Here is a 72089-nt window from a genome sequence, read left to right as displayed (position 1 = left end):
AAGTGTGACTTAAGAATCCCTCACTCCCCCCCCCAAATCCAGAAGATACCCAGATATAATCATTTGAATGAGACCCATCAGAAGAAAAGCCCAAATGTGCAGAAGCCGGTTGAGAAAACTAGACAGCAAAGGTAAGGTTTGTTACATATCCTTTATCCACTCTCTTCATTTCACATGTAATTGTTTCAGTCACAACCCATAATAAAATTTCATACATCATTTCATACAAGGAAACAAGGGAAAATGAATACTTAACAGCAAACACAAAAATTAATTCACACCCCACAATTCAGCAAACTATCTTTTGGAGGTTTTTTAAATGGCTGTTTCCAAAAGCATAGCTGTATTAGTCCCTTGCAGCAAAACTGGCAGTCTTCTGGCATCTTAAATGCCAACAGATTTTAAAAACTTATTCCATAATAAATTTATTGGTATTGGGTAAGGTGCCACAAAACTGTCATATTTGCATTTTTCACAATGGTGAACAGTCTACTTTGACACATAATTTTGTGATTAAACATTTCTGCATTATTGTTTAAAATACTTATTCCTCCCATAATTAGGATTACCTGATGGAAATTTTTATGCAGCAAAATAGAACAACAATGAATCTATTAATTCTCCGTGGATTTGGGGACCTCCAGGAACTTCAGTTTTTTGTTTTTCCACTGTTTTTAGGAATTTATGGAATAACAATGGTCGGGAATTTTCTTATTTTAATATCTGTATCAGTTGATAAGAAACTTCACACTCCCATGTATTTCTTTATTGGCAATTTATCATTCTTGGAACTCTGGTATACCTCAAACATTACCCCCAAAATGTTGGTGGATTTACTGAGAAAGGACAAGACCATTTCATTGACAGGCTGCATCATACAGCTATACATTTTCTGTGCCCTGGGAACTGTTGAATGCTTTCTCCTGTTGCTCATGTCATATGATCGTTATCTTGCCATCTGTAATCCACTGCACTATGCCAAATCAATGAATTGGAATTGTTGCCTTAAATTAACTGCTGGAACATGGTTATGGGGCTTCCTGTTAGCTGCTGGGCTGAACATGATTGTATCCACATCTTTAACACTTTGTGGCCCCAATCAGGTTGATCATTTCTTTTGTGACTTGACACCCTTGTTGAAGTTGTCCTGTTCTGATATCCACCTAGCAGAAGTGGCCATCTTTGTAGCATGCTTTGCTGTGTCATTAGTTCCTTTTCTTCTAACCATCACATCATACGCCTCTATCATACTGACCATTTTCAAAATTCCATCATCATCTGGAAAGAAGAAAGCCTTTTCCACTTGTAGCTCTCATCTAATTGTAGTAAGCTCCTTCTATGGGACTCTGGGCATCACATATGCAGTCTCTATAGGGACACAGTCAGTAGAATTAAACAAAATACTTTCCTTGTTGTATACTGTTCTGACTCCTATGTTTAATCCCATTGTATACAGTCTGAGGAATAAGGAGGTTAAAGAAACACTAAGAATGTTGTTGAGTAAAGCTTTGGCTTTCATAAACTGGTCAAATGCTATGCAGCAATATTGATAATATTTCCCCAAAAAAATGTTGAGGTTGGATTTGCTATAAGTAAACTGCAGCAAAAGGCAGCAATATAGGGCTTGAGACACTGTATGCCAGCACCACAGGACACATTATACTACAGATGTGGTAAAATCTTCCAATTCCTTCTAGTCTACCTAAATACTTTAGCCTTCCTTAAACATTCTTGAGACACACTTTCTGAGAAGGGAACTTGCAAATCTGCTTTGAAAATCCCATTACCTGCAATCTTGTGACCCAAGTCTGGAAGCTCCCTGATAAATTCTCATAGTCCTATTAAAATTCTGCACTCGTATTTTCATTATTTCAAATTATAATGCACTCATCATGATAAATATTTCTAGGTCAATTTACAAGGTGTTGGCGCAACACTAGCTTTTCAACAGGGGTGCTGCTGCTGCTGCTGCTGACCAGCAGGGTGGAGAGTGAGGTGACAAGGTCTGCAGGGTATGGTTGAAGTGATGTGAGCACAGGGTTGGCCCCCCCTGTGTACCAGCACCATGCTAACCTCTTTGCACCCCTTTTGCTCCTGGTAAGTGGCAGCTACAACACTGCTGGAAAGCTAGCATTACAGCTTCACCCTTCTGACTCTTCCTTTCTTTCTCACACGATGTATCTAAAATAGCAAGTTTGAATTTTATGTATAAACTTTGTAATTTATTTTGACATACCAAGAGAAATGAATAACAAGCTTATCTTCCCAATGGATGTGTTTGGGATATGGTATACATTGCAGAGCTCTTGATTTACTGGTTTTTGTTTTAAGTAATTACCATCTTTTGTTTCTTTGACGTATACACTATTGTTTTGACAGCAATAAGATTCTATTTCTTTTTATGTGTTTTAAAATTTAATAAAGCTCCCCTCCTCTCTTCTCCCCCAACCTTATACTGTACACAACATAAATGTCTCACATCAAATGTAACTGATTTGTAGAAAAGACTCTATGACCTGAAAATAGAGACAATACAGTACTTTTGTAACCCAGGAAAATCTTTAATAAAGCTTAAATAAATAAATACAAAGAATAAAGATTAATTTGAGACACAGGAGCCTTTGCATTTAACTCAAAACATCTGTAGGCAGGATAATGTATTGAAAGCCACAGAGAGGTCAGTGACACGCTCCTTCCATTGGCTTGAATAAGCTTCTTCCTTTCCATAACTATAATTATCATAGGTTTGCAGCCATCATGAGAAGGTAAAAGCTGTTTCCATGCATTTGTCCGAACACACAAAGGGTTAAAATAAAGATGGGGCAGGGGTGCACATACAAGGTCTGTAAAGTATAATTAATTAATTGACACTGGAATAAGAATGGCTCTATGTATTGCCGAAAGGTTTAACATTGGAAAATTCCACTGGAGTATAGCCAGCAAGAAGAGCTCTCTAAGCTGCCTAAATGGGTTGATAATTCGGTATTGTTATTGTTCTCTGGTAGCTCTGTTGTGGTGGTTTTAACCTTAGATCATATGAGAGGTATTGAATTGTAAATTGGAAGGGTGGTGGCTGAATCTTTGACCTCAGGTTCTGTGGAAGTAAGGGTGTATAAATAACCCCTCCAGTGCGTGAATACAGCTCCAGGAAAAATGGAGACTGTAAGGAGAGACAGACCTCTGATTTTAGATCTGTTTGAAGTATTTCATATTTTATTTCTAAGGTGCTGAGCCTGTGCTGGACTTGCACAATATATTCTATGGAAATATTTGGATGCATCTTTGATGTTTTTGTTCTTTTGAGGCAAGTTCTGCAAGTAAAGCTTTAATTAAACTCATGAACCTTGCCAATGTTTTATTTTCAAAAGGAGTGAGTTTTTATGCACCCTGTCACTTCAAACTGTTCAATATTAATATTTGAAATAAAGCCACCACCCAGAGTACCCTGACTGCTCTTTGGCCCATCAATACTTTATATTGATCTGATATATGCTCAGCTTGTTAATTCCCCCAGGTTTGAAAGCTCTTCACACTGTTCTGCAGCTGTCCCATATGTTGCTTGCAAGAATCTGAAATTGCCAGATGCGCAGAATATTCAAATAAAGAATTACCCCACTGGAGGGATCATGAACAGTTTTCTTTGACTTTTCCGTGGATCTGTAAGTAGGGGCAGTCTCCTTCCATCTCCTCCATTTCTTTCCATGCCTCTCCCCACCAATGGTAAGTTTTTTGTACTTTCAGTTTCCAACTGCTTAAGAGCAGACATGGTTCCATGCTGTCTGAGACCCAATATTTCCTGAGATGTGGAACAATATTCACTTAGGAATATCCTCATCCAGAGATCCATAATGAATGCATGAGAAAGCACAAAAATCCATGGAATGGACAAAAAGATGCACAATTTCAGGGCTGGGATGTGGGCTGTGTCCACTCTCCACATATTGGCTATCAATGGGAATGACTAAACTCTGAATACAGCTGATAACACATTCACATCACACTGAAAGTATATGACGCTTCAATGTTTATACCTTATTCACAGATTGGATGTGTGTGTGTGTGTGCGTGTAGGTGGTACATATGCACATAAGTATGTTTCAGAAGAATCTGTACATTTTTTATAAAAAAAACCAGATATGGAAACAATAATTTTTAAATACAAATTTACAGTGATCTGTGCTTCTCCACATTCACATGGTATGCCAACATTCTCTTCACTCAAGTGGCAATATAGGCTTTCTAGTCAAAAGCTTCCTCAATGCATTCTGGACATCCTTGTTCCTCAGACTGTATATAATAGGATTAACCATTGGTGTCCCCACTGTATAGAGCATAGAAAAGACTTTGCTTAAGCTGGGATACCAAGTTGTTGTAGGTACACCATACACCACCATCAGTGTCCCATAGAACACTGTAACCACAATGAGATGTGAGGAGCAGGTGGAAAAGGCTTTCTGTTTGCTTTTGGCAGATGGGATCTTGAGGATGGTGGAGACGATTTTATAGTATGATATAGTAGTGAGAAGGAAAGGAGAGAAGGTTACAAGGATGGAGATAAGAAAAGAGGGGAACCTCACTTTTTGTGTGTCTCCACAGGCAAGTTTGATGACAGGGGCCAAATCACAGAAAAAATGATTGATCTCATTAGAAGCACAGAAAGGCAACATAGAAACCATTATTATGGTGAGCACTGGGGTCAGAAACCCACCAATCCATGACCCTATTGCTAGCTGAATGCACACTCTGAAGTTCATTAAGTTTCCATAATGCAGTGGTTGGCATATGGCTACATAGCGATCATAGGACATTGCTGCTAGAAGAAAACACTCAGTAACTGCCAAAGAGCCAAAGGTGTAAAACTGGAGGAGACAAGCTGAGAAGGAAATGGCCTCATGGGCAGTCAGTAATGTTTTCAGCATCTTTGGAACCACACTGGTGGTGTACCATATTTCTAAGAAAGAGAGGTTTCCTAGGAAGAAGTACATAGCCGTATGAAGGCTGTGGTCAGTCAACACAACTGCCATGATAATTATATTCCCCATTAATGTTACTATATAGACTGCAAGGAATACCACAAACATAGGGATCCTTAGCTCATGAAGGTTTCCTAGTCCCAGCAGAATGAATTCTGTGATCAGTGTATGATTAGGGCTTCCATTTCCATCTGGAAAGAGAAACACACGGGGTATGAAGGAAAGGAAGACCAACAGAACAAGAAATTAGTTCAGCATAATTTGAATAATCTGATTTGCTATAAATCATATAGTGTCTTAGCAAATCCCTTAGATTGTACGATCACATGCAGCCATGGGAAAACTACTTGCTAGGTGCCAGACTACATCAGCGATGCACATAAATACACACATAGGAAACTCACAACTTCCACCCCATACTGGGCTACCTCCAAATGCAATGCTTTAATTATCTCTTATGAGTGTATGACACTCATTCATTTTCATGGTGACTAGAGCTGAAGGAACATCCATGGTGTGAGGCAAGTGTCTAGGGCTGTCACCTCTGAACTATGTATTGAATTCCCAATCACTAATGATGCTTTTTGGCATAATATAAGCAGCCTTCTAGGTGTGTCAGAAAGGAGAATCAGGGAAATTAGACTAGATGAGCTTCAGCAGGACTTTTTTCAAGGTCTGTTATTTGGTTCACACAGAGTTTTAGCCAATTAAATTCTACAGAGTGGACTCACTGATATACAGTGGTACCTCAGGTTAAGTACTTAATTCGTTCCGGAGGTCCGTTCTTAACATGAAACTGTTCTTAACCTGAAGCACCACTTTAGCTAATGGAGCCTCTTGCTGCTGCCGGGCTGCCAGAGCACGATTTCTGTTCTCATCCTGAAGCAAAGTTCTTAACCTGAAGCACTATGACATGTTACAAACTCCGCTAACCCAGAAATAGTACCTCGGGTTAAGAACTTCGCTTCAGGATGAGAACAGAAATCGTGCTCCGGCGGTGCGGCAGCAGCAGGAGGGCCCATTAGCTAAAGTGGTGCTTCAGGGTCAGAACAGTTTCAGGTTAAGAACGCACCTCCGGAACGAATTAAGTACATAACCAGAGGTACCACTGTACCATGCTCCCTCATTCAAAGAGGAACTGGACCCTGTGATGGAAATATGGGGAACCTGTAGTTCTGCATAGATTTCTGGACTCCAACTCACATTAACCCAGCCAGCATGTCCAGAGATCAGGGGTGATCAGAGTTGCAGTCCAGCAAAATCTGGATGGCTAAATTGTCATTAATTCTACTCAATATTGATCTAGAATATATTCCAATGTATAGTTAGCAGAGTAAAAACTTAAACACGTTGCAGGATTCCACCAAAAATAGACCAGATTAATTAATTAATTAATATTTCATCCAGCAGAGCTTTACTGCTACTGAAGGTAAATGAGCATAATGTTCACAAATCCAATACATTCAGAATTGGCACTGCCCATAAGAAATCCAGTTGCAGCAGACTTAACTTAAACTTACAATAACTTACAAGTGTAAACTTTAATACTAAGCATACTATGTACAGAACACCACACCAGAATGAAAAGCGATAGAAAGAGAAAGTGAAACCCAGGCTTCTTCTGGCCTATTTTTATAGTCAGCATGAGATAACAGAATCAGTTTAAGCCAGCTGTACTCAGCGTCTCTAAAGGAATAACCCAAACATCTTGAACCTTCTGCTTGTTTCTTTCACACAGAGAAGCTTCCAGAACCCTTCAGATCTCTACATATCAGATCAGTGGCATAGCGTGGGTGGTGCAGGGGGGGGCAGCCGCACCGGGCGCAACATCTGGGGGTTAGGGTTAGGGGGTGCAAATCCACGGGTTAGGGGGCGCAAATCCATGGGTTTGGGGGCGCAAATTACTTGCCTTGCCCCGGGTGCTGACAACCCACGCTACGCCACTGTATCAGATCAATACTTTGAGTAAATCCATTGAAGGAATGGGGACATAAGTTAGATTTCAGTAGGTCTACTTTAAGCTTAGGTCTGGATGCAATTCAGTGTTACTGTTTAAATGTGCTTTCAAGGAAGGAAGGAAGGAAGGAAGGAAGGAAGGAAGGAAGGATAAATTTTGTTTTACCTTTCAAAATATTGCCTCCAAAATGCATCTTGAATCTCCGTCTTGACAATTATCACAGAGGATTTTATTTCTCTCTCTTCCTGATACTTAGAATATAGTCTTTAGAATATAACCGAAAACCTGTTTTGATGTAAGAAGCGGGAAAAGTAGTTCGCTCAGTATTTTATGTGGAGGAAATGGAAGGAATGATGTGACATCCTGGCAAACCAATAAATGAGGTGCATGCATCACCAATTAAAAGCAAATTATATTTGGCAGTGCTGTACTGACTTGATTGCAGCAACAATAGGGACTACTTTGAATCACCAGTATATATACACTTGGGAATATTTAATTATGAGTCAGCTCAAAGCCTAAGTTACTGAAAAACAAGGGAGGCTATAATCAATATTTGATATTGGGGAAACCCAGCCAAATGGGTGGGGTATAAAATTATTATTATTATTATTATTATTATTATTATTATTATTATTATTATTATTATTATTCAGGATATTTTGCCCACTTCTTGGGTTGGATCAGTAAAAAAATAAGTTAATTACTTAAACTTAAGTAATTAAGTAAACATCCAACCATCTGTAGCCACTTGGGAAGAAAAAAATGGCCCTTTGAGCTTTCCCCCTCTGTAATAAATTCTGTGTAAACATGTGGTGAAATACATTAAAAATAATACAGATACAACATGGTGAATGCCACAATGGTTTTAAACCCCTAATTATGAAATTTTAATGTATTCAATTTGTCAAAAAGATTGGTGCTTATTTTAACTTTTTATGTGGTTTGTTTCTATGGAGCAGATCCTCAGTGCAGGCTGGCATGGTTTAATATTGAAATTGCCCTATAACCCTAGTACCTTTTCTATCTTGTCCAGGACATAAGAGAACAACTGGCATCCTCTACCTACTTAACACTTAACCAGATTGCCCTGGCAAATATGAAGGTTATCAACTCCCTTAAGGAGGAACTCAACTTCAAACAATGAAGCTAATTTTGGGGTAAATTTCTGATTTGGGAGCCGTAAATAAGAACATAAGAAAAGCCCGTTCTCAGAACTACAGAGATAAGAACTCCCCCCCCCCCAACAGTAGTGTCTCAGGAAAGCATGAGAGAGTAAGGTGTATGGAACAATTTTGCACCTTCATTTATTATACAGGAATAAGTGAGGCCCCAAAAATATATTTAAATTATAGTTTCTTACAATGGCAAATTAGCAACACACATTTGCTCCAACTCTTTCCTCAGCACTCTCAGTTTCTGTAGATTTATAATGCTAGATACATCCACTCCTGCATATCTCTAAGAGAATTAAGATTTCTTTAGAATAGAATATTTGAATGTAACAATGACTGGGCTCTGCCTACATACAATTAATTTGTAACTGGCTAGACAGGTTGTGCATTTAGTTGTGTTTTTCTTTTCCTTGTAATAAATCAAAATTGCTGCTTGTGTGGAAGTATATGAATGTGGAGAACTCCATACTTCGGATTCCCATCTTCAGGTATCCCTACTGAATGAATGGTAATCAAGGTGACAGGAAGACCCAGTCAGCTGCCCATTCTGCCTCAGTACTGGCCAGTGGGGTGTATCCTCAGGCTCCTCAGACTTAGGGAGACAGCATATCTGCTGCTTCTGCATCAATCATACACTTGTGGGTGAGGTGGTGGTGGGTCGTCCTTTTAAGGGTTGGGGGGATGCCTCCGTCCCGCTTCTTTTCCCAGCAGCACCACCCTCCCCCCCATCTCTCAATGTGGCTTATTCGTCACTTCAGGGCCATGTAGGAATCTTTGGCAGATCCACCTCTGGGTGGGTTGGTTTTTTCACCTACTGCATATTGAATAGCTGGGTCTGTTAGGATTTTTATCTCACCAGCTGCTCAGCGAGCAGCACAATGGTTGTTTATATCATGTGAGTGTCTGGGAGTGTGAGACAGGAAGTCTCAGCACAGTCTCAGTACTGTGAAAAAAAGTTACTTTCACTTCTGAGTGAAGTGTTCTCGTCCGTACTGCTGCTCAGAGAGAGCAGACACGCTGATGGGTTCTCTGTATATATGGACTGTGAAATAAAGTAGTTTATAGCTACTGATTGTCTTTTTCTTCTGCAATGAGATGCCAGAAGACGAGTGTGCTCCTCTCAGGAGGGAGGGGTCGCTTATTACCGGTCTCTCTGGACTGAGGAAGATTTACAGCCAGAGGGTGACCACTGGAGAGACGCCTTGGTGTCTTGGGAAGGTGGCAGCCTTCCCGGGCATTTTTCCAACAGGGTCGTGGGCATTAGATGGTTTGCTAGCCTGTTAATTAAGTTAATCTGCTATTTTATTCATTTGTTTTTGGCAGGAAGGGGGGTTGTTGTATCCTGCTCAGACTTAGGGAGACAGCATGTCTGCTGTTTCTGCATCAATCATACACTTGGGGTGAGGTGGTGGCGGGTCGTCCTTTTAAGGGCTGGGGGAGAGAAGCCTCCGTCCCGCTTCTTTTCCTAGCAGCAGCACCCTCCCCCCCATCTCTCAGTGTGACTTATTCGTCGCTTCAGGGCCATGTAGGAATCTTTGGCAGATCCGTTTATCCACCTACTACTTATTGAATAGCTGGGTCATGGGCATTAGATGGTCTGCTGTACTGTTAATTAAGTTAATCTGGTATTTTATTCATTGGTTTTTGGCAGGAAGTGAGGCATCAGGCATAAGCCTGCATTTTATTAATGTTTGATCAGGACTTGTATATTAAAGAGAGAGCTTAGATTTTCAAAAGTTTCAAGCCAGCAGTTTACAACCTTGGTAATGTTTATTCTCCTAGACAAGGGCCCCTTTGATTGATAGCAGAAAACAATTCTCAAAGTCGTAAAAGCTGGAATTACAGACTGAGTGAGGACACTGACCCTACATGTTACAGAAGATAAAAAGGGCAGAGACCAAACATAATAAAACCGTTAAACTTGAGCCACAGGACAAAAGGCCAAGAGCACATGGGAAAAGCAACTGGCTAGGAGAAGGGGGGAAAGTGTGAAAAGGGGAAGAGGCTTTTTTTCCTATTTTACTTTGAGGCTGTAAACTGTTTCTTCCTTTTTACTTTGAGGAAGTTTATCCTTCTAAAAAGCTATCTATGTTATGTATTAAATATATTGTCTTAAATGTAATTATGCAAAGGATTTAAGAAATGCTAGATTTCATATAGTTGTATTTAGCCCCCCTTGTCAGACAAGAGACGCCAAACAAGCCCTCATGACAAATGGCTGTCAGACCTTTGTTTAAAGACCTCCAAAAGGAGATATTTCATTGATGATGCATGAGAATATGAACCCAAGGTCTCTGACATCTGTTCAAGATAAAATTTTAAAATTATTAACCATCTGTTTTGGAGGGCAAGGAAGACAAGAGGTGAGCTGGTAATTAAGATGCCTTGTTGAGACACATGTAAGATATATTACTACTTATTTGTCATTTATAGATGTAACAATATATAGCTCTTTGTGTTCCATATAAGGACAGGAGGATATGGGTGTATCTTCTAGGATTGGTTCTAGCAATCAGCCAATAGGAAATTCAACCAGGCTGATTGGACAGAGGTAGCCACAGGAGGAGCAAAGGGGGCTGGATTAAGGGAATATAAGTGCTGGCCATAATGGCAGGAGGCCAGGCCAGAGCTTGGTAACCATATACCACTGTGCCTCTCATTTATTTGTCTGACAAATAAATAATTATTTTAATTTCTCTATTGCTGCGTTGAATATTTCATTCCAGCTAAGCGTTAACCACAAGCAGGGTGCTACAGAAGGAGAGTTGTTGTGTTTCAACCTGGTCACCCCCTTAAGGCAGGTGCCACAGAAAGAATGTAGTTGGTCAAGGGGGCCTTGGATTGAAAAAGGTTGAAAACTTCTCCCCTAGTGGTTACAATTTGTTCAAGTTTGCTCCTGCACCAATAGTGTTTTCCCTCTGCAAGGATTTTTAATAGTGCACCAGGGAATTATATGCAATTCAAACAAATTGGAAGTTCAATATGTATTAAAAAAGTCCACTTCAATGGGACTGAATTATACCTTAAGTGACAGATTGCTCAGAATTGCTCCTAGATACTTGGTCTGCCCTTCAAATCCCTTGGTGTATTCCTAGACTCTCTCTATGTTGAAGGATCTGTGGGAACGCAGCACAGCTTAAGTTATCTAAGGGATTTCTTTTTCCTCCATAGGTGTTTAAGACTTGATAGGGCTATATTTTCAAAGCTGAGGTGAAATCTGAAAGGAGCCGTGGCTTTTAATAAGATAAATATTGCTTATTCCACTACATTAATTTCAGTTACAAACAGCTGTGCAGGACAACATAAGTACCTGAATTTTTAACTGGGTGAGTAGAAAGAATAAGACAGCTAATTAGTAGTTGAAAATAGTAACAGTGGAAAAATAGTATATATTATAAGTAAATTGATACAAAGAGAGCAGTAAATAGTTTGTAAGTGGCTCTGTTTTCCAGTGTGTTTCGGAATATAAACTTTGAGAGAATTCAACTTTTTGTATTCTCCTGAAGCAGTTCCAGCTTCCTGATAAGGCAATGGGCCATTAAAGGGAACAAAGGATGTGGATCTGTACGAGACAGCAAATGGGGCCCCTTCTCCATTTAGAAAGACAAAGTATTTGATTAGAAGTGATGTGAGCTAGAAGTGATATAAATGTTAATGGCATGAACCCCTCCATTGTAGTCTCAAATTGTGTGTGTGTGTGTGTGTGTGTGTGTGTGTGAGAGAGAGAGAGAGAGAGAGAGAGAGAGAGAGAGAGAGAGAGAGAGACTACTGCATTAAAAATAAATTAGTGAAATTGAACCTATCATTTTGTGATGGATAAGTAAAGAGTACGTTATGAAAGTCAGTTTGTATATACTGTATAAGTGTTCAACTTCATCATATTATGGCAGGAACACATTTTCCCCTCCCTCCAATACTACTTTATCGTAATTTAAACAATGGGAATTTTTTTATTCTAGAATATAATTCACATGCTTTCTTTACTTTTCAAGACCTTTTAAGATTTTGTTTTTAAGTTCCTGTGGCATGGTTGGTGGTTTTATTGTACACATTTTGGTTCTGTGCTGCGTGTAGTGTTTTGTAGTGTGTTTGTTTGTGTGTCTGGAGGGGCAGTGATCTCACTTTCATGATACTTTGTGTTTTAAAGTGTATAGGTTTTATTTATTATTCTATACAATAAAGTTTTATTGTTTTACTTTGTGGACAACATCATATATGTGATGATGTACCTCATAAAGTGAATGAAAAATGATATTTTTTCCTTCTTTTTAGAGGCATATGCATAATGTTGAAATCATTATTGACAGAGGCTTTAGAAAAATCAAATTCTAATTAATTTAATCTACTTAATTTAATTCTAATTCTAATTAATTTAATCGACTTAATTTAATCTATCAATTGGAAGGAGAAGCCTGATTTACTCTATGCAGCTCAGGTGGGTTCAGTGGTTTGGCATGACTATGGGCAGGTGCAGCTGGTTTGCTGGCTACCACCATTCCTAGATTGGAATAATCTAGGATCAATAATCCCTGCCGTAGTAACCTCCCAAGCAGAGTATTGTGACTCACTCCATATGGGACTGCCCTTGTAGATAGTCCAGAAGATGCAACTAGTAGAGCAAGCAGCCACTAGTGTCCTAAGCAACATGAGACCCAAACACCTCAAAAGTACCTTCCCCCTGTATCAGCCTTCCAGTGACTAAGGTCCAATGGGAAGGCTATCCTTGTCCCACCAATAGTTTAGGTTCACAATATACAGTAGTAACATGGAACAAAACCTTATCTATAGTGATAGCCCACTTAGGGAACACACACACTATTGGGCTGTTTGATGATACCCACGGAAAAAGGTAGATAAAGTGAGGTTTAAACAGAAGTCAAAAACAAGTAATAAATAAATCAGTGAGGGTACTGGGTGAGCCTCCATTTGGAAAGTATTTTGTTAGCAGATAGCCACAATGAAGAAGGATCTTTTCACTTTACAAGATAGTGAGAGTCAGTGATATTTTTCTAGAAAAAGAGGTGCTGGAATTCACTATGAATGCCTCCCTTCATCTTTTAGAATGGCTATGGTGATCTTAATACTATTATGTATATAGTACATTAATTGATTTACCCTGTACCATGAAGACTATGCAGTATACAATCATTAGTTTAGAGAAATGGGCAAATCTGTCTCTATATACATATCTCCCAAGGGAAGAACAGAAAGAGGCCCTACAGTGTTCTATTTGCAAATAGAGTTGATATTGCCTCTATCAAATACACAAGTTATTATAAAGAAAAAGACTACTTTGGGAATTTATATGTTTGCTTGTTTATATTCCTCATTATGAAGCAGTTGCCTTTGGTGATATATTTCTGTATGACTTTGCATCTTGCTATTATATCACTACCCTTTCGATTCGTTTGCTAAGGAACTCAGTTCGGGCAAGTTCCAGCTTTTTAAAAGCCCCAGTCAGAGTATTTGGGAGGCAGGGGGGAGTCCTGACAGATAACAGGTTGATGGGAAAGGTGCAGGTGCAGGTTCATGTTGGATACACACACACACACACACACACACACACACACCCCATCACATAATATAATATTGTATCATTTCCTGGTGGATAATGAATCTGTTAATTTGGCTATTTGTTTGAGCAGTTAAAAGAAGATTGATGGGAAATACAAATGAAAGATCGCAAAATGGAACAAAAGTGATGGAATTCATCCTTCTTGGCTTCCCAGGATCTCAGTATTTACAGATGTCCATCTTCATGCTCTTTCTTATCATGTATGTGATGTCACTGCTGGGAAATGTGGCCATCATCATTCTGGTAATAGCAAATCGTCGTCTCCATACTCCCATGTACTTCTTCCTATGTAATCTCTCCTTCCTAGAAATATGATACACTACAGCTTCTATCCCTAAGACTCTTGCCATCTTTCTGGGGAGGAGCAGAAGCATCTCTTTCACTGGCTGCATCCTTCAGATGTACTTTGTGTTTGCCTTTGGATGCACAGAATACTTCCTGCTGTCTGTCATGGCGTATGACCGATATTTGGCCATATGTGATCCCCTGCACTATAGCACCATCATGGACAACGAGCTCTCCAGGAAGCTGGCAGCTGGCTCCTGGCTATGTGGTTTCCTCATTATTTTTATACCGGCCTTTCTAATCACAAGATTGTCTTTCTGTGGCCCCAGTGTGATCAATCACTTTTACTGCAACATTGATTCCTGGATAGTTCTTTCCTGTACCAATACCTATGACATTGAGATGGCAGCTTTTGTAATATCCATCATTGTCATATTGGGCTCCTGTCTGATCACCTTTCTTTCCTACATATGCATTATCACCACTATCCTACGCATCCCTTCTGTGCAAGGTCAACAAAAAGCCTTCTCCACATGCTCGTCCCATCTTGCTGTAGTGCTCATTTGGTATGGCTCCACCATCTTTCTTTTTGTCAAACCTTCTAAGCGGACATCCCTAGAAATGACCAAAATTGTCAACATATTGAACACAATTGTTACTCCATTGCTGAATCCATTCATCTACACACTACGAAATAAAGAAGTGAAGGATGCAATCAGAAGTTCATTGCATTAGGCTTATGGTCCCAACTGCCTTAATGGAGGCATCCCCCACAACAGCTTGTGATCGTCGGTGAACGAAAAACAAGGATGACAGAGGGTAAATCATCCTTGCAAACTCCCCAGAGGGACAGGGGAAATGGGCTTCACTCACAGCTCATCTTGGTACCTGGCTTTTGCTTGGAATATGGGAGGCAGGGAGTCACCGAGTGCAAAAGCACTTCACCTGGCGAAACCCCTCCTATGACTCCATTAAGAAGCAGAGGTTCTCCATTTAATTGGATCTTTAATTGGCTTTAAAGTACAGGCGCGTGATGCAAAAGGGTTGCAAAAACATACGGTCAAATATACCAGCTACATGGATCAAAGGTTTGAATTGAGATAAGATTTTCTTCGGCATAAGAGTCAAATGGGGAGAAGGAAGCCACAGTTTGTTTATTCTAAGTTTCTTTTATATATTCATGATTCGGCAATCTGGAATATGAGATAAAAATATATTTACAAGTGAGGAAGGGACATTGGAGTAATGTTGATATTAACAAGCAAAAATAGAAATTGTGTGTGATTTGAAATGAAGAAAGGAAGGGAGGGGTAGCTCAAGTATGACTATTGGAAAGACAGAGTAATTCTCCTCACCTCTGCTTAAAAGCAACAGACAAGGAAAAAGAGACTGAGATTTTTGTGTGCTACTGATGGAATGTAATCTAAGATAAAGTTTAATTGGGCCATTAATCTCTTGCTGGAAGGAAAAGAATCTGGAGGCTGTGAAAAGAATGCTGCAGAGATTCTGGGAGTTGGAAAGGAGTATTAAATCTTCAGCTTGTTAAAAATTGCTCACCTTTTCCTAGGCTGAGGGAAAAATGGTGACATGTTTTACTAGTGAGACAGAATGTTTTAGCAGACTCAGGGCCGTCTTTACTCAGGGTTGCAAGGGGTGTGGGGCACCTGGGCACCAAATTCTGGGGTTTACCTACTGTATATGGTCCCTCTCAATTGGTGACAGTGAAAAGCAATGGAGCGATAGTCCCCCCTCCCCTCGTCGCTCTGTTACTCCATAGCACAAAATACTCCCAAAGAGTCAGGAAACAAAAGCAATTATTTCCGCTGCGTCGTTACAGGTGAGCTATTCCCCCCCCCCAACTTTGAGTTCACCTCTCCCCAAAAAGGTCAACAACTTTGGCTCCCCCCTCCCCAAAAAAAGCTCAATAAATGTTAATTTGGGGGTGGCTAAACTAAATTTGGGGCCGCTGGGCAGATTTTTGCACCCCGGCGGCACATATGCTAAAGACGGCCCTGAGCAGACTGTTCCCTGTTCTGAGACATCGAAGCAAGGGATGGAGAGATAAGACCTCTGAGAAACTTCAAGATTCAGTTCTGCCCCAAGCCATGATGGGAGAAAACAACAGCTGGGAAGTGAAAGAGACAACATACTATATGGACAGAAGGAATCTCCATGGATATAACAGTTTTCACATGCAGAGCAGAATAAAGATAATAGTTTGAGTTCCTCACTTGAAGCTTTATAAATGTATATATTATAACATCACAAATGTAAATCATTAATTATGTAGCTGTTGACTAAGGGATTATTATTGTAACTGAAATGTAGCTGACATTAATTAAGATTATGAAACACGGTGATATAAGATCAGAAATGCACCCAAACTATCACGTGGGGAGCCACTTTAACTGGAGATTGATTGGGACTTTGATAAGTGTATAATTGGGGAATTAATTGTTATTGTTATAATTTGGCTATTATTGAGAGTGTATTGGAAAACTAATAAAAATATTTTTTTAAGAAAGAAGTTCACTGCATTGAGGTTCAAGAGAAACATTTATTATAATGATAATAAAGGGTATAGAAATAATGCCACAAATAAACTCATGGTGAAGAACCTCTGGACAGAGGGGCATATGAGGCCTTCAGTAGCTTGGATCTGGTTGTATGGAAAGGATATTCCCCCTCCTAGACCTAGTTTCTGCAATGGTTATAGTGTTAGTTGCCATACGTCCAGGAAATCCCCGACATGTCCTTTTGGGCACCTACATGCTCATCTGGGCGATTTTTTTTACAATTTTAAGCAAATGTTCGGGTTGGGGGAGGGTAAAAAAAAAGTGTGTGCACGACTGGCTCTGGCTCTGTTTCAAACTCTGTTTTGGGTGCTTCAAGCTCTGTTTTGGGCTCTGGCACGTGTGGCTCTGGGTCTGTTTTGGATTCTGGCATGGGCGGGTGAGCTAGAATAGGCTCAAGTACAGTACAGGTGTTGATGACTTATTGATTAAGCACTGGAGCAGCCCTTGAGTACTTTAGAGACAGAAACATAAGGGAATGGGAAGCTGAGTGTGTTGAGTTGTATGTGATGGAGTGGACCACCTAACGCAGCATTAGTTACTATGGCTAGGATTTGAAACTGAGGCTCCATGACTTCATTTTGACTAAAGGTCCTGGAGGGCAAAACAAGGATTTTCCCCATACAAAAACATGCTTTGTACTCTACTTTTTCTTAATTTGGGAGTTGAGTAACAATGCAAGAAGCATTATCAGAATGTTGACTGTGTGAAGGAGAGAAGACCATTGTGTGGAGAGGGATCATATACTATTTCTGGTGGATGATTGGTTTGTTGGTTTCCCTTGTCTTGGGTAATTCCAAACTCTACTCTCCCTTGCTGAGCTGTAGAACAGCAGATTTGTCATCATCTCCCAGGGCACAAGATGCTCCTTGCTTTCGGAAGTTGATGAAGCAGTAACTAAGCTTCCAAATTTTACTGTTGTTTGATATTAGAATAGTGGAATTCAACAAAGCTTACTCCCAAGTAAGTATTGTGCATAGATTGTAGTCATGACACATGACTGATCAGGGATATAGATCCAGGTCTCCTCAGACAATTTCCAAGATGCTAACTACACCACACTACATTTTGGAGTCCCAATTGGCTACAGGGTTTGTTATGATGAGCTCCTAACTTCAAAATTCACCACTACACCACTGGTCCCTTATTATCTAACCAAAGGGAATTAAAAAGTGACAGTTCTGAATATGTGACAAACACATTTTCTCCAGCATTTCCACTGGGAATACCTAGCACTTAATGAATAACTACTTTCCTGTTTGATTATTAAGAGGACTATAATGAAAGCTGCTGCTTCTCAAAAATCCTTGTGGATGTTCAGTGATAACTGTCAAAGGATACTATAAATCAAATCAGAATAGATAGAGACTGGGATCCAGAAGTCTGAGTTTGGATATGCCCAAATTGAAGCCTCTGAGGAAACTAAATTACCATTCAAATTAGACAATTTTCATCTTGGAGATGCTGCTCATAGGATTGCCAGAAAAATAGTGGTCTCTGTGTAGAATAAAGATTGTATTGTATTAAGGATGGTTATTTTAGTAATCTTTCTGCTGGAACTATTTCCTTTCATGGTATGTCAGGCTCACATAGCAAAATGCAGGCTCCAAGGTCCTCATCATCCACTTCACATCTATCATCAGCCAGGAGATTTCATCATTGGTGGCATTGTTTCCCATGGTGGCTTCTTATCCACTTCAGCAACATTAATGGAGGAACCTCCACCAGTACTGCCTGAAGAACTTGTGTAAGAACTCAGCCTCTCATGATCAATCCCAGAGCAGCAGCTTCAGAACAATGGCTGATGCTGCAAATGTCAACTCAGTAATCTTTGATTTAAATATAACATACTGATCTGAAAACTCACATGAATCAACTGTGAATAAAGGGAGTAACACAAACTCCAATTTATGGGATATATACTAAGAAATATTGAATACAGTGAAAATATACTGATCCCACAATGGAAAGTAAGCTCCATTGTGCTCTTTTAGGTTTAGTTGTGGGTCGGGATGTATAGATTAACAGTCTAGTAACTTAGCAGTAAACCCAGCTGAACTCAATATGATTAACTTCTGAATAGATATTTAAATGTTCCAAGTGTTGAAGGTGCTTCTGAAACAATCTGCAACTCTCATTCTAGGGTGGTGCCGAAGGCTTACCAGCACATCCTGGCATTGACATTTGCAGTCAAGGAGATCAATGGATGCTCCCACATTTTACCCAATATCACCTTGGGCTTCCATATCTATGACAGCTATATTAATGCAAAGAAGACGTATCTTGCCACACTGATACTTTTATCCAAGCTGGAGAAATGTGTCCCCAACTATGTATGTGATACTGAAAGTAATCTGACAGGGGTTATTGGGGGACTCGACTCTGAAATCTCCTTTTATGTGGCAACCATTTTGGATATCTATAAGATTCCACAGGTATGGCACTTATGGGCAATACCTCTTTGCAATCTAAGTATCCACCCCTTCATTTCTACTATGCACTTTAATGACAACATTGCTTTGCAGTAAATTTGCACGGGAGGGGAGAATAATTCATTCTCTATTTCAACCCCCTCCCCTTTCCAGGAGACTGATATCCCAAAGTCCACTGGTGGGATAATGGAGCAGCTATGTTTGGGTATGCAGCATTTTCTACTTAGTGAAGAAGGAATGTGCATTCAGTGGGAGGGGGGAAGCTTTCAGGTAACTGGCACTAAAATCCTTCTCCCTCCTCACCACACCACCCCCCAAAAGTAATGGGTTTGGGGAAGATTAAACACATAATGAAGTTATGTTAAGTAGCAGAAACAATCAAGCTTTGCTGGAAAGGAGTAATAGTAGTGAACAGCTGGTTCACAATTGAAATGTGGTTTCATAAAAGAAGTGCGAGAAATCCTGTAAAAAGGAGGCAGAAATCTCAGTTTTGCTCTGGGCTGGGTTCTGTGCATCATGAATAAGAAAGAAGAAGCTCTAGAAAAATAAATTCGGAACTTACAGTTCTGACATAGCTAAATAATATCTAATGCACAGGTAGCTAATCCTCTTATTGGGGCGAGATATGCCCCTCCCATCAATTTTATTCAACCTACAAGACCTACCAAAGTCAGCAATGACACACACAAAATCTAAATAAATAAATAAATATATGACACAGTGCCTGCCCCCACTCATCAGATCAAATGTTTAACAAGCAGGAATGGGAAATTATCCCAGTTTTCAGCTCATGTGAATGTGTCTATTTTGAATAAATGAAAGACAGCATTTGGCCAACAGAATTCATCAAGTAATGTACATAAATAATTTGAAATAACTCTGGAAATTATATTTTGTCTCGTCCCTTCCTCCATTCCCTCTTTAGCTCATTTATGGCTCTGCTCCAGTGATGAATGATAAAACCCCAGGTCTTTCCTTCTACCAGTTGACAGCCCAGGAAGACCTTCAATATGAGGGAATTATCTCTTTGCTTCTGCATTTCAAGTGGACATGGATTGGGGTCACTGCAATGGACAATGGCAATGGGGAAAGATTTGTGCATACAGTACTTCAATTGTTTTCTCAAAATGGCATCTGTTTTGCCTTCATAGAAAGAATTCCCAATTTTAGTTTCATCTCTGAAATTAATGACATGCTACAACAGGGGGCAAAAATACATGATAAAATAATGAGCAGCAAGGCTAATGTAGTGGTGGCCAATGGAGACTTTTATTCTATGGCACTTTTTAAATGGCTTCCATACCTATCAGAACACGATATGACAAATAATGTAAAAAGTAAAGTTTGGATAATAACAGCTGAGATTGAATTCACTTCATTTGTCTATCAAAGAAACTGGGATTCGGGACTATTCAATGGTGCTATAGCCTTTGAAATTCACTTCAGTGACCCACCAGGATTTCATCAGTATGTTGAGCACAGAAACCCTTCCAACGCAGATGGGGATGGTTTTATCAGGGACTTCTGGCAACAGGCTTTTGATTGTGTATTCCCAGATATCACTGCAGACCAGGCGGATGGGAACATTTGCACAGGAGAAGAGAAGCTAGAGAACCTTCCAGGATCATTTTTTGAAATGAGTATGACAGGGCACAGTTACAGTATCCACAGTGCTGCCTATGCCATCGCCCATGCGTTACATGCTATGTCCACATCCAGACCCAGACACATAGGAATGGCATATGGAGGGAGAGTGAAGAATCAGAATCAACTGTTTTGGCAGGTAACGGGTTGAACTTCCTCAACTTGGAAGAGCACTGTTATTCCTTCACCATGTATGGGTTTCCAAAATACTGTCAACTTGCTCTTTCCTCTCAGGGTTCAGGCATATGGAATATGAGGAGGAACTGAATCATAATTTTGTGGACAGATGATGGCTGTGTCTTTGTTTCTCCGAGGAAAGAGCAATGATGGCTGTCTCCTTGTTTGAACAGAAACCCCCCATTACATGATAAATCATTTGCTTGGAGATGTTTTGTGGCCCATTGAGACACCATTTCACTAACAGTCAGGAAGCAGTGGTAACAGTCAACAGAGATGAGCAGCATTCTTGTTATTCCAATTGTTACAGCAAACCTGCAAATAGTTGTGTAGCTGCTATATATGTATAGGCATCCAGAGGAGTAGAAGCAAATGTGATATTCTTGACAATAAATAATTATCTGTCATGTGAATTCCTTTGGCTGTGAAACACCCTTGACAGCCTGCAAATTTTTCGTCAGAGCAGGGGATCACACACCACTGTTCTGCCTGAGGGATGTAACAGGGAGAGAGAGGCCTGACAGAAAGAATGAGAGAAAAGCATTTATGTGGGAGAAAATGGGTTGGCTCTCTACATGCTTGTCGCTGACTCCACTCACTGTAGGTTCTGACCTCAGAGGAAAAAGGATTTCTCAGCCCTGTATTAGAGTGCAGCCTTTTTTAAATACTTGTCTTTTCTGTTTACAATTTAGCTCCACCACATTCTGAGACGTATCTCATTTAATAACACTGCAGGAGATGTGGTATCCTTCAACAAGAATGGGGAGGTAGCATCTAGCTTGGATATTATCAACTGGATTATATTCTCCAATCAATCCCTTCATAGAGTCAGAGTCGGAAGGATAGATCCTGGAGCGCCTTCAGATCAAGCATTCACCATTGATAAAGAAGTAATAACTTGGCACAGCTGGTTTAACCAGGTAGAATCCAAGTCACAGGCATTTAGCAAAAGGTCTAATAATAAAGGAGCCCTGATGTTCTATCCTGATCTTTAAAACTGATTTCATTTGATGATGAACACTTGTGAAATACTTGTTTTATTTTGAAAGGAGGATATAGTGTGGACCAAAAAAGGATAAAAAATGAAGATAGGATAAAATGTGACTGAAAGGCGGGGGAGAGGGGAAGGACATGGGTGAATGGATGGAGGTGTGTCCTGAACCACCCACATAACTGGAAGTACATTGCACTGGTGCAAACAGTCCCCAGAGCAATGCTAGATAGTCCAAAAGGTTGAATACTGGTCCCAGTCCAATACAAGAAGCAAAGTCCAGACTCAAACAGTAAGGCCAGGTTCCCACGTCTGCAAGTGATCTAGGATCAGAAAGCCTAGAGTCATCTGAGTGCCCACAAAATTCCTCCCAGATCTAACAAGCCTCATGGTACCACCTGGGCTGTGTTCCCTTGCCTGCCTCACTCTTCTAGAGCAGTGTTTCCCAACCTTTTTTGGGCAAAGGCACACTTGTTTCATGAAAAAAATCTCGAGGCACACCACCATGCCAGATGGGGAAAGGTCACTTTTTACTTATGTAAAAAAAAATAATAAAAAAATAGTAACAGCATAGAAGGTAATGGTTAGGCTAGCATCCCTCTTCCAAATATGCTAGGTTTTTATTTGCAGGGACTGTTCTACATGGGAAAGCATTCAGCACTGTCATTCTCCCATCTGCCATCTGAATTGGTACTATTCTGGGTCAACTTACTCTGCTGCATGTGTAGATGAGGCCTTATTAACATTTAAGCTGAGAAAAGTATGACGTTTCAGTAGACAGTCTGCAAAATGGCACCAAGTGTGGGGGAGGGGGCAGAACAGGTTTCAGATACAGGATATTAAGCATACACGTACCTCAGATTGAACTGGTTGCTTGCTTTGCAAGTTTTCATTTCCCAAATGACTGCCTTGGCAAGCGCAATACCTGCCAGGCTCAACGCCGGTCTCGCGCTGCCGCTTCCCGCGCTCTCAAGGCCCCGGGAGGAGGAAGGCGTGAAGGGAATCCCGAAGGCGCGAAAACCTCGCGCATGCGCAGGCCTTCCGCCTGCGACAGCCCAGTAGGCCGGCCTAGCCTAGCCGTGCGGCAAGAGCGGCAAGAGCAGTCAAGAGCTAGCGTGCGGCAAGAGCAGTCAAGAGCTAGCGTGCGGCAGAGCAGCGATGGGATGTGGGAGGGAGCTCGCTCCTCGCCGCCGCCGCCCCGCCTCTCGTCGCCCGACTCACCCGCCTCCCTCCCACGGCACACCAGGCAACGTCTTGTGGCACACTAGTGTGCCGCGGAACACCGGTTGGGAAACACTGTTCTAGAGTATGTTTCCCACTACTCCTGATGCCTCACAGCCCGCTGTGCCCATAGAGATGGAGGCACCTCTGGTTCTAATGATGTGTCAGCTGCCCCTTGAACATCCCCTACTACTGTCCTATGAGTACCTCCAAAGTCCCCAACCACTCCTGCCCTATCTTCAATTTGTACCAGTTGTGACTAACATCCCTTTCTGGTATCCTTTTCCCCTTCCTCAGTGTCCTGATTTTTCATGAGAAGAAGGCAACAGGGGATGAAATGAGGCCAGAGGGAGAAACTGAGAGTTGACAGCAGGTAGTATAGAGGAGACAACTAAAGTTGTTAGGGGAGCTGTAGAAGAGAAAAGGGGAGGGGTGGTAGTGAAGTTGGAGATAGTGGAAGAAGGGAAGGACAGGGATGAGGTGAAGAACCTGGTGTAGGAGTCATGGCACACACTGGTATTTACTGCCATTCTCCTTATTAATTTACATATTACTTTTGTATACTCTCTGTACAACTAAGCTATCTTCCCACTGTTATTGATGCATATTTTTATGAATAGCTCAGTTCAGTTCCTTTTAAAAAACAAAACTGGTTCAATGAACATGTTTACTTAATATGCATATTTTCTCTCAGAACACATATTTAATTACATATTTTGATTAAAGAGACACAATGTGTTGGATAGTTAACTTCACATTCTGATGGTATGGATCAAGACGTTTTTGTCATGTGACATAGACACATGCAAGCAGAAGCAGCAAAGCAGGCTGGGAAGTGCTGAGACTGCACAATCATTTGGACCTACTAAAGTTATTCAGGCCTAACTGCTAGCTGTTGAGTCACCCTGACATGTGACTTAACAGCCAGTTTCTCTTTGTGCTCTCTGTAAGTTTTCAGTCAGTCATTCTGCCTTATTTGTGAGCAGAGTCAGTATGTAATCTCAGTCAAACTGTTTGGAACCATGTTGTTTATGAAGAAGTTTATTTACCCAGTAAAGCTTTTATTCTTTAAAACTCTGCATTATTAATTTACGCTGCACGTCAGTTTTGTATTAGAATATTGAGAGACTGAATTCATCAAATGTCCCCAAATGATTTCATCCACCTCAGATAGTAGCTGTTGAGACTAGGGTTGGTAATTCCTTCTACAGTGTCCGGTGCCTTCAAGGGAGTCAATTCATACCCTACTGAAATGCTGTGTCATTTTAGTAACACAAAGCTGGGTCTAGCACCTGAGGGATTCCAAACACCTTATTTTCTGTTCATCATTCTGCTCTTTAATTTATGAATTAGGCCTGTCCTCTTTCGGCCTGCACTAAAGGTTGCCAACCAGGATCTAGCAAGAAAGTGAAAGAAGGGAAGCCATTTTGCTGTTATGACTGCATCCTATGTCCAGAGGGCAAAATTTCAAACCAGGAAGGTAAGAGACATAGATGATTGCACAGTCAATTGCACTTAGTTTCCTCATACATGATGGGGATCTAAATCTAGCCATGGCTAACAAGCTACCATATTTTTTGCTCTATAAGATACAACAGACCATAAGACACACCTAGTTTTTGGAGGAAATCGAGAGACAAAATATTCTGAATCCCAGAAGCCAGAACAGCAAGGGGGATCTGGCTTCTGGGACAGCCTCTTGCTGTTCTGGCTTCTGGGATAGCCACGCATAGCCTCTCCCGGGCAGCGGAATGAAGGCTTCCCCTGCCCGGAAGAGGCTGTGCGCGGCTAACCTGCCCTCTGTCCCTTCCCCCACCTCCTCCAAAAGCCAGCCAAGAGCGGCGAACTGTTTAAAGGGAGCACTGCTCTTGTGGGCTTTTGCAGGAGGTGGGGGAAGGGACAGAGCCACGCTCTGTCCCTTCCCCCCATCTCCCGCAAAAGCCATGTGCTCTTTAAAAGGAAAACAGGAAGACACAATGAGAGATAAAGGAGGTGCTGTGGGATTGGTGGAAGTCAATGTCTTCTTGTTGTTTTAGTATTTATAATATTAACTTGTAAGATATGGATTTGTTTGTTTGTTTTTGTTGTTGTTTGTTTGTTTTGTTTTCAAATGTTGATTTTTGTGTGTTGTGTATTGTTATTTTTTGATATCTTTCGTGTTGTTGTTGCTGTGTGGAAAATACTAATAAAATTCATTAAAAAACATAAAGGGAGCGTGGCTCTTGGGGGCTTTTCTGGGAGGCGGGGGGAAGGGACAGAGCTGCGCGCCCTGTCTCTCCCCCCACCTCCTGCAAAAGCCAGGGATAGTCGCATGAAGCCAGAAGCTAGAACAGCAAGAGGGAGCACTGCGCAGGGCTCCCTCTCCCTGTTCTGACTTCTGGGATAGCCGCGTAGCCTGCATTTGCTCCATAAGATGCACACACATTTCCCCTTATTTCTTAGGAGGGGAAAAGTGCATCTTATAGAGCGAAAAATAAGGTATTTTCAAAGGGGCTGTTATGGATAAGAGTCTGATGCTGTGCTAACCAGAGCCAATAATCACACCAGGATGTGGGGGTATTTTATTGAGACTGCAGTAATATGATACTGGGAAATGGATTCCAAAGCCTATATATCTCATGGGTGCCCAGGAAATATTTTTATGCATGATGCTTAGATCAAGCCATCAGGAGGATATATCATGTTACATGCTGATTGGTTACAAAGCATTTTCGTAGAATCAAGGTATTTGCACACTATTCAACTTTTCTACTTGTTTTTCAGATTCATGGTAATACCATCTATCTTCTTCTACTGCTTCCTTATTCTGAAATCTAAGGGCAGGTTTCTCTCTCCTCTTTCTCACAAAACTGAGAATATGGTCAATTTTTACTCACCACAGTCAGGGGATGCTTTTTCATACCTCACCTGGCTTACCACATCCTTGACATTATAGCCCAAAATCATATTATAGCACCACATAGCTCCAAAGCAATTAAACAAGACCCCATAACATTTCTTAGTATTTACCAATTTGAATAGATACATTTCTTTTTCTGAGTTTGAGGGAAGGCATGGGATGTTTCTGGGACTGATAGTATATATGTGAGCTAAGGTTCATACTTTTCTTTTCCCAGATATGAATGACTGCACTAAATGCTCAGATGAAAACTATCCAAACAAGGAACGAGATATATGCATTCCCAAAAGCATCAGTTTCTTGTCGTATGAAGAACCTTTAGGCATCAGTTTAGCTATAGTTGCTCTTTCTTTTGCTTTCATCACAACTCTGGTACTGGGAACATTTCTGAAGAACAACAAGACTCCCATTGTCAAAGCCAACAACCAGAATATCACCTATACTCTCCTTGTCACCCTCTTGCTATGCTTTCTTTGTGCTTTACTCTTCATTGGCCAACCGAAAAAGATGACATGTCTCCTGCAACAAGCTGCTTTTGGCATCATCTTTTCAGTGGCTGTTTCCTGTGTACTGGCAAAAACTGTCACTGTGATTCTGGCTTTCACGGCCACAAAACCAGGATCCAGGATGAGAATGTGGGTGGGGAGAAGGGTGGCCAACTCCATTGTCATTTCCTGCTCCCTTATTCAAGCAGGCATCTGTACACTGTGGTTGGTAATCTCTCCCCCATTCCCAGATGTTGACAAGCATTCAACGCCTGAGGAAATTATACTAGAATGTAATGTGGGGACTGTGGTTATGTTTTACTGTGTCCTTAGTTACATGGGCCTTCTAGCAATAATTAGTTTCACAGTGGCTTTCCTTGCCAGGAAATTGCCAGACATTTTCAATGAAGCAAAGTTTATCACTTTCAGCATGTTGGTATTTTGCAGTGTTTGGTTGTCCTTTGTTCCATCCTACCTGAGTACCAAGGGGAAATATACAGTAGCTGTGGAGATCTTCTCTATCGTAGCCTCCAGTGCTGGTCTATTAGGTTGCATCTTTTTCCCCAAATGTTATATTATTTTGTTGAGGCCTGAGCTGAATATTAGGGAACAGATAATAAGCATTAACAAAATGAAGAATTAAATATCTGTGTTTTGCTGTATGCTATGTAGGGAAAACACCTCACTTTATTACCAGCTTTTATTTACACTGCTGATTCAACTTCTAACCACTACCACCATAAATATGAAGGATGAAGGCCCTGCCCTTTGAATATATTGATAGTTACACAGATGCATGTGTGAGAGAAAAATCACTGCTTTATTAGGGTTGCCATATTCCCAAAAGTGACAATCCAGACAAAGTTGTTCAGCCCTAGCTCTATTTCTCATTTTAAATAAATGAAGCAGTAGTTCTAGTGGAATAATCATGTGTGTTTGTTTGGTAATTGTCAGGGGACTCCCATCGGAACAGGGAAGGGAAGGAGAGGGGCAGTTGGGTTACAGGGAACTTCCCAAAATCTTGCGAAGCAGTTCCTCTTTGTGATGGCCTGGGATTCCGAGTCGGATGCTGAACCTGAGGAATTCCAGCCTGCACAGGATTCCCCGCTTCCAGAGCCATCTGAGCCGGGGCTGGGGCATGAGCCTGAAGGGTCCTCACCTGTGCTGGATCCTCAGGTGCAGGCACCAGGTGAGTCTGCTCTGGCTCCTGAGGTGATGGAGGACCCATTGTCTGCAGGTGCCCCGTAAGAGGAAGCTGAGCCCCGTAAGAGGAAGCTGAGGTTGCCACTGGGTCAGATAACCCTCCAGCCTCTCCGGGGTTGTAGAGGCTTAGGGCAGAGAGGCGGAGGGAACTAAGTTCCCACAGGAGGAGTGCTCACCTCCGGGCCAGGAGAGGTGAGTCACCTGAGGATCGGGGCCACCCTATGCCTCAGGGCAGATAAATGCCAGCCAGCCCCACTCCCAAGTTGCGGAAGCAACATTGTTGGTCGCCAGTTCCTGCCTGAACCCTGCCCTGATCCCGGCCTCAGCTTTTACAGACTGCCTCCCTATTGCTCCTTCGACCTCGGACTGGACTTGGACCTCGCCTCTTGATCTACCCATGGGACCAGCACACTCTTCCTGTGGTGGGGAAAGCCACACCTCCAGTGGGGAAGAGGGAAAGGGACCAGAGGATGCTGCTGGGAGCCTTAGCACCACTCCTGGTCAAGCCAGCCAGGAGGGAAGCACGCCTCTTCCGTCGCCCACCCTGCGCAGAGGTGTAAAATGCACATAAGGAAGGAAAAGGCTAGGGGTGACTAAGCTATTATGTTGGGGGAGGACCCGGAAACGACCACTCCCAGATTCTGCTAGCGATTGAGGCAGACATGAACTTGTGGTTCTGCACTGTAAATAGTCTTGCACCAAAATAAAACCAGTAAAAGAGTCCTGACTGGTTACTCACAAGCAACCACCATTGCCATCTGACAGTAACTGAAGCATTTTAAGCTTCCTTTTTCATCAACAAGGCTCCTAGAGTAGCTAGCAAAGATCAACAGTAATAAAGTTCTTGTCCTTAGGTTTACAGTATGTACATTATATATTAAAAACACTCTCGAAGCTTCACTTGAACCTTGTGTATTCATGGCTATGTGTGCTCTTGATTTTATTGGGACAGTCATACTTGATCCTCAAAGCTTCACTTGAACTTTGTGTATTCATATATATATATATATAGAGAGAGAGATAAAGATAAAGGGACCCCTGACCATTAGGTCCAGTTGTGGCTGACTCCGGGGTTGTGGCGCTCATCTCGCTTTATTGGCCGAGGGAGCCGGCGTACAGCTTCCAGGTCATGTGGTCAGCATGACTAAGCCGCTTCTGGCGAACCTGAGCAGCGCACGGAAACACCGTTTGCCTTCCCGCTGGAGCAGTACCTATTTATCTGCTTGCACTTTGACGTTCTTTCGAACTGCTAGGTTGGCAGGAGCAGGGACTGAGCAATGGGAGCTCACCCCGTCGTGGGGATTCGAACCACCAACATTTTGATCGGCAAGTCCTAGGCTCTGTGGTTTAACCCACAGTGCCACCCGAGTCCCATATCTATATATCTATATCTACAGTATATCTTCATGGTTATGTGTGCTCTTGATTTTATTGGGACAGTCACACTTGATCCTGTTTATACTGTTTCAGAATTTAACCCCTACAATATTTTGTTGCTGATCCATAAAAAGGTAAAGGTAAAGGTACCCCTGCCCGAACCATACTTGTCCTCTTATTATTTCTGGATTTCTTTTCTTGGTCTTGATCATCCCATCCCCAAATATCCTTTGCCATGGGAAATGGGTTCAGGAACCAACAGAGTGTTGGGTGAGATACTCTCCATTGGGAGAGTGGTTTGTTAGCAGAGAATCACAATGAAGAAAGCTCTTTCCACAGCAGCTACCTGCCTTAAAAGTTAGTGAGTATACTTTGGCCAAAAGGCCTTGCACATAGCACATTGATGGGACAGTGTAGGGACAGGTTTACACTCAATATACAGAGTTGGAAGGGACCTTGTGGGTGGAATTAACTATCCATAAACCAGTGGGCAGTCTGGTTGATTAGTAGATACATATCCTATGCCCAAACCTGCAAAAAATCATCAATAAAGTTGTGGCCTTATTTGATCCCAGCACAGTCCTTGGACGTATTTTATGTATCCACTGTGTGTTCACCAAACCCCTCATGGCTTCATTGCGCCTGGACTCACAATTTAAATGCAGATTGATTTCCCTTCTTTGTATATATCAACAGGGAGGGCCTCTTCATAGCTAGTTTCTCATTCTCATTATTTGTTATGGCAGGGGGATCTGAATGCCATTTGCTACTCAGGAAAGCAAGTTTGTAATATGATGCTATTATTTTATTCTCCAACTCTATCATTACTTTCCCCCTGTTACTAGCTTTTCATGTCTACATGTTCTTGTATAACAACAACAACAACAACAGATTAGTATTGTGAATCAGGTTAATATAAAGCTGATGAAGACGAGAGAAATTTTAAAAATCTACTTAACACACAAATACAAAACACACACACTTGCAAACCTCTCGATTAAAATGTATAGCAAAGAACTTAAATTCAGTGCTTTATTCTTTTCTTCTTGTTAGCATTTCCCTGTTGTTCAAGTCAGGTCTTAACACAACAATATAACAAATTGGGGAAAAAATGCAACCTAACAATCCAGCACTAGAGGCTAAGATACAAAAGATCTCCACTGCTACCATATATTTGCCTTTAGTGCTCAAGTAACTTGGAACAAAAGATAACCAAACACTACAAAAGACCAACATGCTGAAAGTTATAAACTTGGCTTCATTGAAACTGTCAGGTAACTTCCTGGCAAGAAAAGCCACTGTGAAACTGACAGCTGCCAGGAAGCCCATGTAGCCAACAGCAGAGTAAAACATAGTCACAGAGCCCTCGTTACACTCTAATATAATTTCTTCAGTCAGGGAATGCATGTCAGCATCTGGGAAGGGGGGAAATGTTGCCAGCCACACAGCACATATGCCTGCTTGAATAAGGGGGCAGGAAAGAACAATTGAGTTGCTCAGTCTTTTCCCCACATACTTCCTCAACCTGGAACCTGGTTTGGTGGCCATGAAAGCCAGAACCACAGTAATGGTCTTTGCCAGCACACAAGAAACAGCCACTGAAAAGATGATGCCAAAAGCAGTTTGTCGGAGGAGACATGTCACCATCTTAGGTTGGCCAATGAACAATAAAGCACAAAGGAAACAGAGCAGGAGGGAGATGAGTAGAGTATAGGTGAGGTTTCGGTTGTTGGCTTTGACGATGGGAGTGTTCCGGTTCTTCAGAATTATTCCCAGCACCAGTGCTGTGATCAAACCAAAGGAAAGAGCAAGGAAGGCTAAACTAATGCCCAAAGGCTCTCCAAAAGACAAGAAGCTTATATTCTTGGGAATGCATGTATCTTGCCTCTTGCTAGGATAGTTTTCATCTAAGCATTTATTACAGTCACTCATATCTGAAAAAAGAAAGATGTATTCTGAGTTCACATAGTTGCCATCTATATCAACAGCACAATGTAACAGCTACCCTTGGACAGAGCAGTTCAAATAACATAATAGAGGAAGTGTTGATATGATAAAAAGTGTTCAGGGGTGAGTATCACTGTTTAAGGTCTACATGGATCTAAAGAAACATCATAGTGTGGGACGATGCAGGGATAAAAATGATGGTAAACTATTTGGGATCATGTGTGCTAAATCTCAGAGTGATGTCATAACTCAGTAGCATTTACGTCTGATGCAGACTGACTTAAATACACACAGGCCTTAATATCAACCTGCTTGTTACCTTCCGAATCATATATGCAAATATAAAGGGTAATTCCTAAAGCTTGCAATATACTCCTCAGATTCATATATCTGAATAGCCAGAGCCTTATTGTGCTTTGCTAGTCAGTGGCCACCATTTTGGGGCATGAACCATGCAGAGAGGAAAGGGGAGCTAGATTGAACAAATCAGAGAGCAGGAGAGATCAGACAAAATCAGTTTTTCCTTTGTCTCTCTTTATCTGGTTGGCTGCAGCCATCATAACAGCAAACCATTGTGGAAGGCAGAAAGAGATCACTGATTCCTGTAAGTATCAATGGAAATCATGGACTCATTGGTCAAATGCTTGCCCAATGTATGATTTCCAGGGAACGCTTGTGGGTGTTAAGTAGGACCGGCATTTACACTAAAATTTCTTACATTTACTGTATTTCAATGGAAACTAAGTGCAAATAACTGAGTGGATCCAGCTTTCTATGTTTATCTCTTACCCTCCTTGTTTGTCATCTTCCCCTCTGGACACGGGATGCAATCATAGCAGCAAAATGGCTCCCCTTCCTTCACTTTCTTGTAAGAACCAGGTTTGCAACTCTCAGTACATACAGAAAGAGGCTGAGCCTAATCCATAAATGAAAGAGCAGAATGATAATAAAGAGAACAGTGTCTGATGAATCCTTCAGGTTCTGGGTCCACTTGTTTGGGGAGAGATAGAAAATACCTAGTATGATATACAATATATAGATAAAGCAGTTTTAGGGCTATACCCATTCCCAGTTCCAGCAGCTGCTACCATAGGAGGATGGTCACGTTTAGGAATGTTTGATAAATTCAGTTTTTGTGAATCCCAGTACAATATGTTTGATCAGCATCTAGTGGACCAATCCATATGTTTTGAGCTTCCTCAAGCATTGCAGCACAGTTAAAACAGATTAAAACAGGAATTTAAATATGCTTTCTGAATATTTATCTTAATTCATATTAAAATGTTTTTTATTTTAAAAAATCATATTTATGAGGAAATGGACCTATGGCTTAAAATATGCATATGTGACAAAAACTGGCAAGAGAAATTAGTTCCATGGGTAGTATACAAATGTAGTTAATAACTGAAAAATAAAAAAACAATACAATTAAAAGCAGAAAGAGTGGCTGGTGGGGAGGACTGTCAAATATCAGTCATTTTGGCAATGCTTTCACTGTTGCTTATTGGAAGGGAGAGTGGGATATGGTGGGAAAGTTGCCCCAACCAACACATACCCTTTGCCAGTGCACTTACAGTGCATTGACATTCTGCTGTATTTCCCCTCCTCCTATCCCACCCAGTAATGCAGTTGCATTGCTGTTGGGAGGCCAGGTATGCTGTGTCACCCTTCCCTGACAACCACTCCTGTAAGAATGATATATTCCATATCTCCTGCTCAAGCCCCTTCACCGCTTCTCTTTTTTTCTCCTCTTCTATCGCTGCTCTAAAAACAACCTGATCATGTCTGCTCTCAGCTGGTCTTTTTATTCTTCACCCCTTTATTGCAAATCAACCTGGATAGAATTCATAAATAGTAATCTTCTTTCAATCAAAAATCTTTTTTGTGGGTATGCATGATTGCCACAATGAAAGCAGTTTTCACCATAAGGAGAGATCATCAGTGCTCAATCAATCCCAGAAAACCTTTGAAGTAGCTGACAGTTGGGCTGTACCTGGTTAAATAAGCTGGGCCACATTATGACATCCTCATAAATGGTAAATGCTTGATCTGGAGAACCCTGTGGATCCATCCTTCCAACTCTCACTCTCTGAAAGGATTGATTGGATAATATAACATAGTTGATAATATCCAAGCCAAATAGCACCTCCCCATTTTGGTTGAAGGAAATCTCATCCTCTGCAGTGTTGTTAAATGAGACACTTCTCAGAAATTGGTGGAGCTAGATTGGAAAAAGAAAATCAGTAGTTTCAGAAAAAAGGTAGAGACGGTGAAACTTGTTTCCAGGAAAGCTTTTTGATACATAGGAAAACTCTTAAACCTCATCAAATGGTGAGTGCAGATAGCAGTGCCAATGGAGCATGGTAATTATTCCAGATGGGAATAGAGTCATAGCCCAAAATGGACAGAATCAACTGATTTTCTCACACAACATCTTTTCCTGTTCTTTTACAACCACCACCTTCCTTCTCGGGAGTGATGTGGGAACATGTTCTCTGAGGAAGGATTTGGAGGATGGGGGCTGCTAAGGGAATGGGGCAGGTGCCTCCAGCCATTATCGTCTCCTGGTTGTTATTAGTTTGGCATCTCAGCTGGCTTTGTGGGATCTTCCATGCAAACACTTTGTCATGAAAAACAGGATGCTTTCTGCATGAACAATCCCATGACCATATTCTTTTTGTCTCCGGAAAGTGCCACCTTTGTACAGCCAGAATTTGCAGGCATCACAATATGCCACAAATCAATCAGACTACCATAACTATAATTCTCTCCCCCCCCCCCTTTGTTTGGAATGTCATGATTCAGCACTGGTTTTCTCATCCTCTTTGTAAAACTAAGCTGCAAAGAGCAGGCTAGAAACATGGAGGAAGACCAGATGTCAGGAGAAAGTGTTCTGCCACTTGAGGATCTTCAACTCCTTACCTTCCAGAACTTGTGGTTCTGATTCTTCTGCCTCATTTGGTGCACCATTGCTCTCTCTTCATGCTTGACTGTAGACATCTCATGTAAAGCATGGGCCACAGCATAAACAGCGTTGTAAATACAGTAACTATGGCCTGTCATGCTGTTTTCAAAAAAATCCGCAGGAAGGCTCTCCAGCTTCTCTTCCCCAGTGCAAGCATTCCCTTCTACTTTGCCAGCCATGTAATCTGGGAATTTACAGCCAAAGGCCTGTTCCCAGAAGTGCTTAATAAAACCATCTCCATCTGTAATGAATGGATTTCTGCTCTTAACATATAGATTAAATCCTTCTGGGTCATTCAGGTGAATTGTGAAAGCAATAGAGCCATGGAACATTTCTGAATTCCAATTCCGCTGAAATGCAAATGAAGTGAATTCAATCTGGGCTGTTGTTATCCATACTTTGCCATTCACGTTCAGTGTCATCTGCTCATGTTCTGATAGAAAGGGAAGCCATCTAAACAATACCATGGAATAAGATTCTCCATAGACCACCACTACATTAGCTTTACTGCCCATAATGTTATCATGTATTTTTGCTCCCTGTTGTACCATGCCATAACTGTCACTGGCATAACTATATTTGGGGAATCTTTCTAGAAAGGCAAAGCAAACACCACTCTTTGTAAATATTGGAAGCACAGTTTTCACAAATCTTTCTCCATTGTCATTATCAACCACAATGACCCCAATCCATGTCCACCTGAAATGTAGAAGCAAAGAGAGAATTCCTGCAAACTGGTGGTGTTCCTGGGGGGCCACCTGGTAGAAGAAAAGTCCTGAGGTCTTATCATTCACCACTGGAGCAGGGCCATAGGTGAGCTAAAGAGAGATTGGAGAAAATGTGAAAGCTATTATAAATTACACCACAGATTAAACTAGTTATAGCCATTCACATATGTTACTATAGGGATTTTTAGAAGAACCCTGAAAGGCATTTGAACTTTACAATTGCATGGAAAACAGACTCTGGAATTTGGGATTGGGTGAGGATGTACACTCTTGTATTTATTTCAGGATCTTGGAGAAAGACTATATTTTAAATGGGCTTGAGAAAATGGTCTAGGTCATCAGCTTTCAGAGAGCATTTGTTATCACATATGCCATGACATTATGCATGGTCTTCATGCGCTGAACTTCCTTTGTCTTTTGTACCTGGGGTCTGCCAGGGCCTTGCCCTCTTAGGAGAGATGGAAGAGGCTGCCTGCCAGGCAGGGGACCCAAACTGAAGTATGTCAAGAAAATTGGTTTCATCCAAGAGTCAGACATGAATCTCACTTATATTGCTAGAGCATTGTTTTCCAATTATGTCTTCCCTCTTTCATGAATGAATTGTAAGAAGGGTTTTTATTAGCCTGGGTATAAGAGAGAGGGAGAGAAAGAATAATTGTTGATCTGATTATTTCTAATGTGTCTAATTCTCCTTCCAACACACAAAATAAAATCTGGAAAGAGCATGAAAGTATGAAAATGGCATTGGATTCTCATACTCCAAATGAAAACAGACAAGAGTTTCCTACCTGTGGAATCTTATGAATATGCAAAATAGATGCCACATGAAGGGAGATTTCAGAGTCAAGCCCACCAATGACAGCTGTCAGATTATTCTGGATGTCACATATATAATTGGGGACAAATTTCTCCAGGGTTGATAAAAGTAGCATTGTGGCATGATACGTCTTCTTTGCATTGTCATTGCTGTCATAGATGTGGAAGCCCAAGGTGTGATTGGGTAAGATATGAGGGTTTTCATTGATCTCCTTTATTGCAAATACCAAGGCCAGGATGTGCTGGTAAGCCTTAGGCACCACCCTAGAACAAGAGTTGCAATCTGTGTCAAAATACTTCATACTGGTAAACCCCTTATATTTCAACTCATAAGTTAATCAGTTTGCATTCAGTGGGATTTATTCCAATGAAAGTGATTGTGGGTTAAGTGCTGCAACTTCTGGAGGCTCTGGAGAAGAATCCTCCAAGTAAAGCAATGTCGTCAATGATTAACTCTCGTGACTGATTATGCATATGAGATGGATAATGTGGGTACTGCACTCTGAATTTAACAATATGCGGTTCAGTAGGGTTTATTCCCTGAGAAATGGGAATAAGATTTTCAGGAAGTTAAAATGACCATAAATGGTCTGGGGTTGTTTTTTTTAAAAAAATTGTTTTACTTAAAAAAAACCAACCAACTATTTAAAGGTGGTATTTCAGATACGCAAAATAGATATTCCTTTCAATGAAGCATTATTTATTCGCCTGTGGAGAAATGGGAGATTATTTTCTTCATTATTACTTTAAAAACATTAATTTAAAAACACACACCTCTCCATTTTCTGTCAGAAATGGATCATATCATTCAAAGGGAGCTGTTTCCAAATAAGCGTGCATATGTTTGCAGCCTCAGCAGGTGTTTTGGGGCTGATAATTCAAGTGACATGAGAAATATAACTAAAAACCCAAACAATAAATATGTTCTTACACAAGCTCTTCAGGCAACGCGGGTGGCGGATTTTCAGTGAAGGTTGTTTGACTGGAGTAGAAACCACCATGAGTAACTATGCCACCAATAATAAAATCTCCTGACTGATGATATATGTGAACTGGATGGTGTGGATCCTGCACCCTGCATTTTGCCACATGGGAATTGCATATCTTGTTAGGAAACATTGCCAGCAGCAACACTACCAAATCCGCCATCCTTAGAACAAGAGGAAATCTTCCTTATGCACAAATATTTCCCTATTCTCTTCTGCAACACTCTCATTACTTTTACACTGTCTCTCTTGAGTCTAGGAGCATCCAATATCAGACTAGTGGATACCATACCTTTTAAATGGTACTGGGTATGCTTATATCATCTTCCACAGGTTTTGCTGTGATTTTTGCCAGTGTTCACTTCAACTCCATAGGGGCTTTGGGAAGCAGCAGAATTAATTACAGTACTTTTGATCATGAAACCGGAAGATAATTATTAAGTCAGAATGGGAGATTCCCTGTAGAACTGCTGCTACATTTCCAGTAGTATCATTTTGAATTCTCTTCTTTTAGATAATGTGGTAACAAGGGTGTTGTAGTGAATTCTGATGTTAGGCACTGATTTTAACAGCTGCTGTAGCCAAAAGGGACTCCCTAATGGAGAGTGGTATACATATAATGTTCAAATTAGGCTGTGGAGACCTGGGTTCACATCAGCAATAAGCCATAAGGCATTACTAAAATACTGTTCATAATAGTTGTCTGGGAGTAAGGTCCACTGAATCTGGTGGCTCTTATCTCATCATAGTTTTACAAATTTCAACATGTAAAGCATAATTATTATTTTTAAAAATATATTTACTGAGCTAAAATGTGACCTTAAGGTTTTATTTAAAAATACAAACTAGTTGTTATTTTTTAAAAAACGTTACCCCACAAACTACTAGTATAAAGGAGAAATACAATCAAAGGAAATGACACATTCATTGCTTGATTGTTATCCTTATGTTTTGACGTCCACTTTGCTGCTCCCTCACAAGGAACAGTAAAAGCTGAAAGGCTCATTATATTCTCATTATCAGAGAGATTCTGCTGTTACCTTTGTACTGTAGCAGACGATGATATCATTTGTGTTCTGAAACACACCCACCCAGAGCTGGCCTCTGTTCGTTCCTAAACCTATTCCCCATGACAAAGGATATCTGGGGATGGGATGATCAAGACTAAGAAATGAAAACCAGAAATAATAAGAGGACAAGTGTGGATCAGCAACAAAATATTGTAGGGCTTAAATTGTGAAACAGTATGAACAGGATCAAGTGTGACTGTCCCAATAAAATCAAGAGACACATGACCATGAATACACAAGGTTCAAGTGAAGCTTTGAGAGTGTTTTTAAAATATAATGTACATACTGTAAACCTAAGGGCAAGGACTTTCAGACTTCTGATCTTTGCTAGCTACTCTGGGAACCTTGTTGATGAAAAAGGAAGCTTAAAATGCTCCAGTTACTAAACACACGTGATTATTCCACTAGAACTAATGCTTGATGTATTTAAAACAAGAAATAAAGCTAGGGCTCAACAACTTTGTCTGGATTTTCACTTTGGGGAATATGGCAACCCTAATAAAGCAGTGCTTTTTCTCTCACACATGCATCTGTGCAACTATCAATATATTCAAAGGGCAGGGCCTTCATCCTTCATATTTATGGTGGTAGTGGTTAGAAGTTGAATCAGCAGTGGTAAACAAAAGCTGGTAATAAAGTGAGGTGTTTTCCCCTCATAGCATACAGCAAAACACAGATATTTAATTCTTCGTTTTGTTAATGCTTATTATCTGTTCCCTAATATTCAGCTCAGGCCTCAACAAAATAATATAACATTTGGGGGAAAAGATACAACCTAATAGACCAGCACTGGAGGCTAAGATAGAGAAGATCTCCACAGCTACTGTATATTTCCCCTTGGTACTCAGGTAGGATGGAACAAAGGACAACCAAACACTGCAAAATACCAACATGCTGAAAGTGATAAACTTTGCTTCATTGAAAATGTCTGGCAATTTCCTGGCAAGGAAAGCCACTGTGAAACTAATTATTGCTAGAAGGCCCATGTAACTAAGGACACAGTAAAACATAACCACAGTCCCCACATTACATTCTAGTATAATTTCCTCAGGCGTTGAATGCTTGTCAACATCTGGGAATGGGGGAGAGATTACCAACCACAGTGTACAGATGCCTGCTTGAATAAGGGAGCAGGAAATGACAATGGAGTTGGCCACCCTTCTCCCCACCCACATTCTCATCCTGGATCCTGGTTTTGTGGCCGTGAAAGCCAGAATCACAGTGACAGTTTTTGCCAGTACACAGGAAACAGCCACTGAAAAGATGATGCCAAAAGCAGCTTGTTGCAGGAGACATGTCATCTTTTTCGGTTGGCCAATGAAGAGTAAAGCACAAAGAAAGCATAGCAAGAGGGTGACAAGGAGAGTATAGGTGATATTCTGGTTGTTGGCTTTGACAATGGGAGTCTTGTTGTTCTTCAGAAATGTTCCCAGTACCAGAGTTGTGATGAAAGCAAAAGAAAGAGCAACTATAGCTAAACTGATGCCTAAAGGTTCTTCATACGACAAGAAACTGATGCTTTTGGGAATGCATATATCTCGTTCCTTGTTTGGATAGTTTTCATCTGAGCATTTAGTGCAGTCATTCATATCTGGGAAAAGAAAAGTATTAACCTTAGCTCACATATATGCTATCAATCTCAGAAACATTTCATGCCTTTCCCTCAAACTCAGAAAAAGAAATGGATCTATTCAAATTGGAAAATACTTTGAATTGTTGTGGGGACTTGTTTATTTGCTTTGGAGCTTTGTGGTGCTATAATATGATGCTGGGCTACAATGGCAAGGATGTGGTAAGCCAGGTGAGGTATGCATGACTGTGATGTGGGAGTAGTGGCTGGTGCAAAATTTACCATATTCTAAGTTTTGTGAGAAAGAGGGAGCGGGAAATCTGCCCTTAGATTTCGGAATAGGGAAGCAGCAGCAGAAGATAGATGATATTACCATGGAACTGAAGAACAAGTAGAAAAAGCTGAATAGTGTGCAAATACCTTGATTTAACGACAATGTATGCATCAATGCTTTGTAACCAATCAGCATGTAACATGATATACCATCATAGAATCATAGAATCATAGAGTTGGAAGAGACCACAAGGGCCATCGAGTCCAACCCCCTGCCAAGCAGGAAACACCATCAGAGCACTCCTGACATATGGTTGTCAAGCCTCTGCTTAAAGACCTCCAAAGTAGCAGACTCCACCACACTCCTTGGCAGCAAATTCCACTGTCGAACAGCTCTTACTGTCAGGAAGTTCTTCCTAATGTTTAGGTGGAATCTTCTTTCTTGTAGTTTGGATCCATTGCTCCGTGTCCGCTTGTCTGGAGCAGCAGAAAACAACCTTTCTCCCTCCTCTATGTGACATCCTTTTATATATTTGAACATGGCTATCATATCACCCCTTAACCTTCTCTTCTCCAGGCTAAACATGCCCAGCTCCCTTAGCCGTTCCTCATAAGGCATCGTTTCCAGGCCTTTGACCATTTTGGTTGCCCTCCTCTGGACACGTTCCAGTTTGTCAGTGTCCTTCTTGAACTGTGGTGCCCAGAACTGGACACAGTACTCCAGGAGAGGTCTGACCAGAGCAGAACACAGTGGCACTGTTACTTCCCTTGATCTAGATGCTATACTCCTATTGATGCTGCCCAGAATTGCATTGGCTTTTTTAGCTGCCGCGTCACACTGTTGGCTCATGTCAAGTTTGTGGTCAACCAAGACTCCTAGATCCTTTTCACATGTCACCCATCTTGTATTTGTGCCTCTCATTTTTTTTGCCCAAGTGCAATACTTTACATTTCTCCCTGTTAAAATTCATCTTGTTTGTTTTGGCCCAGTTCTCTAATCTGTCAAGCTCGTCTTGAAGTGTGATCCTGTCCTCTGGGGTGTTAGCCACCCCTCCCAGTTTGGTGTCATCTGCAAATTTGATCAGGATGCCCTTGGGTCCATCATCCAAGTCGTTGATAAAGATGTTGAATAAGACCGGGCCCAAGACAGAACCCTGTGGCACCCCACTAGTCACTCTTCTCCAGGATGAAGAGGAACCATTGATGAGCACCCTTTGGGTTCGGTCAGTCAGCCAGTTACAAATCCACTGAGTGGTACCATAGTCAAGACCGCATTTTACCAGCTTCTTTATAAGAATATTATGGGGCACCTTGTCAAATGCCTTGCTGAAATCAAGGTAGGCTACATCCACTGCATTCCCTTCATCTACCAGGCTTGTAATTCTGTCAAAAAATGAGATCAGGTTAGTCTGACATGACTTATTTTTCAGAAATCCATGCTGACTATTGGTGATCACAGCATTCCTTTCTAGGTGCTCACAGACTGTTTGCTTAATGATCTGCTCCAGAATCTTCCCTGGTATTGATGTCAGACTGACTGGGCGGTAATTATTTGGGTCCTTTCTTTTCCCCTTTTTGAAAATAGGGACAACATTTGCCCTCCTCCAGTCTGCCGGGACTTCGCCTGTTCTCCAGGAATTCTCAAAGATGACTGCCAGTGGTTCTGAGATCACATCTGCCAGTTCTTTTAATACTCTTGGATGCAGTTCATCTGGCCCTGGAGACTTGAATACATCTAAACTTGCCAAGTATTCTTGTACTATCCCCTTAGTTATTCTGGGCTGTGTTTCCTCTGCTGAATCATTTGCTCCAAATTCTTCAGGTCGGGCATTGTTTTCTTTATCGGAGAAGACAGAGGCAAAGAAGGCATTGAGGAGTTCAGCCCTTTCTTCTCCTCTGAGTGACCCCACTGTTTCTTTGTTCTTCCTTTTGCTACGAACATACCCATAAAAGTCTTTTTTGTTGCTTTTAACCTCTCTAGCAAGCCTGAGTTCATTCTGTGCTTTAGCTTTTCTGACTTTGTGTCTACACATGCTGGCTATTTGTTTGAATTCCTCTTTGGTGGTTCCCCCCTTTTCCATTTTTTGTACACATCCTTTTTTAATCTTAACTCAGTTAAAAGTTCTTTAGATAGCCACCCTGGCTTCTTTAGGCACCTTCCATGTTTCCGTCTCATTGGTATTGCCTGACGTTGTGCTTTTAGTATCTCCCTCTTAACAAACTCCCAGCCATCATGAACTCCCTTTCCTTTTAGCATTACTGTCCATGGGATCTCACCCAGCACTTCCCTAAGTTTTATGAAGTCGGCTTTCTTAAAGTCAAGAAATTGAGTCCTAGTATGCTTGGCTGCTCCTTTCCGCTGTATAGTAAACTTCAGAAAAGCATGATCACTCGCGCCTATTGATCCTTCCACTTCTACCCCACTAACCAGGTCATCAACATTGGTTAGGACCAGATCTAAAATGGCTGTTCCTCTTGTTGCTTCTCCCACTTTCTGGACAATGAAGTTGTCTACAAGGCCAGTGAGGAATCTGTTTGACCTTATGCTTTTGGCTGAGTTTGACATCCAACAAATATCCGGGTAATTGAAGTCCCCCATTACTACTATCTCCCTTCCTTTTGCATGCTTGGCCATCTGTTCCAGGAAGGCATCATCTATGTCCTCCGTTTGGCTTGGGGATCTATAGTAAACTCCCACAATGAGGTCACTGTTATTCTCCTCTCCCTTAATTTTGATACTGATGGCTTGATGTAAGCAACATGCATAAAAATATTTCCTGGAAATGGACATAGACAAATTTCTCAAGAAAAATGGATTACAAAAAATCTCTCATCAAAGTGAAATAGCTTTGAATCAGAAAATAACTGAACAGGAGATAGAAGGTGCCATTCAAAACATGCAATTGGGCAAATCTCTGGGACCGGATGGGCTGACTTCCAGATACTACAAAGCTTTGAAGGAGTGGTTATTACAACCCTTGAAGGAAGTCTGCAACGAAATTTTAGAGGGGAGAAAGGCACCAGAATCGTGGAAAGAGGCTTATATCACACTTATACCGAAAACAGAGACTGAAAAGACTCAGCTTAAGAACTACCGCCCTATATCGTTACTTAATGTGGATTACAAAATTTTTGCTGACATTTTGGCTAAAAGGCTGAAAAAAGTATTGATGGAAGAGATTCATAAGGACCAAGCAGGCTTTCTCCCAGGAAGACATTTGTCAGACAATGTGAGGAACATAATAGATATTTTGGAAAAACTAGAAGTGAATATAAACACTAAAGCAGTATTGATATTTGTGGATGCGGAGAAAGCTTTTGACAACATCTCTTGGAGTTTTATGAAGAAGAATCTACATGGGATGGGGGTAGGCCAAGGCTTCGAGAATGGTATAGGTGCAATATACTCTGAGCAAAAGGCGAAGCTAATTGGAAATAATGTGGTTACGGAAGAATTTAAAATAGAAAAAGGGACACAACAGGGGTGCCCAATCTCCCCATTGCTTTTTATATCGGTCCTGGAGGTTTTGCTGAACATGATTAGAAAGGACCAGCTGGTTAAAGGTGTACAGGTCGGAGTAAAACAGTACAAATTGAGAGCATTTGCAGATAATTTGGTACTTACATTACAAGAGCCAGACTCTAGTACTAAAAGAGTTTTGGAATTAATTCAAGAGTTTGGTCAAGTCGCAGGATTTAAATTGAATAAACTAAAAACTAAGGTATTAGAGAAAAATTTAACAGCTATTGAAAGGGAGAGGTTCCAGAATGAAACAGGTTTAACTGTGGTCAAGAAAGTGAAATACTTGGGGATTAACATGACAGCTAAAAATGTGAATCTATTTAAAGATAATTATGAGAAATGCTGGGCAAAAGTAAAAAAAGACTTAGAAATATGGTCAAACTTGAAACTTTCATTGTTAGGCCGTATTGCTGTGATTAAAATGAATGTATTGCCTAGAATGTTGTTTCTATTTCAAACATTGCAAATTGTGGACAAGATGGATTGTTTCAAGAAGTGGCGGAGAGACATTTCCAGATTTGTCTGGCAGGGCAAGAAACCTAGAATAAAATTTAAGATATTAACTGATGCAAAGGAAAGAGGTGGATTTGCCCTGCCAGACTTAAAACTTTACTATGAATCAGCAGCTTTCTGCTGGTTGAAAGAGTGGCTGCTTCTTGAAAATACAGACATTTTGGATTTAGAAGATTTTAACAATGTATTTGGATGGCATGCATATTTATGGTATGATAAGGTCAAAGCACATAAAGCATTTAAAAATCATATTGTAAGGAAAGCATTGTTTAATGTTTGGATAAGATATAAGGATTTATTGGAAAACAAAACCCCAAGGTGGTTATCACTGATGGAAGCGAAAGCTTTGAAAAAGCTTAATATGGAGGCCAAATGGCCGAAATATTGGGAAATTCTGGAACAAGAAGGAGACAAATTGAAATTGCAGAGTTTTGAAAAATTGAAAGACAAAGTGAGAGATTGGCTTCATTATTATCAGATAATGGAGGTTTATAAATTGGACAGGAAAATTGGCTTCCAGGTGGAAAAGTCAAAATTAGAAACAGAGTTGTTGGAATCCAAAACTAAGAATTTGTCAAAGATGTATAACTTGCTGTTGAAATGGAATACGCAGGATGAAACAGTCAAATCAGCTATGATTAAGTGGGCACAAGATATTGGTCATAACATTATGTTTGCTGACTGGGAACAGTTGTGGACCACTGGTATGAAATTTACGGCATGTAATGCCTTAAAAGAAAATATTATGAAAATGATTTATAGGTGGTACATGACCCCAGTCAATCTTGCAAAAATCTACCATTTGCCTGATAACAAATGTTGGAAATGTAAAGAGATTGAAGGTACCTTCTTTCACCTTTGGTGGATGTGCCCAAAGATTAAGGCTTTCTGGGAAATGATATATAATGAAATGAAAAAGGTATTTAAATATACCTTTCTTAAGAAACTAGAGGCCTTTCTCCTTGGCATGGCCGGCCAATTGGTGTCAAAGAAAGACAGAACATTTTTTATGTATGCTACAACAGCAGCAAGAATACTCATCGCAAAGTATTGGAAGACACAAGATCTACCCACCTTGGAAGAATGGCAGATGAAGGTAATAGACTATATGGGACTGGCAGAAATGACCGGCAGAATCCGAGACCAGGGAAAAGAGACGGCGGAAGTAGATTGGAAGAAATTTAAGAACTATCTTAAGAAACACTGTAAAATTAATGAATGTTAGAATGATGCTGGTTTAGAAATTAAGTGGATTACAGTTGTAAGGATTAAGTTAAAAGAAAAGAAAGGTTAAAAATTAGATAAATTTAAGGGTGAGGATTTGCTGAATTAAAATTTGAAATTGGAATGCAGAAAGGGGAGGTATGAGGAGGTCGGAGAAGCAAGTTATAAGAAAATAAGGGTTTGAAATTATACTTGTTCTTTTTGTGTTTGTTTGTATTGTTGTGTTTGTCTGTATAATTTGTGAAACTTTAATAAATATTTTATTTTAAAAAAAAAATTCCTGGGCACCCATGAGGTACATAGGCTTTGGAATCCATTCCCCAGGACCATATTACTGCAGTCTGAATACAATACCGCCCCCCCCGTGTGATTATTGGCTCTGGTCAGCCCAGCATCAGACTCTTATCAATAACAGCCCCTTTGAAAGTAGCTTGTTAGCCATAGCTACATTTAGATCCCCATCATGTATGAGGAAACTAAGTGCAATTGACTGTGCAATCATCTATGTCTCACCTTCCTGGTTTGAAATCTTGCCCTCTGGACATAGGATGCAATCATAACAGCAAAATGGCTTCCCTTCTTTCACTTTCTTGCTAGATCCTGGTTGGAAACTTTCAGTGCAGGCCGAAAGAGGAGAGGCCTGATTCATAAATGATAAACAGAATAAGCAGAATGATAAACAGAAAATAAGGTGTTTGGAATCCCTCAGGTGCTGGACCCAGCTTTGTGTTACTAAAGTGACACAGCATTTCAGTAGGATATGAATTGGCTCCCTTGAGGGCACTGGACACTGTAGAAGTAATTGCCAACCCTAGTCTCAACAGCTACTATCTGAGGTGGAGGAAGTCATTTGGGGACATTTGATGAATTCAGTCCCTATATATTCTAATAAAAAACGTCCTGATCCATACCATCAGAATATGAAGTTAACTATCCAACACATTGTGTTTCTTTGATCAAAATATGTAATTAAATATGTATTCTGAGGGAAAATATGCATATTAAGTAAACACGTTCATCGAACCAGTTTTGTTTTTTAAAAGGAACTGAACTGAGCTATTCATAAAAATATGCATCAATAACAGTGGGAAGATAGTTGTACAGACAATATACAAAAGTAATATGTAAATAAATAAGGAGAATGGCAGTAAATACTATGACTTCTGCACCAGGCTCTTGACCTCATCCCTGCCATTCCCTTCCTTCACTATCTCCACCTTCACTACTACGCTTCCCTTTTTCTCTTCTACAACTCCCATATCAACTTTAGTTGTCTCCTCTATACTTCCTGTTGTCAACTCTCAGTTTCTCCCTCTGGCCTCATTTCATCCCCTGTTGCCTTCTTGTCATGATATATCAGGACACTGAGGAAGGGGAAGAGGATCCTGGCAAGGAGTGTTAGCCACAACTGGTACAAATTGATGATTGGGCAGGAGAGGTTGGGGACTTAGGAGGTACTCACAGGACAGTAGTAGGGGCAGCTGACAGTCCATGGGAGCCAGGGGAAAAGGACACATCATTAGAACCAGAGGTACTTCCATCTCTATGGACACAGCGGGCTGTGAGGCATCAGGAACAGTGGGAAACACACTCTAGAAGACTGAGGCAGGCAAGGGAACACAGCCCAGCTCACTAATTGACCAGGTGGACACCATGAGGCTTGTTCTGGGAGGAATTTTGTGGGCACTCAGATGACTCTAGGCTTTCCTACCCTGGTTCTCTTGCCAAGGTGGGAACCTGGATTTACTGTTTGACTCTGGACTTTGCTTGTTGTATTGGACTGGGACCAGTATTTGACGTTTTGGACTATCTAGCATTGCTCTGGGGACTGTTTGCACCAGTGCAATGTACTTCCAGTTATGTGGACACTCCTCACCCATTCACCCATGTCCTTTTTCCTCCCCCTTTCAGTCACATTTTATCCTATCTTCATTTTTTATCCTTTCTTGGTCCACACTATATCCCCCTTTCAAAATAAAACAAGTATTTCACAAGTGTTCATCATCAAATGAAATCAGTTTTAAAGATCAGGATAGAACATCAGGGCTCCTTTATTATTAGACCTTTTGCTAAATGCCTGTGACTTGGATTCTACCTGGTTAAACCAGCTGTGCCAAGTTATTACTTCTTTATCAATGGTGAATGCTTGATCTGAAGGCGCTCCAGGATCTATCCTTCCGACTCTGACTCTATGAAGGGATTGATTGGAGAATATAATCCAGTTGATAATATCCAAGCTAGATGCTACCTCCCCATTCTTGTTGAAGGATACCACATCTCCTGCAGTGTTATTAAATGAGATACGTCTCAGAATGTGGTGGAGCTAAATTGAAAACACAAAAGACAAGTATTTAAATAAGGCTGCACTCTAATACAGGGCTGAGAAATCCTTTTCCCTCTGAGGTCAGAACCTACAGTGAGTGGAGTCAGGGACAAGCATGTAGAGAGCCAACCCATTTTCTCCCACATAAATGTTTTTCTCTCATTCTTTCTGTCAGGCCTCTCTCTCCCTGTTACATCCCTCAGGCAGAACAGTGGTGTGTGACCCCCTGCTCTGAGGAAAAATTTGCAGGCTGTCAAGGGTGTTTCACAGCCAAAGGAATGCACATGACAGATAATTATTTATTGTCAAGAATATCACATTTGCTTCTACTCCTCTGGATGCCTATACATATATAGCAGCTACACAGCTATTTGCAGGTTTGCTGTAACAACTGGAATAGCAAGAATGCTGCTCATCTCTGTTGACTGTTACCACTGCTTCCTGACTGTTAGTCAAATGGTGTCTCAATGGGCCACAAAACATCTCGAAGGAAATGCTATATCATGTACAGGGGGATTTCTGTTCAAACAAGGAGACAGCCATCATTGCTCTTTCCTCAGAGAAACAAAGACACAGCCATCATCTGTCCACAAAATTATAGATTCAGTTCCTCCTCATATTCCATATGCCTGAACCCTGAGAGGAAAGAGCAAGCTGACAGTATTTAGGAAACCCATACATGGTGAAGGAATAACAGTGCTCTTCCAAGTTGAGGAAGTTCAACCCGTTACCTGCCAAAACAGTTGATTCTGATTCTTCACTCTCCCTCCATATGCCATTTCTATGTGTCTGGGTCTGGATGTGGACATAGCATGTAACGCATGGGCGATGGCATAGGCAGCACTGTGGATACTGTAACTGTGCCCTGTCATACTCATTTCAAAAAATGATCCTGGAAGGTTATCTAGCTTCTCTTCTCCTGTGCAAATGTTCCCATCCACCTGGTCTGCAGTGATATCTTGGAATACACAATCAAAAGCCTGTTGCCAGAAGTCCCTGATAAAACCATCCCCATCATTATTTTATCATGTATTTTTGCCCCCTGTTGTAACATGTCATTAATTTCAGGGATAAAACTAAAATCGGGAATTCTTTCTACAAAGGCAAAACAGATGCCATTTTGAGAAAACAATTGAAGTACTGTATGCACAAATCTTTCCCCATTGCCATTGTCCATTGCAATGACCCCAATCCATGTCCACTTGAAATGCAGAAGCAAAGAGATAATTCCCTCATATTGAAGGTCTTCCTGGGCTGTCAACTGGTAGAAGGAAAGACCTGGGGTTTTATCATTCATCACTGGAGCAGAGCCATAAATGAGCTAAAGAGGGAATGGAGGAAGGGACGAGACAAATATAATTTCCAGAGTTATTTCAAACTATTTATGTACATTATATGATGAATTCTGTTGGCTGCATGCTGTCTTTCATTTATACAAAATAGACACATTCACATGAGCTGAAAACTGAGATAATATCCCATTCCTGCTTGTTAAACATTTGTCTATTATTTATTTATTTATTTTTAAAGATTTTTGTGTATGTGTCATTGCTGACTTTGGTAGGTCTTGTGGGTTGAATAAAATTGGTGGGAGGGGCACATCAGGCCCCAATAAGAGGATTAGCTACCTGTGCATTAGATATTATTTAGCTATGTCAGAACTGTAAGTTCCGAATTTATTTTTCTAGAGCTTTTCCCCCCTTATTCATGATGCACAGACCCCAGCCCAGAGCAAAACTGAGATTTCTGCCTCCTTTTTACAGGATTCCTCGCACTTCTTTTATGAAACCACATTTCAATTGTGAACCAGCTGTTCACTACTATTACTCCTTTCCAGCAAAGCTTGATTGTTTCTGCTACTTAACATAACTTCATTATGTGTTTAATCTTCCCCAAACCCATTACTTTTGGGGGGTGGTGTGGTGAGGAGGGAGAAGGATTTTAGTGCCAGTTACCTGAAAGCTTCCCCCCCCTCCCACTGAATGCACATTCCTTCTTCACTAAGTAGAAAATGCTGCATAACCAAACATAGCTGCTCCATTATCCCACCAGTGGACATTGGGATATCAGTCTCCTGGAAAGGGGAGGGGGTTGAAATAGAGAATGAATTATTCTCCCCTCCCATGCAAATTTACTGCAAAGCAATGTTGTCATTAAAGTGCATAGTAGAAATGAAGGGGTGGATACTTAGATTGCAAAGACGTATTGCCCATAAGTGCCATACCTGTGGAATCTTATAGATATCCAAAATGGTTGCCACATAAAAGGAGATTTCAGAGTCGAGTCCCCCAATAACCCCTGTCAGATTATTTTCAATATCACATACATAGTTGGGGACACATTTCTCCAGCTTGGATAAAAGTATCAGTGTGGCAAGATACGTCTTTCTTGCATTACTATAGCTGTCATAGATGTGGAAGCCCAAGGTGATATTGGGTAAAATGTGGGAGCATCCATTAATCTCCTTGACTGCAAATGCCAATGCCAGGATGTGCTGGTAAGCCTTGGGCACCACCCTAGAATGAGAGTTGCAGATTGTTTCAGAAGCATCTTCAACACTTGGAACATTTAAATATGTACTCAGAAGTTAATCATATTGAATTCAGTTAAGTCTACTACTGCGCTACTAGACTGCTAGTATGCTAAAAATTCTACAAGGAAGGGTCAAGTAGTATGTGGACCGAGAACTCCCAGAAGTGCAAGCTGGATTTCGAAGGGACAGAGGAACCAGAGACCAAATTGCAAACATGCACTGAATTATGGAGAAAGCTAGAGAGTTCCAGAAAGACATCTACTTCTGCTTCATTGACTATGCAAAAGCCTTTGACTGTGTCGACTACAGCAAACTATGGCAAGTTCTTAAAGAAATGGGAGTGCCTGATCACCTCATCTGTCTCCTGAGAAATCTCTATGTGGGACAAGAAGCTACAGTTAGAACTGGATATGGAACAACTGATTGGTTCAACATTGGGAAAGGAGTATGGCAAGGCTGTATATTGGCCCCTGCTTATTTAACTTATATGCAGAATTCATCATGCGAAAGGCTGGGCTGGATGAATCCCTAGCTGGAGTTAAGATTGCCGGAAGAAATATCAAGAACCTCAGATATGCAGATGACACAACCTTGATGGCAGAAAGTGAGGAGGAATTAAAGAACCTTTTATTGAGGGTGAAAGAGGAGAGCGCAAAATATGGTCTGAAGCTAAACATCAAAAAAACGAAGATCATGGCCACTGGTCCCATCACCTCCTGACAAATAGAAGGGGGAGAAATGGAGGCAGTGAGAGATTTTACTTTCTTGGGCTCCATGATCACTGCAGATGGTGACAGCAGCCACAAAATTAAAAGACGCCTGCTCCTTGGGAGGAAGGCGATGGCAAACATAGACAGTGTCTTAAAAAGCAGAGACATCACCTTGCCAACAAAGGTCTGTATAGTAAAAGCTATGGTTTTCCCAGTAGTGATGTATTGAAGTGAAAGCTGGACCATAAAGAAGGCTGATCGCCGAAGAATTGATGCTTTTGAATTATGGTGCTGGAGGAGACTCTTGAGAGTCCTATGGACCGCAAGAAGATCAAACCTATCCATTCTGAAGGAAATCAGCCCTGAGTGCTCACTGGAAGGACAGATCCTGAAGCTGATACTCCAATACTTTGGCCACCTCATGAGAAGAGAAGACTCCCTGGAAAAGACCCTGATGTTGGGAAAGATGGAGGGCACAAGGAGAAGGGGACGACAGAGGACGAGATGGTTGGATGGTGTCCTTGAAGCTACCAGCATGAGTTTGACTAAACTGCGGGAGGCAGTGGAAGACAGAAGTGCCTGGCGTGCTCTGGTCCATGGGGTCACAAAGAGTCAGACACGACTAAACGACTAAACAACAACAACAACAACTAGACTGCTATACACCCCTACCAAGAACTAAACTATTTCTTTTTTTCACAGCTGATTCATTTGAGTTTCCAGATCAGTATGTTATATTTAAATCAAAGATAACTGAGTTGACATTTGCAGCATCAGCCATTGTTCTGAAGCTGCTGCTCTGGGATTGATCATGAGAAGCTGAGTTCTTACACAAGTTCTTCAGGCAGTACTGGTGGAGGTTCCTCCATGAATGTTGCTGAAGTGGATAAGAAGCCACCATGGGAAACAATGCCACCGATGATGAAATCTCCTGGCTGATGATAGATGTGAAGTGGACGATGAGGACCTTGGAGCCTGCATTTTGCTATGTTAGCATGACATACTATGAAAGGAAATAGTTCCAGCAGAAAGATTACTAAAACAACCATCCTTAATACAATACAATCTTCATTCTACACAGAAACCACTATTTTTCTGGCAATCCTATGAGCAGCATCTCCAAGATGAAAATTGTCTAATTTGAATGGTAATTTAGTTTCCTGAGAGCTTGCAATTTGGGCGTCTCAAACTCAGACATTTGGATCCCAGACCCTATCTATTCTGATTAGATTTATAGTATTCTTTGACAGTTATCACTGAACATCCACAAGGATTTTTGAGAAGCAGCAGCTTTCATTATAGTCCTCTTAATAATCAAACAGGAAAGTAGTTATTCATTAAGTGCTAGGTATTCCCAGTGGAAATGCTGGAGAAAATGTGTTTGTCACATATTCAGAACCGTCTCTTTTTAATTCCCTTGGGTTAGATAATAATGGACCAATGGTGTAGTGGTGCATTTTGAACTTAGGAGCTCGTCATAACAAACCCTGTAGCCAACTGGGACTCCAACATGTAGTGTGGTGTAGTTAGCATCTTGGAAATTGTCTGAGGAGACCTGGATCTATATCCCTGATCAGCCATGTGTCATGACTACAATCTATGCACAATACTTACTTGGGAGTAAGCTCTGTTTAATTCCAAGAGCTTATCTATGATCGCAAAGTTGTACAAGACTCGTAAAACATATAAAGGAGAAAATACCATTAAAGGAAAACAAAATGCAGTCTCTACTTTATTATCATCCCACATCTTCAAATTCCACTGTACTATACTAATGACAAACAACAGTAAAACTTGGAAGCTTAGTTACTGCTTCTTCAACTTCCAAAAGCAAGGAGCATCTTGTGCCCTGGAAGATGATGACAAATCTGCTGTTGTACAGCACTGCAAGGGAGAGTAGAGTTTGAAATTACCCAAGACAAGGGAAACCAACAAACAAAGAAACCACAAGAAATAGTATATGGCAATTTTTTTTATTAAAAAATATTTAAAGATCCCTCTCCACACAATGCTCTTCTCTCCCTCACAAAGCCAACATTCTGATAATACTTCTTGCATTCTTGTTCAACCCACAGATTAACAAAAAGTGGACACTTCTAGACTGAGAGTAAAATACATGTGCTTTGTAGGGTGAAGATCCTTGTTTTGACTTCCAGTACCTGTCTTCAAAATGAAGTCAGGAAACCTCAGTTTCAAATCCTTGCTATAGTAACTAATGCTGGGTTAGGTGGTCCACTCCATCACATACAACTCATCACACTCAAGTTGCATGAAGGGCTGCCTATAAGGATCACTTATGAGCATTATAGATTACCATTGGCTGTAAAACAAGCGAAATGAGATAACTAAACCTTTCAAAAAGTAGATTTTGTAAAGAAATAAATGGTGCTTATATAAGTATGTTGAAAATATCCTACATACCTATATCTGCCAAATATGGTAGACATCATTTTAAAATACAAATTAGCAGATACTTTGTTGTTCCCCACATTCAAAGGGTGTGTCAAAGTTTTCATTCACATGCCAGTGCAGGATTTCTAGTCAACAGTTTCCTCAATGCATTCTGGACATCCTTGTTCCTCAGGCTGTATATAATAGGATTGACCATTGGTGTCCCAACTATATAGAGCACAGAAAAGACTTTGCTTAAGTTGGGATACCAAGTTGTTGTAGGTACACCATACACCACCATCAGTGTCCCATAGAACACTGTAACCACAATGAGATGTGAGGAGCAGGTGGAAAAGGCTTTTTGTTTGCTTTTGGCAGATGGGATCTTGAGGATGGTGGAGATGATTTTACAGTATGACAGAATGGTAAGAAGGAATGGAGAGAAGGATACAAGAGAAGCAATAAGGAAAGAAAGGATTCTCACCAGTCGTGTGTCTCCACAGGCAAGTTTAACCACAGGTGCCAAATCACAGAAGAAATGATCAATCTTATTAGAGGCACAGAAAGGCAGCACAGAAACCATTGGCATGGTGACAAATAAGGAAATAAACCCACCAACCCATGACCCTATCGCTAGCTGAACACACACTCTGAAGTTCATTAAGTTTCCATAATGCAGTGGCTGGCATATGGCTACATAGTGATCATAGGACATTGCTGCTAGAAGAAAACACTCGGTAACTGCCAGTGAGCCAAAGATGTAAAACTGGAGGAGACAAGCTGAGAAGGAAATGGCCTCATGGGCAGTCAGTAATGTTTTCAGCATCTTTGGAACCACACTAGTGGTGTACCATATTTCCAAGAAAGAGAGGTTTCCCAGGAAGAAGTACATGGGGGTATGAAGGCTGTGGTCAGTTAACACAACCGCTGTGATCATTATATTCCCCATTAATGTTACTATGTAGACCACAAGAAATATTACAAATGTAGGCATTCTTAGCTCATGAAGGTTCCCAAATCCCAGGAGAATAAATTCTGTGATCACTGTTTGATTAGGGCTTGCATTTCCACCTGAAAAACAGACACACGGTTGATGAGGAAGAGGAAGACAAGCAGAGCAGGGTATCTGTTTAACAGAATCTGAATAATTTGACTCCCTATAATCAAATGGAATGTACAATCATATTGAGCAATACAAAAACTTATTTCCAGTTAACTCTCTTCATAAGCCATTTGCACATTTAGTTATGTAGGAAACTCACCCCCATTGTTCTTCGGGTGAGTGGCAGCTGGGCTGCTTCCAAGAAGTATTTCCTAGTATAAATTTTGAACATTTGTACATTCTGCAAAATTTAAATATTTGAATACGTAGAGCAGGGGTAGCCAACATGGTGCTTTCTGCTGTTGTTGGATCACAACTCCCATCATCCTGACCACTGACCATCCTGGCAGAGGGTGATGGGAAAATAGCTACCCCTAATATAGAGGCTTGTAATCTTTGATTCCTCAAACTTTCGCAGAACCTTTGGACAAAATTCATAGACTCATAGAACTGTAGAGCTGGATAGTATCCCAAGGGCCATGTAGTCCAGCCCCTCACAATGCAGGAATCTCAACTAAAGCATCCATGACAGATGGTCACCCAACCTCTGCTTAAAAATCTCAAATGAAAGAAAGTCTACCACTTTCCGAGAGAGTCTGTTCCTGTATCAAACAGCTCTTGCCATTAGAAAGTTATTCCTTATATTTAGTCGGAATCTCCTTTTTTGTGACTTGAAGCCATTGGTTCTGGTCCTACTCTGTGGAGCAGGAGAAAATGAGCTTCTCCACCTTCCATGTGGCAACCTTTGGGATATATGAGGATGGCTATCATATCTCCTCTCTGTCTCCTCTTTTCCAGGTTAAACATATCCAACTCCCTCAACCATTCCTCATAAGGCTTGGTTTCCAGACCCTTGATCTTCTTAGTTGCCCTCCTCTGCACATGTTCTAATTGTTATATTTCTAAAACCAAGTCTCTGGTGCTCTGTCATGCAAAGGGAAACTAGACCTGATTGTGCAGGGAACCTGCTGCTCTCCTGATGTTGCGGATCCACTCACAGTGACCCCTTCCCAGGGAGCAAGAGCTAACCTTTGAAGGTGAACAAAGCAGGCAAGATTTCAATGGCTCTACTTAGCATGACTAATGGAACAACCCTATGCACAGGAAGCTTGTGTGAAGCAAGTCCAGTGTAAACTGAACTGGCAAAAAGTACATCAGATCCAAACTCTGTTCAGGGGCAGGCTACGTCTGGCTGAGCCAGCCTAAATATGACAGGAGGGAAAGACGCCTTTAAAATGTGTTTTGAGTTATACCCCCATCTTGTTGGCTTAATGTACACCAGGTCTCCAGGACACATGACTGAGCTGAAAGGGTTTGAAATCCAACCTAAGTCTCCCTTCCCTCTATTCCCCCCCCCTCATCTGTTTTAGAGCTTATGCCAATTAAAGATTCTCCAGGCTCAACTCAGATGACTGGATCCCAGCTCAGATGAGATAAGGATGGGGAGATAAGCTGGTGTAGTCTGGGTGGTCCAGGAACCTCCCAGCTCAATCAGAGATCTGCTGGATCCTAACTCCACTCATGCTGGTGGATCTTGCTGTAGAATTAAGTCTGGATCCAACTCAAAGTTTGTCTTTTTAAAATATTTAAAGGAAAGGCAGCTAAATAAATGAATTTTGTTTTACCTTTCAACACATTGTCTTCTAAATGCATCTTGCAGGTCTTGGCTATGTATTTAACATAGGTTATAGGTTATTTCAGATTCATATATATATATATATATATCCCCGTTGGGGAAAACTAGTTCTCGTGGTGCTTTATTCTGAGAGAGTAGCTAAAATGATGCGTCCTTGGCAAACCAATAAATAAGCAAATTGTTGAACTAATTAGTAGCAAAATATTTATATTTAGCAGTGCCATAATAATTTGATTGCGTGAACAATAGGGATTAATTTGTATCACTAGCCTATTTCCAGTTGGGAATATTTATTTATGAGTCAGGTCAAAGTTCTGGTAGCTAAAAAATAAGGGAGAACAAAACGGAGCCCCCCTTCTTTTTTTGAAATGGCACAGTCAACATTGTGACAATCAGAGAGCATAGTTGCCTTTAAATCTGTAGCTATGCATTTTTAACGAATGGTATTTGTATATAAGCATGAAGAAGACATATTGGAATGTTGTTATTCTTATATCTGCATTTGATAAAAGCAGACACACACACCAACAACCTAGAATTCACTAGAAGATTTATTTATATTAGTAGTTTAATATGAAATAATTTAAACTTATTTATTATAGTAACAGGGCACAGCTGTTGCACTACTTCACAACAGCCTTGGCAGACATATAAAATATGTGAGAATGGTATGATTTTTGTAGAGTTATATTAATATTTTAAATGCACCCCCATTTTAGCTTCTTTTCAGCTTATATCCTATGTTTGTAGTTCTTCTGTGAAGTATAAGATACAGTAGTCACTTATATTATTTACGTCTACTATCCATCAACATGTGATCCATACAACATGTATTTTTAATCTTTTGTTGGAAGCTGCCCAGAGTGGCTGGGAAAACCCAGCCAGATGGGTGGGTTAGAAATAAATTATTATTATTATTATTATTATTATTATTATTATTATTATTATTACCAACTCCTAGAGGCCATGGGGGCTTCAGCCCCCACAATAAATATTTAAGGGGCCAGGGCCCCACAAAGTTGATGGGCATTCCCATTCAAATGGTGTGTCTGTACTGTGTCAAGTGATCAATTTTGCAGGGCAGGGCTTACCTGGGCCCCCACAATATTTCATTCAAGTCGGCACACCTGATGTGATCTGCTATTTCTATGCTGTCGTGTTTGCTTTATTGATTTATAAACTAAGTGCAAAATTACTAAAGCACATTTTAAAGGAGACAAGATTGAATTTTTGGGCTCCTTTAGGAGGAAGGGTAGTATATACATTTAATACACAAATAAATAAATTCCTCTGTTTCCAGACTGAGGCATAGCTGTCAACCTTCCCTTTTTTTGTGGGAAATTCCCTTATTCCAGTGCCATTTCCTGCTGCTTCCCACTGCTACCCTGGATTGTTAGATATATTGTAGACTGTCCCCAGGACAGGTGAGGCTGCTGATCCCTTATTTTCAAATCTGACAGTTGACAGCTATAGACTGAGGCCTTGTTTTTCTGGTGTCTGATCCTTCCTGTAAGTCCCCAGAAACATTTACATTCTATAATTTCCTATCAAACTAGGTGCATGAGGAAACACCCTTTTCAGATGTGGCAAACATGTTTTCTTGTGCAATTTCTCAGGGAATTTCCAATTTTGAATTCTTGATGCCATTCATTATCATGAGCAGTGCAATTAGTTGCTTCATGTCAAAAATAAAAAGCAACGAACAAGCCAAAATGTCATCTGTGTAGTTGTAGTTACGTTTATTATCATGATGAGTATTATAATTAACTGCTGCTTGCCGAAACAAAAACAAAAAAAAGGAACTTAGTTGTGGTTTCTGTTAATTAAATTAACAATATATACCATGAAGGATGCCATAAGTATATCTTCTAGCACTTAGAGGGAGGGCTAGCAACTAAAATGAGGCATTTATTCATCAGAACGATCCTCAGGTCTTTCTATTTGCAATTGCAGACTTAAGGACTGTTTGAACATTCAGATTAGGCCATTGTAATCTTGCAGGCTGTTGGGACTGTTTTATAGACTTCAACAGGAGAATCTGCATGTAGATGGAAAAATTGAACTTGTGCTGGGGATAATGGTTCTCTTGGTGTTATGGATGCTCATTCTGCTCCCTCACATAGCATGCAAGGCTCACACTGTTAAATGCAGGGTCTGGTATCCACACCCTCCATTCCACAAGTATCATCAATCAGGAGACCTCCTCATTGGTGCTGTTGTTTCCCATGGTGGCTTTATCTCCTTCTCACCAGATTTCACAATAGAACCTCCACAGCCACTGATGGAAGATTTTTTGTAAGGGTTTAATTTTTTTACTTAATATTGTCTTCATTTATCTTAGAAGTAGAATGATTGGTGGTTAGCAAGTCTTGGGCTGATTGTCATCTGATGCCTTTCTAAAATGTCTTGTGGGAGGGGGGATTATTAGGTTGTCTTTGGTTTTGGTTTTATTATGTGTTCTGTGTTTTTTTAATATGGTGATTATATGTGCATATTGATGATGATAAATTGTAGAATATCCTTCTGATACAAAATGTAACTCTCATTCTAGAGTATTGCCTAAGAATTACCAGCATATTGTGGCCTTGGTCTTCGCAGTGAAGGAGATTAACGAAAACTCTCAGATCTTACCGAATGTTACCTTGGGCTTCCACATCTATGACAACTATTACAATTCTATGTGGACCTACCATTCTACAATGCTGCTCATGTACAGTTTGGAGAGATTTTCCCCAAACTACAACTGTGATCTACATAATAAGCTAACTGCAGTAATTGGTGGTCTGGATTCCCAAATTTCTTCTAATATGGCCATTTTCTTGGATATGCACAAGATTCCACAGGTAAGATATGCAAATAAGAGTATGACAAGTTTAAAATTCTTTCACAACTCCTTAGTCATAGTTGGGTGCAATGGATGCTTTTGAAGGCAACAAATGACTCTTATCTTACATGTTAGTGTCATCTGTGGGAGAGGGGTGTTATTGTTTTATTTTGTTTTTCTTCTCATTTTTATTGTGCATTTTATGTTTTGTACATTTTTATACAGTGAACCACCCTGAGAGCTTCAGATGAAGGGTGGTACACAAATTTAAATCAACATCATCCTCATCATTTTAAGGTGCTAGCCCTATTCTTTGGATAAGAGCAAGTTTGCTACTCTCTTTCTCTTTTATTAAGGAAATCATGGGAGTCTTCCTTCTGGAAGAAGTGACTAAGCAGGATTTCACATGGTACAAGGGGTCAATCAGATTGGGAAGTGCATCCTCATTTTAATGGCAGTGCCACCCGCAACCTCCTATTTTTTAAATCTTCATGCCATCTACCTTTCCAATGTTTGGCAATATGGGACTAGGCATTTGACTATACAGGGTGTAAACTGGAATTGCTGGGATATTTTTAAATCAATGTTAGGTTTTTGTTTGCTTCTTTTTGCCTACTCCACGTTACCCTCTACTGATACAGATTAGCTTTATGAATTTCTCTGTTTCATTTCCTAAACTGGTAAGTGGATTTGATCATCATCAAGCATCCAATGTTTCTATGCTTGGGTATGAGCACTCCTTTCACCGCCAACCAGCTTAGAAGGCTGTTTGGTATGTGCCCTGTCTGGCCTTCTGGGTGCCCCCTGTGTAACATGTACCAACAGTGGTGGGGTACACTAGTCAATCACAAACTCCCAGGGATCCCATTTAATGAGAGATGGGAAACTGCTTCATCCCATGTGATTAAACCGATGGAGTTCAGCTGGGGTAGTTTTGCAGAGTTTGGTGTTTTTACCAGTCTGCAAAGATTCAACCTGACTGCACTTAATTATGTTTGGTTATATTTAATAAATATAACCAAAACTGGCGTCCTGATTCTCCCTTCTGGTGTGCAGGAAAACACAGTCTGTATGGCCCGTTCATAACCTATAAATGCCACATTCTCATTGACTTTTAGTTCAAAGTACTTAATTACAGTGGTACCTCGCAAGCCGAATGCCTCGCAAGACAAAAAACTCGCTAGACGAAAGGGTTTTTTGTTTTTTGAGCTGCTTCGCAAGACGATTTTCCCTATGGGCTTGCTTAGCAAGACGGAAACGTCTTGCAAGTTTGTTTCCTTTTTCTTAACACCATTAATACAGTTGCGACTTGACTTCAAGGAGCAACTCATAGAATGCGGTGTGGTAGCCTTTTTTGAGGTTTTTAAAGACTTTGGTGATTTTTGAAGCTTTTCCAAAACTTTCCCGACACCGTGCTTCGCAAGACGAAAAAAATCGCAAGACGACAAAACTCGCGGAATGAATTAATTTCGCCTTGCGAGGCACCACTGTACTTTGTTTTCCCCTCAGAATATTTACTGTGAATTGATTCATGAATCTCAAGGAGATTCTTCAGGACTACATATTATCATAATGCACCCCACTCTGTAAATAGCCCTAAGAAAAAGGTAATTTAGGAAGCTTCCAAACCAGCTGTTTATTGAGCAGTGATTATTGTATATTTGCAGAAAACCTGCATGGAGCTTATATAGCATTGCCTCTTTATTAAAAATATTTATATCTTATCCTTCTTAATTTCACTGAATAAAACTCTGATAATTATTCTAAAAATGCATCACTTTCAGACAGATCATAAAACAACTTTAAATTTGAGACACCTCCATACAGTTCACTAACTTTGCAAGTAAAATGGCTGTCAGAGTAGAAATGACATGTGCCAATAGGGCCAATTTCTCTAGCACTAATGGGTAATGAATGGGAGTTTGAATCACCAAAAGTGGGTTTTTTTTTATCTTCAACCTCATCTTTACATGTATCCTTAGCTAACATACAGCCCTGCTCTGGAGACGAACTATAAAACCCCAGGCCTTTTCTTCTACCAGATGGTCCCTAAGGAAGACCTTCAGTATGATGGGATTCTCCATCTGCTTCTGCACTTCAGGTGGACGTGGATTGGGACCGTTGTTATGGATACTGACAATGGAGAAAGATTTGTGCAAACTGTGCTTCCAACATTTCCCCAGAAAGGTGTCTGTCTTGCCTTCATAGAAAGAATCCCCATTCCAACTTTTATCCCAGAGGTTAACAGCATGGTGGATCGTGGGAAAGAAATAAATGATAAAATAAGAAACAGCAAAGCCAACGTAATTGTGGCTTGTGGGGAATCTTATTCCTTGCCATTTTTTAGATGGTTGTCATTTCTGTCAGGTGTAGACCACATGGCAAAGAAACCCAAAGGTAAAGTGTGGATAACAACAGCCCAGATAGAGCTCAATTCATTCTCCTATCAAAGGAATTGGGATATAGAAACTTTCAATGGTGCAATAGCCTTCTCATATCAGTACAATGATGTGCCAGGATTTTACCAGTTCGCTGAGGGCAGAAACCCTTTCAGCACTTCTAGAGATGGTTTCATCAGGGACTTCTGGCAACATGCTTTTGATTGTGCATTTCCAAATACAACAGTGGGTGAGGTTCCTGAGAATATCTGCACAGGAGAGGAGAAGCTGGTGGACCTTCCATCCATCTATTTTGAAATGAGCATGACTGGCCATAGCTACAGTGTCTACAATGCTGTTTATGCTGTAGCTCATGCATTACATGCCATGTCTTCTTCAAGACTGAAAAACATAGCAATGCTGGATGAAGGGGATCTGAAGCTTCAGAATCAACCATATTGGAAGGTAGTTAGCTAAACATCCTCATGGGGTGTAGTTAAACTAATTTGAGAAGTAAGCTGTCTCCCAATAATATTTCAGTACTTATGGTTATATCTTCCTTAGTCTTTCTGAAAGCTAGAACCATCATATTTAATTCAACCATCAAGCTATCTCTACTTTCTTATTCATTGTGTATGTGCTGAACCCTAAAATCTTTGTAACCAGTACAGAAATCCACATTTTGAAGCTACATCTTTTATAATCTTAGGAAAGTTTGCTCCTGCATCTGTCTGCAAAAGTGGTCCAGGCAGGATTGCTTTTGTGCGGGGACAGAAAGACTGGCATGCAGCCACTCCAGTTTCTGATACTAGAAAATTTCAGCAAGGGGAGGGGGGGGCAGAGGTATTTAAGGTGATGCTTTCTGCCTTTTTGTCCTCTTTCTTTCTGAGCACAGGATCCAACCTGCCCTCCCAGTGTGAGTTTAACTGGTTGCCTTATTTGGGGGCAAGAATAACTTTTTGTCCTTTTCTGTGATTGGCTTACAGAGGCATACTCCCCCTCCTATTCCATACTGTCATGCCAAGCTGCCACAGTTAGTGGTGCAAAGTGGATATTTATGTTGATAGGTTATGTTGATGATGAGTGGGAAAGGTAGAGACTTAAACATGTGGTGAGTAGGGTCTGGAACCTGTGTCACTCACTCTTGAGGGGGCATGAATGGGTTTCTAAAAAAGCTCAATAACTTTGCAAAACAAATTAACAAATGCCGGAATTATGAGACAAATGCAATTTCAGGACCCACCTGCATCATTTTCTAAACCTTTATATTTTCAATCTAGCTCCATCACTTTCTGAGGCATATCTCATTTAACAACAGTGCTGGTCAGAAGATTTCCTTTGACCAAGATGGGAAGTTAGTAGCTGGATTTGATATCATCAACTATTTATGTGGTTCAAATATATCTAAAGTAAAGATTGGAAAGGTTGATCCTAGGGCCTCTTCAGAACAAGTATTAACCATCAATGAGAATGCCATCACATGGGACAACTGGTTTAACCAGGTAGGAGCCAGTTAATAGCAGTTACCAGCTACTTCTTGTTCCTTGAAGTACTGGATGTCAGTAATGATACACAAAATTAATTTCCTGAGGTATTACTCAAATGAATATACTTTATATAAATTTGTAAAAGTTTATATACTTCATAACATTATGCTTGGCATGGAGAAAATGGATAAAGGTAAAGGGACCCCTGACCATTAGGTCCAGTTGCGGACGATTCTGGAGTTGCGGCATTCATCTCGCTTTAATTGGCCAAGGGAGCTGGCGTTTGTCCGCAGACAGTTTTTCCGGGTCATGTGGCCAGCATGACTAAGCTGCTTCTGGTGAACCAGAGCAGTGCACGGAAACGCCGTTTACGTTCCCGCCGGAGCGGTGCCTATTTATCTACTTGCACTTTGACGTGCTTTCGAACTGCTAGGTTGGCAGGAGCAGGGACGGAGCAATGGGAGCTCGCCCCGCCGTGGGGATTCGAACCACCAACCTTCTGATCGACAAGTCCTAGGCTCTGTGGTTTAACCCACAGCGCCACCCGTGTCCCAGAGCAGTTTTTCCGCCTCTCACATAACACTAGAACCTGTGGATGAAACTGAAGACAGATAAAAGAAAGTAATTCACACAGTGCATACTTAGACTATGGAACTTATTCCCACAGGATGGCCACCAACTTGGATGGTTTCAAAGTGGATTGGACAAATTCTTGGAGGTTCAGGCTAAGAATGGCTATTAGTTATGATGACTATGTTCTGCCTCCATAGTCTGAGGCATCTGAATAGTATGGGGTGGAGCAAAAAGTGTTCCTGTTCTCAGATCCCCTTGCAGGTTTCCTACAGGTCATTGTGAGAACAGATGCTAGACTAGATGGGCCATTAGCCTGATCCAGCATATGCTAGAATTAAACCAATTTCAACTCATATTTTCATTATTTATCTTAACAATTCTATCAGGTAATATTCAACAATCCAAACATGAAGCAAAAATCATTTAACTCTGAACTGATACATTAAGCACTAGATGGCATTATAACCAATATATATATATATTCCTCTAATATACATGAAATCTCCTCTACACCCACATTTCTGGTACTTTTAACAACTTTTTACTACTTTCCAACATATTTCCAGCATATTCCAGTCCATTGGTGTAGAAGAAGGACACCACTAGTGGCAATGGTTGAAAGACTGGATAGAGATAGGTAGAACAAGATGAATTCCAAATGCTAATCCTAATTTTCCAGTTTAATAGTGATAATTGGGCATGCATTTGTGGGACTGGAGTCACATAACATGGTCCCAATACTTCAAAAGCATGTTAGCATATGATGGAACCATGCATTACTAGCAGCCATTCTGCTTCTTAAAGATAAATCTGAAAATGAAAAGCCCACCTCGAAGCTTTAAAGGTCATCAAAGGAAAGATTATTGTTTTTTGTCCTATTTGCTTTATGAATTAGACACAACCTATTTCTGAATGCGTGGAAAGATGCCGTCCAGGTTCTAGCAAGAAAGTGAAGGAAGGGAAGCCATTTTGCTGCTACGATTGCATCTCATGTCCAGAAGGGAAGATTTCACATGAGGAGGGTAAGGCTTATATTGTATAGGTTTATTAATAAAATGAATGCAGTCTAGAGGGATAGGTTTGTAAAGACCACTTTATGTAGAGATAGATAGATTTTCTATGTTGCACTTCACCATATGGCTACAGGGCTATGTAGAATATAATGAAATATGCCAATACACACCTCTAGAAATCAGTTAAAATATTAATGCAAAATAAACTCACCATAAACTAACAGTGGATAACCTAAGATAATTAAAGGTACAACAAATTGAACTAAATCTCCCCCCCCCCAAAAAAAAAAACACCTAGAAGAATAGTCATAAACTCATTCTACTTTTTTAAAAAGCATGTTGGCTTATTTTGGTAGGGGTGGGTGCTGCACAGGACAGCACTGAAAAGGTATGAATCAATATATGTTATTTAAATATATGTGCAATAATTCGACCTTGTGTCTGGCAAGGCCCACCACCACGAGGTCTGGTGAGACCTGCTGCCACCACAAGATTCTGTTAGGGTTGGTGCTGCCGCGAGGCCCGGCAAAACTTCTGGCATACTTCTGGAAGCCTGTGCCACACTGGAAGTGCACTGGAAGTGTGGCATGGTTCCTGAAGAATGTCAGTGGCCACAGCATGCTTCTAGGCCTTGGCAGAGGCCCTGTAGATGTGGTGGTGAAGGAAGCAGGAAATCACAGATTGACATAAGAAGCCGGGGCAGCTTCTGTCAATCAGTGTCATCCCATACAAATTGGGACTGTTGGTGGATGTGTCATGTTGGTCTCCTGCTAAAAGGAACCAGAAAATATCACCCTTGGGTCTGGAAAAAACCATACTTTCTTCTGCTCTTTTTTTCTTGATCATGATAACATCATAATCTAGTTTGTTTGTTTATACAAAGTAACTTGAAACAACTTACAACAGAATGCCACTTCTACACTTGAGTGGGGGCAAATTTGCCACACTCCATTTCCCCTAGGAAAGGAGATGTGGTCTCTTCCTAGAGAGGAACTGTGGTCTCTTCCTGGAGAGGAATTGTGGTCTCTTCCTGCAGAGGAATTGTGGGTGGCCCACCTTAATGTGTGGAGCAATCATAGTGAGGGGGAGCAGGCTTTTAAGCTTTGATCCTCCCTGAATGCTGCAGACTTCTCTTTGGAGAGCCCCACCCCCTGCTCCTTCCCAATGCAATGTAGGCTTGGGTTAGGTGGTCATTTTGGAGCTGAATAGGAATTTGGGAGTAAGCCCATAATTCACCTTGATATTTCTCTATTTTGCCTACTTCGTACTCTTTAGTTTAGTTTAATTGTCTGTTAGTCCAGACAGAAAATACAAGTCAAGAGAGGTGGGATAAATAACTGAGGAAGTATTGGGTTAAGGACACTCTTGAGTCACTTTATGCTGCCTTGATTGGGGTCATTGGGTGTGCCCTTTAGGCTGGCATGCACACTGGGGTGAATGCTAACCTGATGGGGCCAGTGTGTGCTTCTCGGGTCACCTACCAAAGGTTATTAGAATTTTCTTTCCAATCTTTTGCTCCAAGGTGACAGGCATCTCCTGTAAACATACCCAGGAGTAGGAAGTGACATGTTTCCTTCTGTCTTAGGAAACTTTTCCGTTCAAACTATATTTTGGTTTTGCTAGCTTTAATTTGGTTTTTAGATATATAATCTCAGATAATTCCGTGTCCCGAGTCTTCCTTTGGGTATATAGACAAATACATAACACCCCCCCTTAAAATCAGCATTAAACTATGAGTAAAATCTAAAATGTAAGCACAATGACTATGGAGCTGGCTAAGTGGATCACTGTCCTTAGTCATGAACAATATTTGGTGCTTTGTTCCAGATGTATGCAACAATCACAGACAAATCATAACTTGAAGAGTGATGTACATTTAGTACCTCTGAGAGGAACAGACATAGATATGTTTATGGGATGAATATAAGATTGACAGAGACTCATTTCTTTTTCAGACATGGGTGACTGCTTTAAATGCCCAGGTGAACATTATCCAAACAAAAACCAGGATGCATGTATCCCCAAGGAAATAAATTTCTTGTCTTATGAAGAACTATTGGGGGTCAGTTTAGCTTCTTTTTCTCTCTTCTCTTCAGTTATCACAGCTCTGGTACTAGGAATCTTTATAAAGCACCATGACACTCCCATTGTCAAAGCCAACAACCGGGACTTGACCTACACTCTACTCCTCTCCCTCCTGCTCTGCTTTCTTTCTGCCTTGCTATTCATTGGTGAACCTCAGAAGGTGACATGTCTCCTTCGGCAAACTGCTTTTGGCATCATCTTCTCAGTGGCTGTTTCTTCAGTGTTGGCAAAGACTATCACTGTGGTTCTGGCTTTTATGGCCACCAGACCAGGATCAATAATGAGAAAATGGGTGGGAAAAGGACTGACCTACTCTGTTGTCTTTTTCTGCTCCTTTATTCAAGCAGGCATCTGTACTGTGTGGCTGGCAACTTATCCCCCATTCCCAGATGTTGACATGCACTCAATGACAGAAGAAATCATACTAGAATGCAATGAGGGGTCTGTGGCAATGTTCTACTCAGTCATTGGCTACATGGGCTTCCTGGCCATGGTCAGTTTCACAGTAGCTTTCTTTGCCAGGAAGTTACCTAACAGTTTCAATGAAGCCAAGTTCATCACTTTTAGCATGTTGGTCTTCTGCAGTGTTTGGTTATCCTTCATTCCTTCTTATATGAGCACCAAAGGAAAATACATGGTGGCTGTGGAGGTTTTCTGTATCTTAGCATCCAGTGCTGGGTTGCTGGGTTGTATCTTTTCCCCAAAATGTTATCTAATTTTGTTGAGGCCAGAGCTGAACAATAGGGAACAGCTGATAAGACAAAATATTTGTTGAATGTGTCCATGAATTCTTCTGTAATCTGCAGTGCCCAGCACAATATGTGCATGTTCTAGAATATTTCTAGATTTTTTCCTTGCAGCATTTGTTGTATGTAAATTTTCTTTGCAGCTCTCCAAACACACTCTAGCAGTTTGTTACTAGATCTCATGCTATGTACATCCATGCCCATAAACCCATATCTGATATGCATAAGACCTTTATTCTTTTTAGTGTGTGTTGTTGTTTCCTTTATTGTGGGTTATGGCTTATTCCAGTAGTTGTATAGAAGGCACAGTGATGAACCTCTTTCCTCCTGAGAGTCATATTTCATTCTGGACAACCTTCTGAGAGGCATGTATCAGTCCCTCTCTGTCCATCCAAGGAATGAAGAAGCACTGTCAAACTTCCAGGAAACATTTCAGACAGGTAAAACCACCCAAGGAATTTGTAAAGCAGCACTGGTATATAATGTGGCCAAGGGAAAGCCTTAATAGAGAGATGTGGAGGGATCACCCTTAGCCCTCAGGTGTGAGATGCACCACCCCTGTTCTAAGCAGTCATCCATAATTTGTAACAGCCAGGTGAACTTTGCTTGCCTTTTGTGCTCATTGTCACAACTACAAAGATGAATAATACAATTCATAGGATCCCCAAATCTTCACTAGCAAGGAAGTTTCTTGGACAACCCATTTGGCTGTAGTTTATATTGTAATAGTTGCATATTGAGCCATTAAACTAAATTTCAATATCTGGCAGAGCTTGCATACTTTTTGGTTACCTCTTAATCTGAAATCAACGTAGCAAGATGCAGCCATCAGTCAATAGTGGTGTATTTCCCCTTCCTTTTCCCTGGCTAAGTTTCACCACCAGATGAAGCATCTACAGTTCTAAAACTGAACTATAGGCAGTTTGAAATAAATCTAAATATTTTCATCCAGGAATACCTGTGCCTGTATGTGCATGGTTACACTGCTGGTATACTGTAATTGAGAGAATGAGTATGTGTACCCTCTACTTCTTCAGTTACCTTTTTGCTTGTCTATAAAACAATAGACAGGGTGATGATACAATGACTACTGCAACTGAAACAAGAGAATAGCACCAGTAATAGTGCAGTAAATAAAGAGTTCACTTGTAATTCTTCAAGATAAAATCTATTTTGGCAAGAGAAGAAATGAACTCTGAACCACTGATATATTACGAGTACAAGTGAACTCTTTATTTACTGTGTTTGTTATTGTTTAAGATAAAACCAGTTTGGGAAACAAACTACTTTTGTCATTTTTATGGACGTTTATGGTTTGTTTACAGATTATTGTCTAACTAGCATGTTTTATTTATGTATGGAAGTGATTTTACCTTATGCTGGTCTAGGACTGTAATAAAGATTTGGAATTTGCAATATACAGTTTGTGTATGTTACTTTAAGTATATATACATTTAAGTATATCTATCTATCTATCTATCTATCTATCTATATATGGAGAAATGTGAATTTAAAATGGTGGCTATGTTTTAATTTGTGCATTGTTTTGGAAAGTGCAAATTTTGCCTTAAAATGTGTTGTAAAGATCTTCTCCAGTCAGGCATTTAAAAGCTCAAATGCATATTCCTAGTCTGATAAGTAGAAAAGAAAACTTCTATTCAGATGTGATAAACATGTTTTCTTTTGCAATTCCACAAGGAATTCCCACATTTGAGTTCATATCACACTCCCCTTTATGTATAAAAGCTGTAATTAATTTCTAAAATCCACTGCACAATTACAGTTTCCCCTTAGAGAGCTAATAACACAAACTGTGGATGGCACAAAAATGCCCTCTAGCAATCAGAGGTATGATGAGGGACTAGGAACAAGAATGCATACACCACTCTTATCACTTTACTTATACTTTATATCTTGGACAAATTCAAGCATATCATCAGCCTGACTGAGGATCCAAGTCAAGTCATCGTAACCACAGAGAATATAATGATAATGATGCAGGTGGAAATATAGGAGAATCTGGACACAGAGTGAAAGGTGGTGATCAATATGATAGTATTAGTTGTCTTCCTGCTAATACTGCTTTCTCATATTGCATCTGAAGATCACTATGTTAAATGCTGGATCCATACTCCACACCCTCCACTTCAAAAATATCATCAGTCAGGCAACATCATAATTGGTGGGATTGTTTCTCATAGTTTCATCATTGTTTACTCAGTAGCCTTCACAACAGAACCCCCAGCACCTTCATTTGAAGATCTTTTGTAAGGAGCTAATCCTTTTTAACTTGTTTTGTTTTGTTTTCTTACTTGGTCTCAGTCTTAGAAGCTGCAGTTGCATAAAAAAAATGTTTTCTTGGACTGTAGAAAAAGCTAATGCATTTAACGGAAAGCTGCAGAAAGAAGCAAATTCCACATGGCAAAGCAAAAAATTGTCTACCCCCAAGAGAATTCAGAGCCTTCACATTGAAGGAAAGGAGTTAGCATTTCCCAGATTGAATCAGCTCTATTCATTTTGCCCACATGGAGGAAGATGTACTGGTAACATAGTCCACCCACCATTGTAACAGGATTGGTCCAAATATGCCTCTTCAAATATGACTACTACTGTTACTACTATTGTTAAAATTTGATGGTGGGAGATTCTATCATTTCTTACATTTCTTTTGAAGTTAAGGTGGAAAGAGTGAGAGTGAGAGAGAGAGCAGGAAGAATTTTAGCTCTTCTTTCTTTTACATACGCCTGCATCTCATCCTTCTCTAGCCCATGGTTCCTTTCATCATATACATACTGTGTCCACTTGCACTTTTGATGTTTTCCATTCCTTCTGATATTTCTGTTATTTGGCTTCAAAAACAGCAGTGTTTCTATGTTTCATTTATTTACATTTCCTGACTCTTTCCAATCATGAGAGTTACCATAACTATCTCAGTGTTTCCCATATGCATATTAAAATAGACTGATTTCTTCTTCTATTTTTTCCTTCCAAGAATGTATTTTTTGAAGGAATATTTATATGACTTTGAGGTGGCTATCATGCTATCATTATGAATGCCTATACTGCAGGGTTACAACATCAATAGAAAGAGTAAATATAAATGTGAGTGTGCTTTGAATCATAGTAACATACCTTATCAATACTAACATTTTGAAGATACTGTAAATACTCATATTGCTGATTGTTTAATTTTTCCCATCTGAAAAAGCATATAAATAATAGTGATGAATCTGATGCAGAACAAAATGGCAATAATTTATTAAGGGAAGAATATATGACTCATTGTAGTTTTTAATCTTGTCCTAGTATGGTGCCTAAAAATTACCAGCACATCCTGGCCTTGGCATCTGCAGTACTGGAGATAAATGAAAATCCTCAGCTATTACCAAATGTCACCTTGGGTGTCTACATCTATGACAGCTATTTCAGTGCGCAGAGGACTTACCATGCTACTATGCTTCTTACATCCACATTGGAGATATTTGTCCCTAACTATTTATGTGACACCCAGAATCATTTGGTAGCAGTCATTGGAGGACTGGATTCAGATATTTCTCTCTATATGGCCACTTTATTGGATATCTACAAAATTCCACAGGTAAGGTATATGTGTATATGAATATTATAGATAATAGTGGTAAAATGAACAGCTTGTGAGGACAAATGCCTTTTTCACATTCAATGAGAATGTGCACATAATATTTCCAAGAAGATGAAATTAATCCTATTTGACGGTAAGCATTTATCTACCTATCTATCTATCATCTATCTACATCTATCTACATCTATTATCTATCTATCTATCTATCTATCTATCTATCTATCTATCATCTATCTATCTATCTATCTATCTATCTATCTACTCTATCATCTATTTTATTAGATTTGTATCTCAAAACTTCTCCTATGGAAGACGAAGGTGGCAAACATCAAACAGTGAAGCCATACAAGTTCAAATAAAATAGAAACATAGTCAAAACATTTTTAAACCTTCTAAAAACATGCTCCCCTACCCACCTTGGGGAACATGTGTATCTGAATATCATTTTGGGCATTATCCATCCAGTATATGTGATCTGTAAAAGGCCTTCGAGAATCTATATATCTTGAAAGAGTTTTGTACTTGACTTATCTCCAAGATAGAAAAAAAAATTTCACATCTTCCTCCCAAGTTTGAGCCCCATGTTACCTGTCCTTGAACTCAAAGATTACTAAGATCTTGTTTGATGAAAGGACTGCTGAAAGAAAATGCATTCAATGGCTCTCCGGCAGGTACATGGTGTTAGACCTTTCATTGGTCGTTTCATTGGTTGTTTGATGAAAGGAGTGCTGAAAGACAATGCATTCAATGGCTCTCCAACATGGTGCTAGGCTTTTTCATTGGATCAGTCATGGTGATAGTACACAGGGGTCAGGAAACTGGCTGGCGAAAGAACAATGTAGATATAAAAGTTGCACTTGAGATTGAGTTAACATTACTGGGACTTCAGTTATAGAAGTCAAGGGAAGATAGTCCACTAAAGAATAGCAAGTTGTTACTGAATACATTCGTAGATGTTGTGGTCAAGAAATAAGAGAATAATGTAGTAATATGATTTTAAATAAGTAAAAAGGTAAAGGTAAAGGGACCCCTGACCATTAGGTCCAGTCGTGGCTGACTCTGGGGTTGTGGCGCTCTTCTCGCTTTATTTGCCGAGGGAGCTGGTGTACAGCTTCCGGGTCATGTGGCTAGCATGACTAAGCTTCTGGTGAACCAGAGCAGTGCACGGAAACGCCGTTTAACTTCCTGCCAGAGCGGTACCTATTTATCTACTTGCACTTTGACGTGCTTTCGAACTGCTAGGTTGGCAGGAGCAGGGACCGAGAAATGGGAGCTCACCCCATCACTGGGATTCAAACCGCCAAACTTCTGATCAGGAAATTCTAGGCTCTGTGGTTTAACCCCCAGTGCCACCCGTGTCCTGAAAATAAGTAAAGCATTTATTAAAAACCAAGTAAAAGAATCCCCCTTAAAAACCCATCCCAGCAGAATATCTGTGAAACAAAGCAGAAGAGCTGCACCTCATGAAACTGTCAAATTTTACCTATTAAAGGACAGGGTAAGGATGTGCATCTTTAGAATAAGCCAGAAGCTAAGCAACAAAGATGCTAGATGCATCTATGGGTGTTACATAATTTAGAAGTTGCCAAAGAAAAATCACTCTCCCAGGTAATCATTCCCAACACTCCAGGAACATAATAAGTATTATTATCATAATTTTCACTTCTATCTCCTCTTTCATCTTCAGCTAACATTCAGTCCTGCACCAGTGATGAATGATAAAACCCCAGGACTTTCCTTCTACCAGATGGTCCCCCAGGAAACTCTTCAGTATGAGGGCATTCTCTCTCTGCTTCTGCATTTTGGGTGGACATGGATTGGGGTCATTGTTATGGATAATGATAATGGAGAAAGATTTGTGCAAACTGTGCTTCCAGTCTTTTCCCAGAAGGGTGTTTGTTTTGCCTTCATAGAGAGAATCCCCACCCTTTCTTTTGTTACTGAATTTATGGACATCATAGAAGAAGGGGTCAAAATAAATGAAAGTATGATGGGCAGCAAAGCAAATGCGGTAGTGATCTATGGAGAATCTTATTCCATGTCATTTTTTAGATGGCTTCCGGTTTTATCTGTTGATAATAAATTAGCGGGGAAAGTTTGGATAG

General features: G+C 40.5%; 4 protein-coding genes and 1 long non-coding RNA gene across 5 annotated transcripts; 3 read left to right on the top strand and 2 right to left on the bottom strand.

Moving 5' to 3' along the window:
• Window positions 1-695: 695 nt before the first annotated feature.
• On the top strand, window positions 696-1550 carry LOC309517501 (olfactory receptor 10A2-like; the record flags this gene model as incomplete). Its single annotated transcript, XM_082196730.1, has 1 exon — window positions 696-1550. The coding sequence occupies one exon, from the start codon at window positions 696-698 to the stop codon at window positions 1548-1550; it is 855 nt and encodes a 284-aa protein (XP_082052856.1).
• Window positions 1551-4208: 2658 nt separating this feature from the next.
• On the bottom strand, window positions 4209-5712 carry LOC309517304 (olfactory receptor 11L1-like). Its single transcript, XM_082196446.1, has one exon. The coding sequence runs from the start codon at window positions 5079-5081 to the stop codon at window positions 4215-4217; it is 867 nt and encodes a 288-aa protein (XP_082052572.1). The 5' UTR covers window positions 5082-5712; the 3' UTR covers window positions 4209-4214.
• Window positions 5713-13750: 8038 nt separating this feature from the next.
• On the top strand, window positions 13751-15844 carry LOC309517311 (olfactory receptor 6F1-like). Its single transcript, XM_082196456.1, has one exon. The coding sequence runs from the start codon at window positions 14080-14082 to the stop codon at window positions 14698-14700; it is 621 nt and encodes a 206-aa protein (XP_082052582.1). The 5' UTR covers window positions 13751-14079; the 3' UTR covers window positions 14701-15844.
• Window positions 15845-19901: 4057 nt separating this feature from the next.
• LOC309517500 (vomeronasal type-2 receptor 26-like) lies at window positions 19902-66412 on the top strand (the record flags this gene model as incomplete). Its single annotated transcript, XM_082196729.1, has 9 exons — window positions 19902-20753; window positions 21484-21711; window positions 24357-24483; window positions 26120-27020; window positions 57829-58120; window positions 60084-60944; window positions 61760-61981; window positions 63435-63561; window positions 65508-66412. The coding sequence occupies exons 1-9, from the start codon at window positions 19920-19922 to the stop codon at window positions 66410-66412; spliced, it is 4497 nt and encodes a 1498-aa protein (XP_082052855.1). The 5' UTR covers window positions 19902-19919.
• LOC309517328 lies at window positions 31692-46060 on the bottom strand. Its single transcript, XR_014213193.1, has 3 exons — window positions 46045-46060; window positions 45096-45222; window positions 31692-31830 (listed from the first exon to the last, which is right to left on the bottom strand). It is a non-coding gene; the product is annotated as an uncharacterized lncRNA (long non-coding RNA).
• Window positions 66413-72089: the final 5677 nt, after the last annotated feature.

This window comes from Podarcis vaucheri (genome assembly GCF_965113315.1).
Source record: "Podarcis vaucheri genome assembly, chromosome: 13".
NCBI classification, from domain to species: Eukaryota; Metazoa; Chordata; class Lepidosauria; order Squamata; family Lacertidae; genus Podarcis; species Podarcis vaucheri.
This window is presented reverse-complemented; position numbering and strand designations above follow the sequence as displayed.

Excerpts from the sequence above, each read along its gene's own strand:
- LOC309517304 (XM_082196446.1), bottom strand. The coding sequence starts at position 5,081 with ATGTTTGTGGTATTCCTTGCAGTCTATATAGTAACATTAATGGGGAAT.
- LOC309517311 (XM_082196456.1), top strand. The coding sequence starts at position 14,080 with ATGTACTTTGTGTTTGCCTTTGGATGCACAGAATACTTCCTGCTGTCT.